Below are 72,089 nucleotides of genomic sequence, written 5' to 3'. Positions count from 1 at the left end.
TATTGTATCTGACTGGTTAATTTATCATAGAAACATGGCTGTATGTCATTATGTCTCCGAATTGCAAAAGCTGCTGCTTCCCACACCCATGCAGGTCAAAAGGTGTTGCCAGGCAGTTTTGATCTGTACAAAGGGACTGATCAACCTTTTATTTGTTCATGGGATGTGGGCGTCGCTGGTGAGGCCGGCATTTATTGCCCATCCCTAATTGCCCTTGAGAAGGTGGTGGTGAGCCGCCTTCTTGAACCGCTGCAGTCCATGTGGTGAAGGTTCTCCTACGGTGCTGGTAGGTAGGGAGTTCCAGGATTTTGACCCAGCGACGATGAAGGAACGGCGATATATTTCCAAGTCGGGATGGTGTGTGACTTGGAGGGGAACATGCAGGTGGTGTTGTTCCCATGCGCCTGCTGCCCTTGTCCTTCTAGGTGGTAGAGATCGTGGGTTTGGGAGGTGCGGTTGAAGAAGCCTTGGCGAGTTGCTGCAGTACATCCTATAGATGGCACACACTGCAGCCACGGTGTGCCAGTGGTGAAGGGAGTGAATGTTTAGGGTGGTGGATGTGGTGACAATCAAGTGGGCTGCTTTATCCTGGATGGTGTCGAGCTTCTTGAGTGTTGTTGGAGCTGCACTCATCCAGGCAAGTGGAGAGTATTCCATCACACTCCTGACTTGTGCCTTGTAGATGGTGGAGGCTTTGGGGAGTCAGGAGGTGAGTCACTCGCCGCAGACTACCCAGCCTCTGACCTACTTTTATAGCCACAATGTTTATATTTATTGCCTTGGGGAGTTGGAGGGGAATTTACTAGTGTTTTTCCTAAATTGGCCTCAGGCTTTTTTCCCCTTGCTCCCAGGAGATGATGTTAAGGGGGAAAGGAGTATGGGTCAATGGTTTATTTGGCCGCAAAATGTCTGGATGGGCTGGGCTTGATGTCCTTTTATTATGTTCAAACGTTTGTGTAATTTGAAGGCCCAGATATTGTAGTGAACCCTTTCTGATGTGATGGTTCACTATCCATCCTGATGCTCCCCTGCTGTTTTCTTAAATATCTTTATACCACCACCCTCCTCTGTTTCTTTCATCTGCAGCCTTAAGATAGGAACAGGAGTAGGCCATTCAGCCCCTCAGGCCTGCTCCGTCATTCAATTAGATCATGGCTGACCTGTACCTTGACTCCATTTACCTGCCTTTGTTCCATTTCCCTTTGATACCCTTACCTAACAAAATCTATCGAAAGCAAAATACTGTGGATGCTGGAAATCTGAAATCTGAAATAAAAACAGAAAATGCTGGAAATACTCAGCAAGGTCAGGATCTGTGGAGAGAGAAACAGAGATAACATTTCAGGTCGATGACCTTTCGTCAGAACTTAAGCGAGTACAGAGCCAGGGAAAGAACAAAAGGGAAGGTCTATGATAGGGTGGAAGGCAAGAGTGATTAAATGACAAAAGGGATGATGGTGCAAGGCAAAAGAGGGTGGTAATGGGACAAGTAAAAAACAAAAGATGGGTCTAGAGGGGCTGTAAATGGCAACAGCAGAACCTTGGGGGAGCAAGTTCCAGATTTCCACTACCCTTCGTGTGAAAAAGTGTTTCCTGATTTCACTCCTAAATGGCCCAGCTCTATTTTAAAGATTATGGGGGTCATATTGGATAACCCCCGAAACCGGGCTCGGGGGTCGCACCCCGCGATGCAGGCAGCATGTGACATTTGTGCTGCCTGGTCATTTACCTGATTGCTGCACACAGCCAGCTCTACCTGCGCTGTTGAGTGGCTGTTGACCAGCAGGGGGCCCTGATATGGCGGGTGGCCAGCATCACAGCCCCCATCATCCCTTAAAGGGGAGGTGCTCTGTGTCTCCAGGAAGTGGTTGAAGTCAATTGGGAAGTGAATCTGTGCTGCAGTATAGTGGAGCATGGTAATGATCTGACCTCTGGAATTTTTAACGAGCAACAACTGGGCTGCTCAATGTTTGCGGGACTCTGATATTTGCAAAATATAAGATACGACTCTGAACGGAGATCAGACATTGCACACGTAAAACACAGATGCAGGTCCCGTCCCTAAGTTTACAAACTGTTGAGTTATGTTAAAACATTGAATAAAGGTTGCACACTACTAAATCCCACATCCTCCAATCTGCATGCCAGACCTCACCAATTTGCCAATCTGAATTTGTACCAGGCCTGCGAAAGACCATGCACCAAGGTTCTCTGATGATGCACTAGAGGCCTTGGTGCAAGAGGTGGACAGAAGGGAAGGGTGGGGGGTGCAAAAGGCCCTCCAGACATATGCTCCCGAGGCAGTAGGGGACGAATGCCAGACGCATAGCACCACGAACATGGATGCAGTGCAGGAAGAAGTTCAATGCTTTGACACTAGTGGTCAAGGTGTGTGAGGTCAGCTGTCAAGTGGCATCTCCTACCAACTGCACCACTAGCCGCATCCACTGCTCCACACACTACACCCCCCTTCACCCACCTACCAACAAACTCTTTCGATCAGGACTCAACTCTTCCAATCAGATGCTTCCTCGCTCCCTCACACATTACCACACCCACAACTCACAGGTCACATGAGAATGCCTACGTGGCGTCCCCTCTAATGAAAATGCATATGTGGTAAGCTTTTAGTAAATGAAAACGCATATAAGCTTTTAATAGTTCAGTGAGATACCTCCATAGTAAAGTAGCAGTGTGGTGAACCAAGGGTTAATTAAGTAGCCTGTTTTGCTAGCTAGAATTAGAAACAATGAGCTTTTCTTTGACCACCTGTTTACATTATTAATTTCCTTTATGTATAAGCATGCCCTGTGTTAATCAAGTGAAGAGATAAGATAAAGCTGAATTCTGGTGTAGGGGTCTTGTGCAGCTGCATAATGAATGGATCACCCTTTGCAGGCAAGGCCGAAAAACATACCAAGCCAAAGATAAGGAAGCCTCCCTTTTCCTTGGCATACACAATACCTGTGAGTGGTCGGCCATTATGTCACTCAGCCTGGCTTGCCCAGACTCAGCTTATGATTGGTGTTAACCCTTTGATAATCATGTTCCTCCCTTCTCTGTAAAAGTATAACTGGAAGAATTTCTGTATGTAACTGGGGCTTGTTCTGAGGGTCGACCTGACTCTGTGAAGAGTTCAAATCGATACTATAGAATAAGTCCGCTGCAGCTAATAAAATTGTGTTGAACTTTAAAGGTGTATTCGACTCAGTGTTTGCTGAACCAGACTGAGGGTAAAGAATCCAGTTCGTCATTTGGGGGCTCGTCCGGGATCTTAATGGTCGATCACCGAGAGTTTGCGGAGTAAGAGGCGGCTTGTCTTGGACACGGAGGAAGGAGAGGGCGCCCCAGGGTGAGTAAAACCTTCTTTACCACTTCGGCTTTCCTAAATCTGTTAAGTCTGACGACGAATCGTCCAATCGCTAACACTTGTGTGGCGTCCTTAGAAGATTCAGCTTAGTCTGGCGAATACACAGATATAGGTCAGTGATTAAATATCACTGAGGGTCAGTGATTAAACATCACTGATAGTAAAAGTTCGAGTTCCTGGTGATTGAGTATAAACAGGAACTTCGAACGCGGTAGGTCAGTGATCAAAAACATCACTGAGAGTTGGGGTTCGAGTCCCTGGTGATTGGATATAAACAGGAACTCCGAAGAGGACAGTGATCAAATATCACTGAGTCAGGGGTCAGAATTCGAGTCCCTGGTGATTGGATATAAACAGGAACTCCGAATAAGTCAGTGATCAAACATCACTGAGTCAGGGTTCGAGTCTCTGGTAATTGGGTATAAACCGGAACTTCGAATCCTTGGGGAGTGGTTATAAACAGGAACTGATTGCTTGTGCTGATCGACTACAGAAGGAAGTGCCTGTCTCAAACGTGCAGCCTTAGACCGGTTGTTAAGAGGGGAAATCCCCCACGCGAAGGTCAGGACCCTGAAGTGGGCGTAGAGAGACACAAAGGCACTTAGGATTGTGAGGCACAAGAGATCAGGACCTCATTAGATTCTGCAGTAAGCAACTGAGTGGCGATAATACGGTTGTGTTAACTAGTTGACTAAGAATAAGGAAAAAGGGAAATAAAATGGGTAATTGTCAGGACATCACTGCAGAACCGGGAAGTGCCTTACAGACTTTGTGTGAAAAATATCCGGACAAGGCAAAACAATTTAGACAATTGTCAGGGGGACTGGAAAAAGACTGGGGTATGATCAATGGCCATTGGGAGGAACTAAAAACTTAGATGCCGCCAAAAAGGCTCAGGAATTAATTTGGAAAAATAACAGAGGTACCACAGCCAAAGAACTAATTGCTTTATGGAGACAGTACTGTCAAGAAAAAAAAAATCTTGCGTAGATCAGCTGATTCAACTAAGTGCAGACGCCTGAGCTGGTTAAAGTAGGTGTAGAGAACACATGACGTCTTGTCCAATCAGCTGAATTATCAAGTATAGAATTGTGATGGTAAAGATAGGCCTTGATTGTTGTGTAATTATAGTGTGGAGGATTGTATAAACTATTGTATAAACTATAAGCCATGGGCGCCAACGCTAGCAAAATCCCTCCAAAGGGAACACCTGCTGCTTACATGTACAGAAACTTTGGGAAAGAAACAACTGACGAGTTGATAGTTTGGTCCAAATTGACCAAAACTAAGAAATATCCCTTTCCCAAAGACGGTACATTTAATATGGATAGAATTAAGTGACTAGAAAAATGTGTTAAAAGACAGAGACCCGAAAAAGAAAGGTTCTGTTGTTCCAGTGTACTGTCCCTTTAAAAAGCCTGTCCTGATCAGTGTTTTTTTGTCGGTGTTGTGGGCCACGCCCCCTTCTTACTGCGTCCTCCGTGTTCTTTTGTGTGATGTATCTGTTTTGTCTTGTGTTTAATTCCGATATTGCTGAATTAAAATTGGAGTTACTGAGGTTAAGTGACCTATTAAATTCTGGTTCTTATAAAATGTGAGCATGTTAAATTCCAGACATGGGATCTTCTAAAAAATTGGCATTTTGAATTTTTATCTTATGATTGGCTGTGGTTTGAAAAGAGGTTTAAAAAATTAACGGGACAGATAAAAAAAAGCTATCTGGTATCACCGTGATAGGAAAAGTCGGAAAGCCTGAACAGCTCGGAGCGTTGATTATAATCACACCCACTAAAAGTATGTAAAAAAAAAGTGAATTGGACAGCAAATTATAAAACTTACAAACACTAACTATAAACTAAAATGTACGATGGGAGATGTTATTTCCCGGTATGAATTTTAAAAAAATTTATGTGAAAATTACGTTGACGTATGCTGAGAACGCTGCGTGAATCTGATATCTGACTCCGTCGGTTTGTTAAAAGAGTTTAACCCTTCCAAGGACATCGACATCTGTTTTCAATTCATCAAGACAAAGTGCAAATTTAAAGAATTACAAGTTACATTTGCAGGATGATCTCTAGTTATAAATTAAACTGATCTTCGAAGCATTTTGTGCTATTGAGATTGATTAAACACTGTGATTAAAATAAATCTCAAAAATAGTGTGCAAATATATAGTGTAAAAGCAATCCACAAATGTGAGAAAAAAAATCAGTCAAAACTGTGTGAAGAGAAATTTTGAAGGTGGAAACTTAATCTCAGAGGGAGTAGTATCAAATTACTCCGACCACAAGAGCAAGTTAATATTAACCCCTTCCATCCCAAGAAGCCAGACTGTCATGCCAAGTGAAGTTCAAACAGATAGAAATGACCCAGTCGGTTGAGAACTGTCTGAGGCTAACCATTACACAGGTGAACATGAGGGAACAATTGGTATAGGTTATATTATTAAAGTTGACCCAATTACTCGGAAATGCCAAAGGCTGCAATAATAAGTTTCCACACAGACAATACTACAGTGAGAAAAAAATTGATAAGAAAGGAATGTAAAACAAATCGTATGAAAAGAAAGCACAGGTTAGACAATTGGAAGTCCATTACTTGAGCTATGTACTGACACAGGGTACTAAACGCCTATCAGTTTTACCCCGCCACAGTATGATAAGGAAGTTCGACAAGTTCTGGGGCTATTCAATTTTATTTGAAACTAATAGTAGCTCCAATACAAAATTTGACCAAAGAAGGGAGACCTTCCCTGACAAATTATATAACTCGCATTGAGAATGCTAAGAAAATTCAACAATTATATCAACACCTCCTAACTCAAGTGTTAAAACAAAGCGAGACATGGAAGGCAGGTGGACATTGTAAAAGAGATAGACAAATATGGAGACGTAAAGATCTGTGATGAGTGATATAGCAACTGCCTTTGCCTCAGTTGTTAACACCATTGATTTGACAACATTAGATCAAAAGGTCAGAGATTTAGGGTCTCGGATTAAAGATATATTAAAAAAATAAATGAAAATACAGATAAGGAATTGTCTGAGGATCAAATGCTGACCATACATTTGCAAAGGATAGCTACAGTGCTAGAAACACATGCCTAAACCATTAATAAATTAATAAAAGAGGAATATAACGTATCTTAGCAGGCGGCTGCTAATGATATCTGCTTAATGTGGTTACATCTTGAAAACACAAAGATTAGGACTTGGAGTTAGAAATTCCAGTCTGCAGTCCTACGTACATCTGTATGTGGGAGAGACAGTGTTTATTTCAGACAGGCTGCGTGCTCCAGAGAGAGAGAGAGGGACTAGGCAATTTCTCTCTCCTGTTTTGTTTTCTGATTTTGTTTCGGGTAAAGGGATTATTCCTTTGGATAAATAAATAATAAATGATGATTTGACAAATTAACCACTTGGGCTCTCAAGAAGAGCCGCAATGGATTTGCTGTGTTTCTTTTAAAACAGGTGACCCTGGTTTTTTTTGGGACCACGTGAGTGTTGATGGTGCAGGATTACCAAGAGTAGTTACAAAGTTACGATGCAACCTTTGCTGGACAAATTTGGTGCAGGAAACGATCCAGTGATGTTAAAGATTTAAGACTTTAGCTGCAGACATCAGCAGAGACCAAATGTCACAGCGTGGTGATATCAACCTGATTCTCTTCTTTTGAAAACATTTTGATTTGTTTTGTTTTAACCCATTTATTGTCTTCTGAGACAGAGTGCTTGAGGGAAGATATGGGAGTTACATCCAAAAGTAATTACGAGCACTTCATCTCTACTATAAAACCACAAAGCCTGGACATAATTTGTTTCTGAAATTGGAATTGATAAGAAAAATTTATATGAGTTGCTATTCAAGCACTCGAGAAAGGAAAAATTTTACTTGTAATTTAAGGGGATAATCAAATTATATTTTAAATAAAAGAAGTCCAGTCTAAATGGTTCCTATTGAATGCTGTGTATCAAGGAAGAATTCTTTTCGAGAGGGAAGAAAATTTTACATTGACAAGTCCTGTCAGTCCAATAATACTGCTCTCAAGTTGGGATAATTGTGAAATGATAGAAGGGACTCGGGCACAATGTAGTGGGATATTTTGGGAAATGAAAAGCGGCTCAAGAAGAAATACGTAAAATAAATAAATTTTGGGATATTGGACCGGACTGTAAATATTGTATCGGACAGTAACGTTCCTCCAGGGCTCATGATAGGTAATATAATGGGTTATGTAAAATTGGATGAGAGGAAGTGATTGAGAATTAAAGTAAAGAAACAGAGAAATTACACCAAATGGGAATTTCTCTAAAGTCATTGAATTGGGCATGATTAAAAAAAATCAATTTGGCATAAATATACAATCTAGTGAAAGTCAGGAAAGTGTAGTTGAGAATAGTAAATTGATAGCTTTCTCATGGAGATATTTGTGTCCTTGCCTATAATGAACAATGAGAAAGCTACACTCAATAGCCTGGCCACTACCCTGACATCGGGACCATGCAGGGGGAAATAAGCACTCTAGACACCCCTGATCTTTTTGATAAGATAACCTGAAAACCTAAGAATGGCTACAGTGGACATAAAAGATACAAATGTATGTTGCCATCATCTGAAACGGAGACCAGGATGAAGAACATGATTACAAAGGCCTATGGCCTGGTGAGCTAGTGGAACCACTCTTTAAACAAACCAGTTGCTTTTACAGGACTGAATCCTACAGGACATATGATGTGTGCCATGGAAAACACGTTCGGAAATACCATGAGGAAGAAGGGACTGGCCAGCAGAAAGTTAATATCCAAGAACACTAAGCTCATTTCTATGATATGCTGCTAATATGCGGAGATACATGAAGAAGATACATTGAAGAATGAGTCTCAGACAGGCTCAGTTACTTGACAACAGCACAACATGAAATGGGTAATGTGGTCCAGGCGAGTGAGAAATCCTTTTAAACAAGGCACTGACACATGGTCCATAGAGAAACCGACTAATTAATGAAACAGTCAGGAAACACTGGGACCAATCAGAAGGACTGAAATTAAAGTAAAGAGGGACATAGTAATTTGGATTTCCAAAATTCAGGGTTAGGTTCCCATCAGAAACAATATTTAGAAAATATCCACATGATGGATACAAAATTACAAAATTATGAGGGGCCCAGATAAAGTAGTCAGGAAGTACCTGTTTCCCCTAGCAGAGGGTTCAAGAACTAGAGGACATAGATTTAAGCTAATTTGCCTGGAGCAAAGTTAAACGGATGTGTTACTAGACATGCTGTCACTGTATGTCCACATAGTGTTAGACACAACCCAGAAGCACAGTGTGGGTTTAACAATACCGGTACCAATCGGGATATTAACTGTACCATGGAGGCCCTAGAGGCGGATCTAAAACGCACTCAACTGGCATATGCCGGAGAGGGCGAATACTGTGTTACAACTTATTTGAAAACATTTAAATATGCCAATCTAACTTGTGATATTTTAAGTCCAGAGTTCTACTTCATTCCTGAAGTCCTGGTTTGGATTGGACCTGAGGAACTGGTAGAGATACACCGGCATAACCTCACCACCTTACAAGTTTTTTTTTTGTTTTTTTTTATTCGTTCACAGGATGTGGGCGTCGCTGGCAAGGCCGGCATTTATTGCCCATCCCTAAATGCCCTCGAGAAGGTGGTGGTGAGCTGCCTTCTTGAACCGCTGCAGTCCGTGTGGTGACGGTTCTCCCACAGTGCTGTTAGGAAGGGAGTTCCAGGATTTTGACCCAGCGACAATGAAGGAACGGCGATATATTTCCAAGTCGGGATGGTGTGTGACTTGGAGGGGAACGTGCAGGTGGTGTTGTTCCCATGCGCCTGCTGCCCTTGTCCTTCTAGGTGGTAGAGGTCGCGGGTTTGGGAGGTGCTGTCGAAGAAACCTTGGCGAGTTGCTGCAGTGCATCCTGTGGATGGTGCACACTGCAGCCACAGTGCGCCAGTGGTGAAGGGAGTGAATGTTTAGGGTGGTGGATGGGGTGCCAATCAAGCGGGCTGCTTTATCTTGGATGGTGTCGAGCTTCTTGAGTGTTGTTGGAGCTGCACTCATCCAGGCAAGTGGAGAGTATTCCATCACACTCCTGACTTGTGCCTTGTAGATGGTGGAAAGGCTTTGGGGAGTCAGGAGGTGAGTCACTCGCCGCAGAATACCCAGCCTCTGACCTGCTCTCGTAGCCACAGTATTTATATGGCTGGTCCAGTTAAGTTTCTGGTCAATGGTGACCCCCAGGATGTTGATGGTGGGGGATTCGGCGATGGTAATGCCGTTGAATGTCAAGGGGAGGTGGTTAGACTCTCTCTTGTTGGAGATGGTCATTGCCTGGCACTTATCTGGCGCGAATGTTACTTGCCACTTATGAGCCCAAGCCTGGATGTTGTCCAGGTCTTGCTGCATGCAGGCTCGGACTGCTTCATTATCTGAGGGGTTGCGAATGGAACTGAACACTGTGCAGTCATCAGCAAACATCCCCATTTCTGACCTTATGATGGAGGGAAGGTCATTGATGAAGCAGCTGAAGATGGTTGGGCCGAGGACACTGCCCTGAGGAACTCCTGCAGCAAGTTTCTGAGGATGTCAAAAAAAGGACTTAAAAGAATATCAGGACACATTTGGGTATCTGACACCCCTGTTGCCTAAATACTTGAAAGCATTGCGAATGGAGATACGCCTCTCCCAGAAGGTTTATTATAACCTACAACAGGACAATAAAAACATTAAGCATGACATTGACCAAATTAAAGTCACCAACTGGTGAGATGACCTCTGGAATTTGGGACTGAATATACAGATCCATCCTTGGATTAGATTAATTTCATATGTATTAGTCGTAGTGCAGTTTGTTGTAATGTGCTTCTTGATTTTCATTGCATGTAAATAATGTAAGCAGAGGATGAAGGGTTTGGCAAAGGTAGTAAAACAGAGCCTGGGTGAGAATGTCCCCATTGTCTCTGTGGTTTCAACTAAGAAAACATCTTAATGGTACCGGGAGGAGCACCCGCTGGGGTAAGGTGCATGTAAAAGGGAAGACAATCATAGTTTGATAGGATTATCAGATGCTCTGCCTCTCTTCCACCCGGACTGGTGGCCAACACGAAGGGAACCTGGTTAAGATGAGGTACAGCATCTAACGGGATATTGTAGGGAAAATTTGGATTAAGGGATATAAAGGGGAGGGCCCCAATTCACAGGTATAAAATGATCTGAAAGGTACCATTCAGTTAGGCTGGAAACAAAATATAAAGCACCATAGGATATTTGACTATGTTAGCCCTTTTCAAACTAACATGAATAGGTTTAGCTGACCAAGGACATTCGCAGCTTACTTGAGAAATGTTTAGAAGGAGTCTGTTCCTGAGAACAGATAAGAGTACAAAGGCGTATTGATGAAACATGTCTGAGTTCTATTGGGACTTCGCTAGTTCAGGGGCTAGTCATATTCATTGTTATAATTCTTATAGTTTATTGCTTACTTAAATGTTGCTGTGCTATGATGTCCAATATGGGTCAGGATGCCCCAAAGATGTTAGTTGTAAGACAGACTAAAGTATGTGACAAAAAGGAGACAGACGATGTAGCAAAGTATGATGTGGATGAAGAATTTAATAGATTGAATAAAATGAACGTGACCGAGTATGAGGCTCTGCCCAGGCAGAACCGCTGGATGAGCAGAGATTGGTTATCATGAAATGATAAAAGGGGGGGATGAGAATGCCTACGTGGCGCCCCCTCTAATGAAAATGCATATGTGGTAAGCTTTTAGTAAATGAAAACGCATATAAGCTTTTAATAGTTCAGTGAGATACCTCCATAGTAAAATAGCAGTGTGGTGAAACAAGGGTTAATTAAGTAGCCTGTTTTGCTAGCTAGAATTAGAAACAATGAGCTTTTCTTTGACCACCTGTTTACGTTATTAATTTCCTTTATGTATAAGCATGCCTTGTGTTAATCAAGTGAAGAGATAAGATAAAGCTGAATTCTGGTGTAGGGGTCTTGTGCAGCTGCATAATGAATGGATCACCCTTTGCAGGCAAGGCCGAAAAACATACCAAGCCAAAGATAAGGAAGCCTCCCTTTTCCTTGGCATACACAATACCTGTGAGTGGTCGGCCATTATGTCACTCAGCCTGGCTTGCCCAGACTCAGCTTATGATTGGTGTTAACCCTTTGATAATCATGTTCCTCCCTTCTCTGTAAAAGTATAACTGGAAGAATTTCTGTATGTAACTGGGGCTTGTTCTGAGGGTCGACCTGACTCTGTGAAGAGTTCAAATCGATACTATAGAATAAGTCCGCTGCAGCTAATAAAATTGTGTTGAACTTTAAAGGTGTATTCGACTCAGTGTTTGCTGAACCAGACTGAGGGTAAAGAATCCAGTTCGTCACACACACACTGGCAGCTATTCATCCATGACAGCCACATCACCCAAACAACTTGCAGGACACACACTGACACACGTCCCGCTTTCTTGCAGGAGAAGGTGGCGCATAACAGGAGGCAGCGAGTGTCAGTGGCTCCAGGGAATATGAACCTGCTGTCCTCTCTCAGGATGACAGCATTCCTGTCCCACCCCTGCCACTCTGCCAGTGCCCTTGTTGTTGCCTGTCAGCTAGCCAGCCCACTCCCTGTAGTGTTGAAACTTTATTATAGAAACATAGGATGATAGGAACAGGAGTAGGCCATTTAGCTCCTCGAGCCTGTTCCAACAATTCAATGAGATCATGGTTGATCTGTGACTTAACTCCATATATCTGCCTTAGCCCCACATCCCTTAATACCTTTAGTTAACAAAAATCTATCAATCTCAGATTTAAAATTAACAATTGAGCTAGCATCAACCGCCCTTTGTGTGTAGAAGCATTTCCTAACTTCACTCCTGCAAGTCCTTGCTCTAATTTTTAGGCTATGTCCCCTAGTCCTAGTATTCAAGTATAGCTGTCCTCCAAAAACAGGTACAAATGCATCAGCGGCCAGAAGCAATAATCCAGCAACTAACCTGTAACTCCTGCATGATCCCTTTAAATAGCGCTGGTGGGGGTCTTTCATGCTGTTTAAGACCTGCTCAGCTGTGCGAGGTTAAGACAGTGTGTTGGCTGGAGCATTAAGTTCCAAAATCGCATCTGTCCCTTTAAATCAGCATTGCACACTGATCTACCGCATATTCTCCCTACTTTACAAGGTGCCGGCATTCGTTACCTGCGCGTGCGCGAACGCCTTTACCAATATGGCGTCCGGCGCATGTCGCGCTAGAAGTGTGATGCGCATTCCGGACGCCATTTTGGGTCGGCAGGAGTCCGCGTAGTGCATACACAATGGGCGATACGCGGCCCAATTTACAGCCCTATTCCCTCTTGTTCTTGATACCCCCACCTGAGGAAATAGTTTCTCCGAATCTACCCTATTGAATCCCTTTGTTATTTTAAGGTGCTCGGTTAGGTCACCCCTCAACCCTCTAAACTTAGGGGAATATAAACCAAGTTTATGTAACCTGTCCTCGTAATTTAACTGTTTAAGCCCTGCTATCATTCTGGTGAATCTGCGCTGTACCCATTCAAAGGTCAATATATTTTTCTTGAGGTTCGGTGCCAAAACTGAATCCAATACTCCAGATGAAGTCTGACCAAGGCTCTGTGCAACTGAAGCATCACTTCCTCATTATTGAATTCCAATCCCCTTGAGATAAAGGCCAACATTCCATTAGCACTTTCAATTACCTTTTGTACCTGTGCACTAGCTTTTAGTGATTTATGTACACGGGCACCTAAATCCCTTTACTCCTCCACAGCTCCTAGACTCTCACCAATTAAGAAAATTTGTCTTTCTCTCAGATCCAAAGTGGATGACCTCACACTTCCCCATATTGAACTCCATCTGCCATAGTTTTGCCGACTCACTTAGTCTGTCTATATCCCTTGATGCCCCATTTACATTACAAAGCTGTGTTCAGAACCATTCCAGTCTTTTAGAGGCGGTAACGTAAATGTGGGGGCAAATATGCTTCAGGAGGTGACGATGCAGAAGGCGACTGCTGTCCTTTGGGTCCATCGTGTTATTTTCGCTGTAGACATGCCTGCCTATACAGGATAGCAATTTTTAGGTTGAGTAACGGTGAGGAGTAACGCCCAGCCAGGATCAGGCACAGAGTGCACACAGTGCATGTTCACATTGAGGAACATCATCCTTTTCGTTCCTGGATGCTGTTCGTAAATGGCTAATCATTTTCTTTTCTCTTTGTCCATTCTGTGCTGTTCTGTGAGGGATGGAACACTTTCTAATTACGCCACTCAGTCTCCCAAGTCGGGTGTAGTAAAACTTCCTTTACTCTGCACCAAATGAAGGGGAACCCTGTCTGATTTTTCCCGTCTTTAGACCAGGGAGGCTGATTGCAGCAGTCCTATCACTGCCCCCAGTGAGATCACTTAACCTGCAGCCTTCCTCACTTCCACAGCTACTTTTTGTTTAAATGCTGTACTATATACAAATATAATTATCATGATAATATGAGCTCAGTGTTGAAAGGTTAAGAATTACTGACTAAAGTGTGTTAAGTTTTCCTTTATTGATCAAACAATGTACAACACCTACTGTTTCTAGTTCCTGATGGAAAAAAGGCAAATAGAAACACAGACCAGTGAAGAGGTGAGTAATCCTTTGGCGTCACCTTCTCAAACGAGGGGTAAAGTTGCCTGATGGCATAAGTGCTGCCTCCAGAGGGACGTTTCACTAGGTTAAAGGCACTAGTTGTTGTCGTCACACTTGAACTTTCAGTAGGGGGCAATCCTCACTCACATTAGTTAGTTTGGCAGTCAGGGGGAGAGGGAAAAATTTCCCTCAGCGGGTGGGGAGAGTTGGGGGAGGGGAAAGGACCGCCCCGTCACACTCCTCCCTGCTGGGATCCGTGTGGTTGTTCATTACTGGACTGCTGCATACTCCTGATCGAAGAGAAGTGAGTGCGATCGAGGATCCACAGGAATATAGGAGCATAGGAACAGGAGGGGGCCATTCAGCCCCTCTAGCCTGTTCCGCCATTCAATTAAATCGGCTGATCGAGAATAGGCGATGGCCAGAGGTTACACGGATTCAATACAAAAAACATTTTCAGACGACAAACTGACAGACCTTCCCTCCCCCCACAAAATCTACAGCCCGTGCATTCGAAATGTTCTCGCTAATAATTGATTAACGAAGATAATTTTTTGGACGCTACTTTAGGAAAATTATCTTGACAAAATTAACTATAATGTCACACTGTGAGCCTGGCTTAACCCCTTTCTGGTGCGGGCTGATATTGTAATCCAGTGCTCAGACTTGCACCTTCTGGCAGAAGGTTTATAATTTGTTCTTTGCACATTTTCTCGGTTGTCATGGTGAGGGACTCTGGCGCTGTTGAATGGGATTTTTTTGGCACTGAGCCAGCTGCAGAGTAAAGTTCCCTGTACTCCGCCCCAGTAATGGGGGAAGATTCCAGCTGTCGACTATTTAAAGCGAAAGCGTATTCTTTATACGTGCACTCGTGATTTCACTTTAAATGGTGAACAGTGAAAATCGTTCCCAAGTGAGCTATGACTCTCCTTGCACCCCCCCCTCCACCCCCACCACAGAACAGTATTGCTTACTGCACCATAATCAATTTTCCATTTTCTTCACCAGACATTCCTAGGAGTTAAATTGCTCTCTGAGTTAAATTGTTAATTTGTGGTCAAATTCACCGGTCGTGCGCTCCCAGACGGGAGCTGCACTCAAAGTGCATGTGGTCAGGGATAGCACCGATTCTCTGACTCGCTCTGCCTTTGAGTGCGGCATCTGCGCATTTATCCTTTAGTGGCAAACAAAGCGTAGTTTTTGTAACGTGAAGTCGCATCCACTAGGAAATTGGCCGTAACTGCTCGAAACTCATTTCCCTTAGGATAAAGGAAACTTTTGTCTCTTCAGTCTGGGTTGGACTTGAACCCTGTTTCCCAGAGTTAAAAGGGTGTGAAAATGTAAAAAAATATAGTTTCCCATATTATGGGCAACCACACATGGCTCAGGGATTCCGACCAGTCAGTAGCTGAGCCATACAGACCAGGAAGGCCATAGGTTTTATCTCTGGTGTATACGGAGTTCGCTGCCCTCAGCAAGACCAGGGGCAGCAGCGATATATAATTGGCCTCAGTACCTCTGAGATAGGAAGTGGAAAAAACCCGACCAGGGTTCCTGCTCCTGATCATCACCCAGCAACCCCTGCGTCAGGTGGATGTGTGAGGACATTGGACAAGGGCAAGATAAGGATAGATGGTGATGCTCCCACTGTTGAATAGCCTTACGGCACTCACTGTCAAGGCTCACACAAGAATAATGTCCATTTGGGCAAGGTAATGAGTCTTTGGAACTGCATCCCAAAAGGGAAACAATGCCTTCAGCAGAGGGGGTGGGGGGGGGGAAATCACATTTGGATTGTGCTGCCTTGAGGAAATAATATTATTTAGCATCTAATTTTCAGCAGACAGCAGACATTTTGGTTGCCATTTTGTTTCATGTCAAGGAGGAGGTCTGATATTTTTTTAAAGCCAGTAGCCTGGATTTTCCCATTGGCATCATTTTAAAGCCTACATTAACCTATGTTAACCAGGGCAAATTTGGCCGATCGGAAGATCTAGACTAATGTTACTTATTCTTGGTCTCCCATCACACTTAGGGTTGCCAACTCTGGTTGGACATATTCCTGGAGATATCATCACATGACCTCCTGCCGCCAACCGCCCCACCCCCGCACTTTCTCCATTGGTCGCCCGACATGTCCATACTCGTGACACACCGCCCTCCCACACCAATCGGAAAGCGAATAGACTCTTCATTATCTGATTGGATGATTCGGGACTGTTAGTCAAACAGCCTTTTACCCATGTCCAGTGTTTTTATAACTAGTAAACAATAGTGCTCAAAGAAAATATTTTTAAAAAACTGAATTTTTTTATTGCTCCTATGATTTTTCTCCTGAGTTGCTCGCAGTAGTGTCCTGGAGATTAGTCTTTAATTCCTGGAGATGCCAAGGCAATCCTGGAGGGTTGGCAACCCTACTGCTGATAGCAGCCAGTTTCCTGGCCTGGATCTGGGTTTTGTTTTATAACTGGATCAAATCTAATTTGAAGCAATGTTAGGTTTCTTGAAGTTTCTTTGCAGACTGCACAGTGAACGAAGGGGCGGGGGGAATTACATAGAATGTACAGCACAGAAACAGGCCATTCAGCCCAACAGGTTTATTCTCCACGTGAGCCTCCTCCCACCCTTCTTCATCTAATCCCATCGACATATCCCTCTGTTCCCTTTTCCTTCATGTGTTTATCTAGCTTCCCCTTAAATGCATCTATGCCAGTCTCCTCAACTACTCCTTGTGGTAGTGAGTTCCATATTCTTGCTACACTCTGGGTGAAGAGGTTTCTCCCGAATTCCCTATTGGATTTATTAGGGATTATCTTATATCTATGGCCCCTCGTTCTGATCTCCCCCGCATGTGGAAACATCTTCTCTACATCTACCCTATCAAACCCTTTCATAATCTTAAAGACATCTATCAGATCACCCCTCAGTCTTCTCTTTTCTAGAGAAAAGATCCCCAGCTTATTCAATCTTTCCTGATAGGTATAACCTCTCATTTCTGGTATCATCCTAGTAAATCTTTTTTGCACCTTCTCCAGTGTCTCTATATCCTTTTTATAGTTTGGAGACCAGAACTATTTGCAGTACTCCAAGTGTGGTCTAACCAAGGTTCTGTACAAATTTAGCATAACTTCTCTGCTTTTCAATTTTATCCCTCTAGAAATGAACCCCAGTGCTTGGTTTGCTTTTTTCAATGGTCCTATGAACCTGCGTCGCTACTTTTAATGATTTGTGTATCAGTACCACTTAATCGCTCTTTAGACTCTTATTTTCCAAGGAGTATGTGGCCTCTTTATTATTCCTACCAAAATGTACTACTTCACACTTATCTATATTGAAATTCATTTGCCAATTACACGCCCATTCTGCAAGTTTATTAATGTCTTCCTGTATTTTGTCGCAGTCCTCCTCACTATTAATTATACTCACCATTTGGTGTCGTCCGCAAATTTTGAAATTGTAGTTCCGATTCCCGAGTCCAAATCGTTTAAGTACATGATGAACAACAGTGGTCCCAGCACTGATCCTTGTGTAACACCAGTTCCCACTTTTTGCCAGTTTGAGTAACTACCTTTAACCCCTACTCTCTGTTCTCTGTTTTGTAGCCAGCTTGCTATCCATTCTACTACTTGTCCCCTGACTCCATATGCTCTGGCCTTAGTCATGAGTCTACTATGCGGTACCTTATCGAAGGCCTTTTGAAAATCCAAATATATTACATCTACAACATTGCCCTTGTCAACGCTCTCTGTTACTTCTTCAAAGAATTCAATAAGGTTGGTCAAGCATGACCTTCCCTTTTGAAATCCATGCTGACTATTCTTTATTATATTTTTGGTTTCTAGATGTTTCTCTGCTATATCTTTGTAATAAAATGAGTACTGGGTCATTGGATGCCGCCCTCACTCCAGAAGAAGACCATTATGTCTTGTTGACCTACCTACCACTGTTACCAGCTGCAGCAGGTTTTAACCCTTCCTGAGGTTACAGCCTGGCTTTCTGCACCAGCACAAACATACAATGTGTCTTTGAGCTGTTGCAAGCAAAAAGAAAAATCATTCTCCTTGCTTTTGGAACGAATAAACTAAACATATCCCAAGAAATTACTCCATTTATAACAAGTAGCAACCACCAACCGGTTTAGATGTTAATGTCTGTTGTTCTGAAAGCTCATTTTGTGGGTAAAATTTGATTTAAAATAAAAAAGTTAATGGTTCAAATTTTTAGTCTCTCATGAAACTGCTGAGAAGAGTCTTTTTTTGGCCTGAATTTGGGTTTTGTTTCTTATCTGGATAAAATCCAATTTGGAATCATGTGTTTTGTAAATAGTATTAGACGTGCAAGGGTTTTTTTTCTCTCCTGTGGTTTTCACACATCATAATTTTTTTTTTACAGTTTTCAGCAACGAATCCTCACTCGATGTTTACTCTCAGTTTAACTTTGGTCTTTGAAAATTCAGTATCTTGGTTACCCGAGTGCTTTATGCGTTCAGTCTCAATGGAGGATGGTCAGGCCCAACTGAGAATAGCTACCATTAAAAAGACACTTGAACACATCATGGGGCATCAACGAATCAAACCCTTTGGTGGGTTAGCAGCAACAGAGAGTGCTCTGCTGACGATTCAACTGGAACAGCCATTCTTTGAAAGCTGCAAAGGACCAGGAAGACTAAGGAATGGCTCAAACACCAGCAGAAACTGCGATCAGACAGTAACATGTCTGTGCCTGTACGGTACCAGGGAACTGAGGTAGATGGATGATGAAGGACTTGAGCTGCCAATCCTCAGTTTCTCGGTACAACATGGTTGTTTGGTCATCTGTCATTGCTTAACAGCCTTCTGCGATGCCCCTGCTTTCTCCCTTCAGAAAAATGGCACGGTCCCATTCCAGTCAATAGCAGCTCCTTCCCACTTGGTACGAATGGTCATTTCCACTGAAGGGAACCTTTTCTCAGAATCTCCTTCCACCTCGTGCATCCCTTTTTCCCAGTGATGGGAATGAGTATCTGCAAGAGGTGAAGGAAAATTAATGTTCAACTGGGTTTGAGAATTCTGTAGATAGTGGGAGGGAAGGGAGACTGAGGGATTTAAAGTCTAAAAGGTCAACAGACTCTGCACATTGGGATCTGTATTGGCTTGAACTCTGGAAGGTGAAGGGAAAGAGTTTGAAGCAAAGAGCTGGAGGTGGGGGGTGGGGGCGGGTAGAGAAAGAAAAGAACTGAAACAACACAGAAATAGCACAGCAGAATCACTGAAGCTTAGAAAGCAATGAAATCTTCTGGAGAAGAAAAGTAAGATAAAACAGTTATATGGAACTGCCTTGGTGGTTCTCTGCTGGGAAGTCAATGGAACCCCCCAGAGAATTGGCGTATAAATCCATTCCTGCAGTTTCTCAGGGTTTTAGCCATTTTTCCGCCAAAGTTACAATGGCAGATTGGGAGAGCATGTGGAAATTCTCCCCCCACCCCCTGCCATATCATTAAGATATTTTCTTCCCTTCCCATTGCTTGGATTCCCTGTGCCATGCACCAGTCCTCACTAAGGTTGGGGGGGGGGGGCGGATAAACATCCAGGTGACCGGCTGTTATGCTTTTGGCAGTGGCCGTCTGAGATTTCACAAGCTAGGCAGTGTGTGAGAATGCGCAGGAAACCAGCAAGCTGCACTGACAACCAATAAGAAAGAACTTGCATTTATATAGCGCCTTTAATGCTCTCAGGACGTCCCACAGCATTTACAGCCAATGAAGTACTTTTGCTCAGTAGTCACTGTTCTTAACATAGGAAACGCAGCAGCCAATTTGCACACAGCAAAATCCCACAAACAGCAGAGGTTAATGACTAGATAATCTGTTCCGGTGATGTTGGTTGAGGGATAATTATCAGCCAGGACTTGCCTGCTCTTCTTTGAAATAGTGGCATGGAATCCTTTACATCCACCTGAGTGGGCCGATGTGGGCCTCAGTTTAACATCTCATCCGAAAGATAGCACCTCTGACAGTGCAGCACTCCCTCAGTACTAGATTAAGTGCTCGAGTCTCTGGAGTGGGACTTGAACCCACAAACCTTCTGAGTGCTACCCACTGACCCACGGCTAACAATAGTTTTTGTATGAAATTAGAAAATTCGTACCTATCGTTAGCGTGACGGTCTTTGTCTGTGAAGGCTGGCCGCTGTAAAAATACAGATCGAAGAGGTGCTCCATTTTCCAGTCAGACAGGAGCAGCTGATTGGTGTTGAACAGCACGCTGAAAGTGTTATTGATGTTGCACAGCCAAATGGGTAGTTTTGGGGTTTTCAACATGCTTCCAACCTGGCACGAGAAAGTCATCAAGTTCAGCAACCGAGCCCACGTTAATGTTAGTCTATCGTGTTGAAGATTAGCGGTGACGTTTTTTGTTGGGTTAGATGTTTCGACGCTCCCTCACCTCTGGACCAGCAGACACTCAGAGGGTTAAAGAGTAGCCAAACCCTCGCTCCCTGCCGGCGCTATAGGAAACTTAGGGCTGAGCGGGCATAGTTGGCATGTTCCACTAACTCCACGGCATGTGGCATTGCGGTGCGGGCAAGGCAAGCATCAAACGTAATCATAGAATCTTACAGCACAGAAGGAGGCCATTCGTGTCTGTACTTTCAATTTGAATTGGGACTAGCTTAGTGGTATAAACTGGGCGACATGGACATGTTGGGCCGAAGGGCTTGTTTCCATGTTGTAACTTCTATGATTCTATGATTCTATGAAAGAGCTATCCAATTCGTTCCACTTCTTTTCTCTTCCCCCAAAGCCCTGCAAATTTTTCCTTTTCAAGTTTATATCCAATTTCCTTTCGAAAGTTATTACTGAATCTGCTTCCACCACTCTTTCAGGCAGTGCATTCCAGATCATAACAACTTGCTGCGTAAAAAAAAATTATCCTCATCTTCCCTCTGGTTCTTTTGCCAATTATCTTAAATCTGTGTCCTCTGGTTACCGACCCTTCTGTCGGTGGAAAAAGTTTTTCCTTATTTACTCTATCAAAACCCCTCAGAATTTTGAACGCCTCTACTAAATTTCCCTTTAACCTTCTCTGCTCTAAGGAGAACAACCCCAGCTTCTCTAGTCTCTCCATCAGGAAAAAATAAAGCAGGTCCCTTCATTCAGTGGGTGGTGGGGGCAACGAGTTCAGGCGTTTTAAACAGCGCTGCAACACAAACAAAGTAACGCTGATGCCTCCAGAACTGGTATAGTAACGTTCCATGCTTTAGAATCAGGATATTTTATTGGTCTTTTCCTCCCTCTGTATTGGTGCGATGGTTACAGAGATTGGGTTCTCACTGTGGAGGCCTGCAAGAAAGGGTCCTGACCGTTTGGTACTCTTATAGCTTTGCAAGATTGCAAGTTACTATGGTTACCGCAGGGTCAGGAGCAGTTACAGTCTGCACTACCAAGAAAAGGAGAAGTCTTCTTTTACTAAGCTGTATCTTACCAGAACTGCCAAGGCACATTTTGTGTAACTGCGCATGCACCACACTGCAGTATTAAAATCACGATTGAGACATTTGGAAAAACTGTGTATGTGGCATCTTACAGCTTTGCAGCATAAATATGCCATTAATTACATTCAGGCAGTCTCCAGCTGCACTCCAACTGATCCACAAAGGAATGTAGTGCATCATTAAACACAGCTCTTTAAAACCTCTTTACCTAATTAACTTCAGCTAATTCTTTAAGAAATTGGTCCCTAATATGTGGCGTCATAAACACTAATATCCTGTGAGTGGCCTGACCCGATAATTTACGTGCAATAGTGTCATGAGTGAGTTCGGGTCAGTGCCACGATCAGGTTATAAATTTTATACCCCAAAGTACGACTTCATGAAGAATGTCCAATAAGGAATTCAGGAGAAACTTCATTCCCCAGAGAGTGGTTAGAATGTGGAATTTGGAGTAGTTGAGGCGAATAGCATAGAAGCACTTAAGGGGCATCTAGGTAAGTACATGAGGGAGAAAGGAATAGGAGGATATGCTGATAGGGTTAGATGAAGTAGGGTGGGAGGAGACTTGTGTGGAGCATAATCACTGGCATAGACCAGTTGGGCCGAATGGCCTGTTTCTGTGCTGTACATTCTGTGTAATTCTATGAATCTTAAAAAAGAAGACGTCTCCTTTTCTTGGCAGTGCAGACTGTAACTGCTCATGACCCTGCAGTAACCATAGCAACATGCAATCTTGCAAAGCTACAAAAGTACCCTAACGGCCAGGACCCTTTGTTGTAGGCCTCCTCAGTGAGAACCCAATCCCTGTGACCATCACACCAATACAGGGGGAGGGAGAGATCAATAAAACATCTGGATTTTAAAGGGTGTGACATTACTATACCAGTATGTACAGCTGCACCGCTGGGGCAGACGTTCCTGTCCCCCGCACCTGAGGCTATTGGATCTCCAGGTTGCAGCTTATGCAGGAAAATCTGTTGAGGAGGAGAACGCCCTTCCAATGGAACCCTCCCTATTGTCTATCCATTCGTTTAAATGGACGGAAAATCAGGTAGGTTCCCTTACAGGCAGGCACTCCTCCGCACCCGAGTTTCCTGTATTTGCTGCGCCTAGATGATCCAAAACCCCCAGACACAGGAATGGGAAAATCAGCACCTCGCATCAATGCATGCACCAAAAACCAAACCAGCATAAAATTCTTAAAAGGGAGGAAATTTAAAAAAATAATATCCTTTAATTTGTGGATGTTTAACAAGTCGCTATTGTATTGTGGAATGTTTAAAATCAAAACAAGTTCCCATTGAACATGCTTCAAGTGTCGCTGGGGTCAATGCAAGTCTTTTGAAAGGATGTGATGATTGATATGGCAAGGAGTCCTGTGATTGTGAGATCCAAAAAGACACACGTACAAAAATGGTTTGGAAGGTGAATACCTAAATAAATCATGTACAGCCTGTAAGAAAAAAAATGCAGTTGAGAGACCTTGAAGAATCTCAGTGAAAAGTAAGGACTTTGGTTGCCAAGTTATCCGCTTTCTTTTGCTGAATTATTGAAATATTTGCCTCTGCTTGTGTGGGTTTCTTAGCAACAAAGAGGCGACACAACTTGACAACTGCACCAACAATGTAGTGCAGCACGTTTTCATGTCTCTGGAGAGCTGGATCATTGTGCAGAGTGTACCTTTTAGACCTTTTGTGCAGAGTGTACCTCTCTCAGTCTCCCCTTCCTCCCACAATCTGCAGGCTTTTAAAACCCAAGCTTGGTATCAACTAACGGTTACTTCTCAATTTACCTCATGCTTTTCTCACCTACTTTTCTCAACCTTAGTAGCATCCTGCAGTACGGGTCTTGGGCCTTCATTTAGGTTACCCATTGAGAAAAGGAGATTTACTTGGAAGTTCTCTAGTAAATAAAACAAAACATAATGTCACAGGGCAGTTTTCTGACTTCACACTCCCAGAAGGGTATGTTGCTCACAGATAGCACATATCAAAAATTTGGGCAAGGTTCCCTACTGAGAATGTGAAGTGGGAAAAATGCCTCATTTGTACGGAGGCTTCAGATTATACTTTTACTGATCTGCTCCTTCCCTTGTGGATCAATTTGTGGGTAAGGGAGTTCAACAGCCTGTGAATCAAAGAGAAAGTTTTATCAACGAGATCTCCTGAAAGAAAAAACTTGCATTTCTATCCCAAAGTGCTACATAAACAGCAAATTACTCCTGAAGTGAAGTGCAGTCACTGTTATGTAAACAACCACATCAACCAATCGGCACACAACAATGTCCCATGAATAACAAATGAGATGGATGACCAGTTAATCTGTAGCAAATGAGATGGAAGACCAGTTAATCGGTTTTGATGGTGTTTGTTGGGGCCAAGACACCTGAAGAACTGCCTCTCTTCTTCAAATAGTACCACAGGACCTTCCACATTTACCTGAACCTTGGTTTGGTGCCCCATCAAAACGCCAGCACCTCTGACAATGGTCTCAATCATACTGAGACGGAGAGTTGCTGAGCTGAGGATTCGTGCTTTCCCCATTGGAACTGTATGGAAGTTGGAGGGACAGTCAGCCCCAGGTTGCTCCTACAGGCAACTGGTTTCACACCGCGTCTGGTTAAGCCATGGCAGCAAGTTGCCTCCCACTCATAGAGGAAAGACTGGAGAGAACACCAGGATCCCACTGATGCTGCCAAATTATTACCAGTTTGGACCAAGTTTTGGGCAGATACGTGCTAGGAACAGGAACAGGAGTAGGCCATTCAGTCCCTTGAGCCTGTTCCGCCTTTCAGTTAGATCATGGCTGATCTGTATCTTAACTCCATCTACCTACTTTGGTTCTGTAATCCTTAATAACCTTGTCTAACAAAAATCTATCAATCTCAGTTTTGAAATTTTCAATTGACCCCCAGCCTGCACAGCTTTTTGGGGGAGAGAGTTCCAGATTTCCACTACCCCTTGTGTGAAGAAGTGTTTCCTGACATCACCCCTGAATGGCCTGGCTCTAATTTTAAGGTGTTCTGAACTCTCCAACCAGAGGAAATAGTTTCTCTCTATCTACCCTATCAACTCCTTTAATCATCTTAAACATCTCGATTAGATCACCCCTTAATCTTCTATATTCAAGGCAAGATTGTTGGCTTTCATGCACCAGGAAAGCCCAATATGGTGAGTCTGCATTGCGATAAATTCTCACCTAAGACTTTCCTTCCCGTTTAAGATAAACTACACATATGGAATACAGATACTCCCAGCTTTACAGCATCAGAAAAATAAGAAATTACCTGTGGGAGCTTATCATGGTCCAGCTCGCGTCTGTTCCAGTAGAGATAACCCACATCACTTCGAGCAAGGACTCCATGCTGTGGTTCTTTAAGCAGGGCACCCTGGTCATCATACTGAAGGTCTCCATTGAAAACATTCGGACTGGCTCTCCCAGTAAGCATTAGGTTTATAAGGGCCTAAAAGGACGACACAAACCCGAAAGACAGTCTCCTGCGTATCAACACAGGAACCACAATGAACCAGGATAATTTCCTAAAGTCTTGATTTTAAAAAAAGTGATTGGAGGAGGACTAGATGATATTGTGACCTTTGATTTCTAGGACTCTGGGTTCAAATCCTGCTGAGACTGATGGGATGAAAGGTTCCTAGGTTAGCTATAGGGACCTATGTGAAGTGAGTTTTTGGAGTATCAACCCATTTTCTAATGTGCAGAGATGTACAGGACAAAACAATCCCTAATTGGAAATTCCGCTCAGAGAAGGAAATTGAAAAATGTGATACTGGTGCAATGGGACATGCTTTCCTGAGGTTGGGGCTCGGGTAGAATATAGTGAGAAAAGAAAGAAGGAATTGGGTGACCGCCAAGCAGAGTAAAAGGACTGGGCAGGTAGAGCAGGAGTCCCCTGGGGCCATCTCCCTCTCAAACAGATATTCTGCTTTAGATGCTGTTGGGGGAGATGGCTTATCAGGGGAAAGCAGCAAGAGCCAGGTTCGGGGCACCACGGGTGGCTCTGCTGCTCAGGAGGGGAGGAAGAAGAGTGGCAGGGCTATAGTGATAGGGGATTCAATTGTAAGGGGAACAGATAGGCGTTTCTGCGGCCGCAAACGTGACTCCAGGATGGTATGTTGCCTCCCTGGTGCTAGGGTCAAGGATGTCACGGAGCGGCTGCAGGGCATTCTGGAGTAGTCGTGGTCCATATTGGTACCAACGACATAGGTAAAAAAAGGGATGAGGTCCTGCAAGGTGAATTTAAGGAGTTAGGAGAGAAATTAAAAAGCAGGACTTCAAAGGTAGTGATCTCAGGATTACTACCGGTGCCACATGCTAGTGAGTATAGGAACAGGAGAATAGACAGGATGAATGCGTGGCTGCAGGGATGGTGTAGGAGGGAGGGATTTAGATTCCTGGGACATTGGGACTGGTTCTGGGGAAGGTGGGACCTGTACAAGCGGGACGGGTTACACCCGAGCAGGACCGGGACCAATGTCCTCGCGGGGGTGTTTGCTAGTGCAGTTGGGGAAGGTTTAAACTGGAGTGGCAGGGGGATGGGAACCTGAGCAGGGAGTCAGAAGGGAATAAAGTTGAGAGCAGCAAGAGAGGGGATGACCCAGGGGAAATCTACAATACAAATAGTACAAACAGTTGTTCAAGAACAAGAGAAAGGGAAAAGCGTAGAGCAGCAGAAAGAAAGTGCACTTTAGGCACGACAGATAAAATAAAAACTAGAAGGTGTAAGGCGATTAACCCAGCATCAAAGCTGTGGCAGGGGGTTGGGAACCTGAGCAGGGAGACAGAGGAGAGCGTGTCAGGAAGGGTCAGAAGGTATGGAGTAAAAGGTAAAGTGTTAAAAAAGGAAAAAGCAGGAATTAAGTTTCACAAAACATATTTGAAAGTTCTTTATCTGAATGCACGTAGCTTTCGTAACAAAATGGACGAGTTAACGGCACAAATAACAACGTATGGGTATGATCTTGTGGCCATTACAGAAACATGGCTGCAGGGTGACAACAACTGGGAATTAAATATGCCAGGGTATTTAACAATCAGGAAGGACAGGCAGGAATGAAGGGGAGGTGGGGTGGCTATGTTAATAAGGGAAGGAATCACGGTAATACAGAGAAATGATATTGGGACAAAGGATCAGGATAATGAAACAGTTTGGGTAGAGATAAGGAATAATAAGGGGAAAAAAAACACTAGTGGGCATAGTATATAGGCCTCCTAATAGTTGCAACTCTGCTGGAAGAAGTATTAATCAGGAAATAGTCGGGGCATGTAATAAGGGAACAGCTATAATTATGGGGGATTTTAACTATCATATTAACTGGACAAATCAAATTGGGCAGGGCAGCCTTGAGGAAGAGTTTATTGAGTGTCTTAGGGATGGATTTCTTGAGCAGAATGTAACTGATCCTACAAGGGGGCAAGCAACCTTGGACCTGGTCCTGTGTAATGAGCCAGGATTAATTAATAATGTCCTAGTTAAGGATCCCCTTGGAATGAGTGACCGTAACATGGTTACATTCCATATCCAATTAGAGGGTGAGAAGGTTGGTTCTCAAACAAGCATACTGAGCTTGAATAAAGGAGACTATGATGGTATGAGAGCGGAATTGATTAAAGTGGACTGGGAAAATAGATTAAAGGGTAAGATGGTACATGAGCAGTGGTGCTCATTTAAGGAGTTATTTTACAACTTTCAAAAAATATATATTCCACTGAGGAAAAAAGGGTGTAAAAGAAATGACAGCCATCCGTGGCTAAGTAAAGAAATTAAAGATAGTATCCGACTAAAAACAAGGACATATAAGGTAGCCAAACTTAGTGGGAGGATAGAAGATTGGGAAGCCTTCAAAAGAAAGCAAAAAGTAACTAAAGGATTGATTAAGAAAGGGAAGATAGATTATGAAAATAAATTAGCAAAAAATATAAAAACAGATAGCAAGAGTTTCTATAGTTATATAAAAAGAAAAAGGGTGGCTAAGGCAAACGTAGGTCCGTTTGAGGATGAGACCGGGAAATTAATGGTGGGAAACATGGAGATGGCAAAAATGCTGATCAAATATTTTGTTTCAGTCTTTACGGTAGAGGACACTAAGAATATCCCAACACTGGACAAACAGGGGGCTCTAGGGGGGGAGGAGCTAAATATGATTAAAATCACTAAGGAATTGGTACTCAGTAAATTAATGGGACTCAAGGCGGATAAATCCCCTCGACCTGATGGCTTGCATCCTAGGGTCTTGAGGGAAGTGGCAGTAGGGATTGTGGATGCTTTGGTAATAATTTTCCAAAATTCTCTGGACTCGGCAAAGGTCCCGGCAGATTGGAAAATTGCTAATGTAACACCCTTATTTAAAAAGGGTAGTAGGCAGAAGGCTGGAAATTATAGACCAGTTAGCCTAACATCTGTGGTGGGTAACATTTTGGAGTCTATTATTAAGGAGGCAGTAGCGGAACATTTGGATAAACATAATTTAATAGGACAAAGTCAGCATGGCTTTACGAAGGGGAAGTCATGTCTGACAAATTTGCTTGAGTTCTTTGAGGACATAACGTACAGGGTGGATAAAGGGGAACCAGTGGACGTAGTGTATTTAGACTTCCAGAAGGCATTCGACAAGGTGCCACATAAAAGATTATTGCTCAAGATAAAGAATCACTGGATTGGGGGTAATATTCTGGCATGGGTGGAGGATTGGTTATCTAACAGGAAGCAGAGAGTTGGGATAAATGGTTCATTCTTGGACTGGCAACCAGTAGCCAGTGGTGTTCCGCAGGGGTCGGTGCTGGGTCCCCAACTCATTACAATCTATATTAATGATTTGGAGGAGGGGACCGAGTGTAACATATCAAAGTTTGCAGATGATACAAAGTTGGGACGGAAAGTAGAGAGTGAGGAGGACATAAAAAACCTACAAGGGGATATAGACAGGCTGGGTGAGTGGGCGGAGATTTGGCAGATGCAATACAATATTGGAAAATGTGAGGTTATGCACTTTGGCAGGAAAAATCAGAGAGCAAGTTATTACCTTAATGGTGAGAAACTGGAAAGTACTGCAATACAAAGGGATCTGGGGGCCCTAGTGCAAGAAAATCAAAAAGTTAGTATGCAGGTGCAGCAGGTGATCAAGAAGGCCAACGGAATGTTGGCTTTTATTGCTAGGGGGATAGAATATAAAAACAGGGAGGTATTGCTGCAGTTATATAAGGTATTGGTGAGACCGCACCTGGAATACTGCATACAGTTTTGGTGTCCATACTTAAGAAAAGACATACTTGCTCTCGAGGCAGTACAAAGAAGGTTCACTCGGTTAATCCCGGGGATGAGGGGGTGGACATATGAGGAGAGGTTGAGTAGATTGGGACTCTACTCATTGGAGTTCAGAAGAATGAGAGGCGATCTTATTGAAACATATAAGATTGTGAAGGGGCTTGATCGGGTGGATGCGGTAAGGATGTTCCCAAGGATGGGTGAAACTAGAACTAGGGGGCATAATCTTAGAATAAGGGGCTGCTCTTTCAAAACTGAGATGAGGAGAAACTTCTTCACTCAGAGGGTAGTAGGTCTGTGGAATTTGCTGCCCCAGGAAGCTGTGGAAGCTACATCGTTAAATAAATTTAAAACAGAAATAGACAGTTTCCTAGAAGTAAAGTGAATTAGGGGTTGCGGGGAGCGGGCAGGAAATTGGACATGAATTTAGATTTGAGGTTAGGATCAGATCAGCCATGATCTTATTGAATGGCGGAACAGGCTCGAGGGGCCGATTGGCCTACTCCTGCTCCTATTTCTTATGTTCTTATGAAAGAATTTGCTCTTATATAAAGCTTCTCAGGCCTTCAAGGTGTCCCAAAGCGCTATATGGTAGCATAGTGGTTATGTTACTCGACCAGTACTCCAGAGGACTGGACTAATAATCCGGAGTCATGAATTCAAATCCCGCTACGGCAGCTGGGGAATTTAAATTCAATTAATTAAATAAAATCTGGAATTAAAAAAACTAGTATCAGTAATGGAAGCCATGAAACGACTGGATTGTTGTAAAAACCCATCAGATTCACTAATGCCCCTTAGGGAAGGAAACCTGCCATCCTTACCCAGATCTGGCCTACATGTGACTCCAGACCCACAGCAACGTGATTGATTCTTAATCGCCCTCTGAAATGGCCGAGGAAGCCACTCAGTTGTCCAATCTCGCTACAGAAAGTCACAATAAGAATAAAACTGGACAGACCACCCGGCATCAGACCACTAGGTACCGGACAGGACAAAGGCAAACTAAGCCCATTTGACCCTGCAAAGTCCTCCTCACTACCATCTGGGGACTTGGGCCAAAATTAGGAGAGCTGTCCCACAGACTAGTCAAGCAACAGCCTGACATAGCCATACTCACAGAATCATACCTTTCAGCCAACGTCCCAGACTCTTCCATCACCATCCCTGAGTATGTCCTGTCCCACCGGCAGAACAGACCCACCAGAGGTGGCCGTACAGTGGCCTTGGGAGTCCTCAACATTGACTCCAGACCCCATGAAATCTCATGGCATCAGGGCAAACATGGGCAAGGAAACCTCCTGCTGATTACCACCTACCACCCTCCCTCAGCTGATGAATCAGTCCTTCTCCATGTTGAGCACCTCTTGGAGGAAGCACTGAGGATAGCAAGGGCACACAATGTACTCTGGGTGGGGGACTTCAATGTCCATCACCAAGAGTGGCTCGGTAGCAACGCTGCTGGCCGAGTCCTGAAGGACATAGCTGCCAGACTGGGCATGTGGCAGGTGGTGAGCGAACCAACACGAGGGAAAAACCTATTTGACCTCGTCCTCACCAATCTACCTGTCGCAAATGCATCTGTCCATGACAGTATTGGTAGGAGTGACCACCGCACAGTCCTTGTGGAGACGAAGTCCTGTCTTCACACTGAGGACACCATCCAACATATTGTGTGGCACTATCACCGTGCTAAATGGGATCGATTCAGAACAGATCTAGCAGCTCAAAACTGGGCATCCATGAGGCGCTGTGGGCCATCAGCAGCAGCGGAATTGTATTCCAGCACAATCTGTAACCTCATGGCCCGGCATATTCCTCACTCTACCATTACCAACAAGCCAGGGGATCAACCCTGGTTCAATGAGGAGTGTAGAAGACCATGCCAGGAGCAGCACTAGGTGTACCTAAAAATGAGATGCCAACCTGGCGTGCTAAACAGCGGAAACAACATGCTATAGACAGAGCTAAGCGATTCCACAACCAACGGATCAGATCAAAGCTCTGCAGTCCTGCCACATCCAGTCGTGAATGGTGGTGGACAATTAAACAACTAATGGGAGCAGGAGGCTCTGTAAACATCCCCATCCTCAATGATGGCGGAGTCCAGCACGTGAGTGCAAAAGACAAGGCTGAAGCATTTGCAACCATCTTCAGCCAGAAGATGATCCATCTTGGCCTCCTCCCAATATCCCCACCATCACAGAAGCCAGTCTTCAGCCAATTTGATTCACTCCACATGATATCAAGAAACGGCTGAGTGCACTGGACACAACAAAGGCTATGGGCCCCGACAACATCCCGGCTGTAGTGCTGTAGACTTGTGCTCCAGAACTAGCCGTGCCTCCAGCCAAACTGTTCCAGTACAGCTACAACACTGGCATCTACTCGACAATGTGGAAAATTGCCCGGGTATGTCCTGTCCACAAAAAGCAGGACAAATCCAATCCAGCCAATTACCGCCCCATCAGCCTACTCTCAATCATCAGCAAAGTGATGGAAGGTGTCGTCGACAGTGCTATCAAGCGGCACTTACTCACCAATAATCTGCTCACCGATGCTCAGTTTGGGTTCCGCCAGGACCACTTGGCTCCAGACCTCATTACAGCTTTGGTCCAAACATGGACAGAGGAGGTGAATTCCAGAGGTGAGGTGAGAGTGACTGCCCTTGACATCAAGGCAGCATTTGGCCGAGTGTGGCACCAAGGAGGCCTAGTAAAATTGAAGTCAATGGGAATCAGGGGAAAAACTCTCCAGTGGCTGGAGTCATACCTAGCACAAAGGAAGATGGTAGTGGTTGTTGGAGGCCAATCATCTAAGCCCCAGGACATTGCTGCAGGAGGTCCTCAGGTCAGTGTCCTAGCCCAACCCTCACGAGCTGCTTCATCAATGACCTTCCCTCCATCATAAGGTCAGAATTGGGGATGTTCGCTGATGATTGCACAGTGTTCAGTTCCTTTTGCAACCCCTCAGATAATGAAGCAGTCCGAGCCCGCATGCAGCAAGACCTGGACAACATCCAGACTTGGGCTGATAAGTGGCAAGTAACATTCGCGCCAGACAAGTGCCAGGCAATGACCATCTCCAACAAGGGAGAATCTAACCACCTCCCCTTGACATTCAATGGCATTACCATCGCCGAATCCCCCACCATCAACATCCTGGAGGTTACCACTGACCAGAAACTTAACTGGACCAGCCACATAAATACTGTGGCTACAAGAGCAGGTCAGAGGCTGGGTATTCTGCGGTGAGTGACTCACCTCCTGACTCCCCAAAGCCCTTCCACCATCTACAAGGCACAGGTCAGGGGTGTGATGGAATACTCTCCACTTGCCTGGATGAGTGCAGCTCCAACAATACTCAAGAAGCTCGACACCATCCAGGACAAAGCAGCCGCTTGATTGGCACCACATCCACCACCCTAAACATTCACTCCCTTCACCACCGGCACACTGTGGCTGCAGTGTGTACCATCCACAGGATGCACTGCAGCAACTCGCCAAGGCTTCTTCGACAGAACCTCCCAAGCCTGCGACCTCTACCACCCAGAAGGAAAAGGGCAGCAGGCACATGGGAACAACACCACCTTCATGTTCTCCTCCACGTCACACGCCATCCTGACTTGGAAGTATATCGCCGTTCCTTCATCGTCACTGGGTCAAAATCCTGGAACTCCCTACCTAACAGCACTGTGCGAGAATCTTCACCACACGGAGTGCAGCGGTTCAAGAAGGCGGCTCACCACTACCTTCTCAAGGGCAATTAGGGATGGGCAATAAATGCTGGCCTCGCCCAGCGACGCCCACATCCCATGAACAAAAAAAATACAAATTGCTTTTGAAGTATAGTTACTGTTGTTTTGTAAGCAAACACTGCAGCTAATTTGTGCACAGCGAGATCTCACAAACAGCAATGAGATAAATGACCAGTTAATCTGCTTTTAGAGGTGTTGATCGAGGAATAAAATTTGGCCAGGGCAACTTCCCTACTCTATGAGAGTACTCTTCCTACTCTCATAGCAACAGTGCTTTGAGATCTTACGTCCACCTGAACAAGTAGACGGAGCCTTCGATTAATGGCACCTCCAACAATACAGCACTTTCTCAATAATGCACTGGTGTCAACCTAGATTACGTGCTCAAGTCCCTGGAGTGGGGCTTGTACCCACAACCTTCTGACTCAGAAATAAGAGGTCTATCACTGGGCCAAACTGACAGAATACAGCAAGTTTCACTTTGTGCCTAGCTTGGGGGTACTTGATGCCGAAATGTAAAAACATTCCATTTCCTAGCATTAAAATCCATCACCTAGTTGAACACAAATTGAAACAAAAACACAGTGGCTGGCAGATGCAGTGAGTCAATTCACATTGAAATGTGAACATTGCAAAAACATGGCGACCTTGCTTGAATGTGCAATTGTTTTTCCCCTCCCTCACGTGTGTAGGCGGTGCTCTTTAATCTTACAATGTCTCAATGTGTTCCCTGAACGGCTGCAGGTTCCTTGGCCTTTGCTCGGACTCAGCATACTGTGCAAAGTTCTGGTCTCCACATCACAAAAAGGGTATAGAGGCAACGAGAGGGTGCGAAAATGATTTACAAGGATGATACCAGAAATGAGAGGTTAGAACCAAAAGGAAAGGCTGAACAGGCTGGGACTATTTTCTCTAGAAAAGAGAAGGCCAAGGGGTGACTTGTTAGAGGTCTTGAAAATTATGAAGGGGTTTGACAGGTTAGGCTTGGAGAAGATGTTTTCACCTGTGGGGGAGTCCAAAACTAGGGGACATAAATATAAGGTAGTCACTAATAAATCCAATAAGGAATTCAGGAGAAACTTCTTTATCCAGAGAGTGGTTAGAATGTGGAACTTGCTACCACATGGAGTAGTTGAAGCGAATAATATAGATGCATTTAAGGGGAAGCTAGACAAGTACATGAGGGAGAAAGGAACAGAGGATAGGCTGATAGGGTGAGATGAAGTAGAATGGGAGGAGGCTCGTGTGGAGCATAAACATCGGCATAGACCAGTTGGGCCTAATGGCCCGTTTTTGTGCTGTAAATTCTATGTAATTTTAACTGATACATTTGCTAGAATCCATGTTATTTTCTGATGCACAGCACCAAAACCGGAAAGGTGAAGAAATGAAAACAGCAAATCTTTGCTTTAAAAGAACACAGTTTTCATGGCAAATTGTTAAAAAATGTGTAAACACATGATGTACTGATGTAGAAAGACATCATTCTTTCAGTATCAGATCAGCCATGATCTCATTAAATGGCGGAGCAGGCTCGAAGGGCCAAATGGCCGATTCCTGCTCCTATCTCTTATGGTCTTATGGTCAGTAGTGTATGTTGTCACTGTGGTGAAGATAACACACTGTTCTTCCAGCTGTCCTTACTCCTCAAAGAAAGACTGGTAATCAGCTTCTTTTTTCCTGTTTAATGTTTTTTCTGTGTATCATGCAGTGTTTCTCTCACTTTCTTTGATGTCAGCTGTGGCTCATTGGTAGCACTCTTGCCTCTGAGTCAAAGAAGGTAATGGGTTCAAGCCCCACTCCAGAGACTTGGGTACAAAATCTAGGCTGGTGCTCCAGTGCAGTACTGAGGCAGTGCTGCAGTGTCAGGAGGTGCTGTCTTTCAGATGAGACGTTAAACCAAGGCCCCGTCTGCCCTTTCAGGTGGACGTAAAAGACCCCATGGCACTATCTTGAAGAAGAGCAGTGGAGTTCTCCCTGGTGCCCTGGTTAATATTTATCCCTCAACCAGCATCACTAGAAAACTCATTATCTGGTCAGTATCTGAGTGTTGTTTGTGGGACCTTGCTGTGCGCAATTTGGCTGCCACGTTTCCTACATTACAACAGTGCCTATACTTCATTGGCTGTAAAGCGTTTTGGGATCTTTCTTTCTTTCTTTCCTTCCTTCCTTCCTTCTTTCCCTCCCTCCATTCCCTTGATTGCCCCATAAGTAAAACAGCATCACTGGAGAAGATCAGTAGAAATTCAGCACCTGTGCCTCAACTGTACCCCAATTTCATCAGCGAGACATTTACATTTCACAGAGAGGCCTTGCTAAAAGATTATTCCAAGGTATTTTCCTTTTTGAATCTGAGAGATAGCTTATCCTGTTGATGGAGACTGGCCAAACCCATTTCAATTAGAACCAGTAATGGAGGAGACCATTACTCTTTCTGCCGAGGCTAAATATGAACTTGGAATCCAGAAGTAGACATTCTTCAGTCTCTGGCAGGCTATCCAGCTCAGTACCCTAAAGCAGGAATGTCCAACCTTCTTGGAGCTGGGGGAGGAACACTCACGTCAAACCCAATGAGTGGGCCAGGGGATTTTGCAGATACTCAAGCCCAGATACGCAGGAAATCCAAGCAGCCCCATGCACAAAAATTTAAACCCAAATATACAAAAATTCCAAGACCTCATACACAGATAAGCGACACCACATACGAAAATCAGCACCTCCATACGCACAAAAATCCAGACACCCGAACCCAAATGAGTGAGACCCCCATACACAAAAATTCTAACCCCCAAAACACAAGAGGTTCAAGCCCTCCTCTCTTCCCATCATCCTCACATCATTTCTTTGCCCATCCTGCTCCTCTTCCTTCCTCTGCCTCCAAACGTGAAAACTGGGAATGTTCAACCTCAACTCTCGTTAAACTTCCCAGGACAGAAGTCTAATTGGTGCAAAAAGGCTACTCCCTGATTGGTCTAAAGTTGCCAATCAGGGAGCAGCCTTTTCTAGTCCTCCAATGCCTGAGCAGTTTGAAGGACTGCAACAGAGACACTTTTCCAGTTTGAGCTTCATCTCATATGAAGTGTCCAAAACTGATTAAAACAAAGGTTAGATTCAACTCCCAGTGAAATTAATTGTAGTTCAAAGTGGTGTTGTATGTTTAATTTGAGAAGATGCGTGGGGTGGATGTAAAGGCACTCGCGGGTGATCTGTTGGACAGTGCCATCCTAAATGCAAAGGATACTTTACCCCAATTTATGTCTTCAAAGTGTTGGTTCCTTCTTGGGTATGGTTCCACAGGTGCTAGGCACCCTCAGGTATCTCCCCAAGTTGGCATTCTTGATACATGGACCTAGAAAGTGACTGTCGACAAGCTATTCAGCTGTTGGGGACCTCGCAGCTGAGCGTTACTTGTCTTCACCCAATGTCAAAGCCCATGCAGTTTTCAGCAAGGGTCATTAGAAAGCGATTAGGAGCAGGAACCCCTGGGTGATTTGTTCCCTCCCCAGCCCTGGGGTGCTCATGGTCAACTGTAGCACCTCTGCTGCCATCCCAGCAGAGATCAGCTCATTCAGTACAACCTGGAGATCATAACTGGTCTATATGGTCCAGTTTCTAACTGAGCAGTTGAGGGAGCCCACCAGATTTTTATTATTAAAGAACATGTAGTTTAAGATATTAATACTTACTTGTCTGCAAATGAAATTACCAAGGCTTAACTGCAAGAGATGAGAGGTTGTATTGTCCATATCTTCATGGAGCCTGTAACAAAGGACAAAATATCAGAAACACGCACAAAGCCCCTCCCCCACAAGCCAAAGAGATTCACAAGCAAATTGCGTTTATGAGAAGTTGACACAAATGGGTCAGAAGAAGAGGATGTGTTGGAACTGGGAGGCGGTTAATATTCCGATGCGCTGTGCCTTTGTTCCTCACATTGCAATTCCATTGAGGGAATCACCACCTAGTAGAGACTTGATGCTTCTCTTACAGGGATAGAGGAAGGGCTAGAAAAAGACTCAGAGTATAGAAGGGCAGATAGGACAACTCAAATGCAAATTTTCCCTCCTTTGCTGCTCCCAATCAATGTCTTCCAATGAAAGCATCACCTAAAAGCGACTGGTGCCTTGTGAGCATGAACCCCATGTCCTAAAACTTTGTGGCATAGTACTTCTATGCACCATCCCATCACTGAACCTCCATTTTACTCGTTAAATGTGTACTTCACATTAAACTAGTATTGTACAGCAAGTTTTTTCTTCTTTCCATGAACAATTCTTAGCTTGCGTGATCCTCTGAACAACCTTTGAAAATATAAACACTTTAATCTTTGGTGCAGAAACACTGTTGTACTTTTGAAAGATTTAAGTCCCACAGGACTATCAATTCTTCAACTCTCTTACCTTTCCAGAGTCCTGGAGAAGAGTAGACTATACAGGAATAGAATGACTCCATGGCTTCCTTCACCTTTAAACTGATTAAAGAGGAAATGAAAGTTTAGTTAACGTTTATTAGTTAACACCATGATTTCATATAAACAGAATGTAATAATGCTTGTTACATGTGCGATGAAATTGTGTTGTGCAATAACAAATGTGTTAATGTGTTCATATGAAATTCCATTGCCCGCTATTTTAACTAAGGCTTTAATTATTTGAAATGGATAAATGCTTGTGTTAAAGTAGCAAACAGAGAAATCTATGGGAGCCCGTTACCTGCTTTTGTTACTAATATTGCATACCTGGATGCCAATGAATGGTGCACTCCACATTACTGATATGCTCACTGAAGGATTAATGACTGTGCCACCATCGCTGTGCAGGGTAACAAAGAGTTAATTATCAGGAAATAACATGAATGGCGCACATCGGTTTCTTTCACTATTGTTTTGTTGAGAAATACGACGTCCCAGTTGTCTTGTCCAAGAACTACTCTCAGGAATGCTCTGACAGAAGGATGCGATGCAAGTTCAGCTGTTCCTTCACCGTTGCTGGATCAAAATCCTGGAACTCCTGACCTAACAGCACTGTGGGAGCACCTTCACCACACGGACTGCAGTGGTTCCTTTTTCCTGTCCGGCATCACCTCGATTTTAAAATTCTCATCCTTGTTTTCAAATCCCTCCATGGCCTCGCCCCTCCCTATCTCTGTAACCTCCTCCAGTCCTACAACCCTTCAATTCTGGCCTCTTGCACATTCCCGATTTTCATTGCTCCACCATTGGCAGCTGTGCCTTCAGCCATCTGGAATTCCCTCCCTAAACTTCTCCACCTCCCTCTCCTCCTTTAAGACGCTCCTTAAAATCTACCTCTTTGACCAAGCTTTTAGTCACCTGTCCTAATATCTCCTTATGTGGTTCGGTGTCAAATTTTGTTTCATAACACTCCTGTGAAACGTCTTGGATTGCTTTACTACGTTAAAGGCACTACGTAAATGCAAGTTGTTGTTGTATAACTTAATGTTTCTGAGGCACATTATAAGCTTAATCTAGAGTCACAAGGGGAGATTTTCCTATTCTCACACCTGAACATATTAGATTGCCTGAGTGAGGGAGCATAGGGAGAAATGGGCAGGGAGGACTTCACCCTGTAAGAGAGCTAGCTGATTGTCCATTCATTAACTTTATTGGATGGAAAATCAGGAGGGATCTCTTACGGATGTTAGTTTGTATGCTTTTACTTGTGGCCAAATTTGCTGATGATACAAAGATAGGTGGAAAAGCAAGTTGCAATGAGGACACAAAGTGTCTGCAAAGGGATATTGACAGGTTAAGCGAATGGGCAAAAATTTGGCACATGGAATATAATGTGGGAAAATGTAAAGTCATCCACTTTGGGAGGAAAAATAAAAAAGCAAAACATTATTTGAACGGAGAAATACTACAAAATGCTGCGGTACAGAGGGATCTGGGTGTCATCGTACATGAAACACAAAAAGTCAACATACAGGTGCAGCAGGTAATCCGGAAGGCAAACGGAATATTGGCCTTTATTTCTAGGGGGATGGAGTATAAAAGCAGGGAAGTCATGCTACAACTGTACAGGGTGCTGGTGAGACCACACCTGGAGTACTGCATACAGTTCTGGTGCCCTTATTTAAGGAAGGACATACTTACATTGGAGGCAGTCCAGAGAAGGTTCACTAGGCTGATCCCGGGTATGGAAGGGTTGTCTTATGAGGAAAGATTGAACAGGTTGGGTCTATACTCATTGGAGTTTAGAAGAATGGGAGGAGATCGTATTGAAACATACAAGATTCTGAGGGGACTCGATAGGGTAGATACTGAGAGGATATTACCCCTCATGGGGCAATCTAAAACTAGGGGGCATAGTCTCAGAATAAGGGGTCGCCCGTTTAAGACGGAAATGAGGAGGAATTTCTTCACCCAGAGGGTCATAAATCTTTGGAATTCTTCACCCCAAAAAGCCGTGGAGGCTGAGTCATTGAATACATTCAAGGCTGAGTTAGACAAATATTTGATCAGCAAGGGAGTCAAAGGATCTGGGGAAAAGGCGGGAAAGTGGAGTTGAGGTAAAAATCGGATCAGCCATGATCTCATTGAATGGCGGAGCAGGTTCGAGGGGCCGAATGGCCTACTCCTGCTCCTATCTCTTATGGTCTTATTACTTTTAATAATGTCCGATTATGTTTCTGAGCCGCCCCCAAAGTAACGAAAAGAGAAAATACCTGCACACCAGAATGAATGATTCCCAACCTGCACGTGTTTGGATTGAACACAGCTGGTCCAGGGAGTCGGTTAAAATGACAAAACTGGATTTGAGGTTTACTCTTATTTTTGATGGGACGTATCGAATCCCCTCCGCCCCCGAAAGCAGTACAACGGAAAAATGGACAAAATGAGCACCAAAACCAGGATGGGCCGAGCCACATGCCACCTATGATGGACAGGGCTGATGGGCAACTTGCACCTCCAATGCCATTCTGCAAGTGGGTGCTGGGATATGTGTAACAACACTTCTTTCCCCTCTAGGATTTTTCCCCCTCCTTCTTGCTAGGAAATTGTTAGGATATTAAAGGATATGGAACCACAAACGGCAATTGATACTAGCTCAATTGCTAAATTTAAATCTGAGATAGATAGCTTTTTTGGCAACCAAAGGTGTTAAGGGATATGGGCCAAAGGCAGGTATATGGAGTTAGATCACAGATCAGCCATGATCTTATCAAATGGCGGAGCAGGCACGAGGGGCTGAATGGCCTACTCCTGTTCCTTTGTTCCTATGAACCAAGGCGGGTAAATGGAGTTGAGCTACAGATCAGCCGTGATCTAATGGAATGGCGGAACAGGCTCGAGGGGCTGAATGGCCTACTCCTGTTCCTGTGTTCTTGGTTCCTGTTCCATGCTCAGCCCCCCTGCACCCCTTCCCCAGCCTCCAACCCAATCGTGGCAACCCTTCTAAGGCCTTGATCTTCCACTAAGCAGAGCTACCACGTCACAATACAGTTTAATTTTCTAACACCAGTTAAAAGTGTCCTTTTCTGTACTTACACAGTGTATCTGTTCAGCGACGAACTTCTGCAGCTTACCCTTGTCAGTGAATTTAAAGAGCTGGAGCTAAGGAAAAATAAGCAAAGTGTGATGCAGCATGCAGAGGACACTCCAAAGGAGATTTCCAGACTGATTACGTATTTCCTGTCAGAGGTTCAGGAGTAAGTTTCAAAGACACCTTGGAGTAGACTTCCTGCAGAGGGTTCTCCTGCTCTCCCCAGCAACTCCGGCGAGAGGTCGCCGGAGAAATGGCTTAAGTTGTGCCATGGGATCTGTTACCAACTCAAGCCTACTGTGGATACTTTCTCGGGTTCGGTGGCGTCAGTCGATCCTTTAAGCAGCCTGAGCGTCTTACCTTTACGGGAGTTATCTCACACTGCCCTGTATCTATCTGTACAATAGCATAACCCAGTGATGTAAGCGTCCCCTTGTGATGTGATCAGATACTTTTGTTTTTCGCACGTCTACTTCTTCAATCTCCCTGAAGGTGGCCTGAGCAAAGACTTGGTGAGATGAGGCATGATATGAATCGTTAAACTTCTTTATTTCCTTTCAGGTGAACATACTGAACAACAGTTACAATCGGATTCATTTATTTCCATCATAGAATCATAGAAGTTTACAACATGGAAACAGGCCCTTCGGCCCAACATGTCCATGTCGCCCAGTTTATACCACTAAGCTAGTCCCAGTTGCCTGCACTTGGCCCATATCCCTCTATACCCATCTTAATGTCATAATGCCATAATATAAAAATAACAAACACACTACACTACCCCACTTTAGTGGGTCATCTTGCTTGACTTAAAGCTAATTTTTCAACTCCTCTGTCCTGTATTCCATCCTTCTCATAATCCTTTGCTGCCTGACTACCTGTAGCTTTCTCAGCTCTCTCTGTTTAAAAGGTCTGACTCCATTGTCAGCTTTTAGTCAAACTGACTACCCCCAGAGCAAATTCACCAGCCTAACTTGGCAATGGCTCCTGCTGAGTTGAAATGTAAACAGTTGACACAGCAGCAATGAATGTGAATGGTCACTGGAATGTCTTTGAATGAGTCACTGAATTGACTCCAGAATACTGGTTCCGATGCCCAGTCTGAAACCTAATCTATACCTACCAGCTCTACGGTCCTGTGAATTTAACAGCTTGAGAGCTAAATTTAGCTCAATCGTAGCATTTTTCATATACGTTACACTGAAGACTAGACTTTGGTGAGTAGGAGATCTGTCACAATTCAAATCATAAGAAAGCTATTACATTTTTAATATTTAAGAGATGTGACTGGTCACTTTAAATTTGCTTACTGCTAGCTTGCTTTTCTGAGATTGATGGGAATGCACATTACTGTTTGATATGCAAACTGCCACCTCAAAGGCATTATTCCTGTGTACACACATTTTGAATGCAGAGCAAGTAGAAACCGCTTAAGACATAGAATTACGTAGAATTTACAGCACAGAAACAGGCCAATCGCCCAACTGGTCTGTGCCGGCGTTTATGCTTCACACGGGCCTCCTCTCCATCTAACCCTATTAGCATATCCTTCTATTCCTTTCTCCCTCATGGCCTTATCTTATATACATCATGCTTTGTCCTGAAATCTATCAAATTAAAGTTAAGTGCTAGGCAACATATGCAAATACCCCAGGGTCAGGCGGGGGAGAGTTTAAGAAACTATCACATCAATTTGGTAAAGTTGATTTATCTCTGGGAGAGAGCTATCGTACTCCTGTAGCCTAATTTTATAACTTTAAAAGGTCTGAGAGGTAAATTGCAGTCAGCATGCTCCTAGTTTGCTAGTTTTATTCTGTTTCACTGTACTACAACCCAAGTGGAGACGGTGTGTCAAGATTCAGTAATTGGTGGATGAAACTCACAGACTTGTCTAGGTTTAGAATTAGCAAAGTGTTGTGTCTTATGGAATTTTTATAAACGAACAGACAGCATGATTTAAATTTTCTGTAAAAATGATGCAAGCTGCTGTATTGTCAATTGCTACTGCTTATCTTTTACTTTTAATAAAGTGTTCCAAATTTTATAGCCTAATTTTATAATGCTCTCTGAAGTTTAGTAGATCATGAAAGGGCTACAGCCACACCCAAGGCAACGCCACACTAATAACAGTAACATGGGTTTGATCCCTAGGCAACACTACACTAAATACAGTAACATGGGTTCGACTGTCGATGTCATTTGGCAGAACGCCTCATCGCCAGGGCTTTCAAACAAGCACCAAGACATAGCTTGGCTGGTGGTGAGAAGGGCCCTTCCCGTCAGATCCTTCATGCACTCATGGAGTCTCAGCGCCACCATGCGCTGTCCCCGAGGAGGCTGCGGTGGAGATGAGACCGTCACCCACCTCCTTCTGGAATGTGCCTTTGCAAAGAAGGTCTGGAGAGAGATGCAGTGGTATCTCCAGGTTCGTCCCGAGCAGTTCCGTAACACAGGACTCTGCTCTACGGGCTGTTCCTGGGGACGCACACCGAGATTGACATCAACTGCTGCTGGAAGACCATCAACTCGGTGAAAGACGCCCTTTGGTCTGCCCGAAACTTGCTGGTCTTCCAGTGCAAGGAGCTGTCCTCGATCGAGTGCTGCAGACTGGCACATTCCAAGGTCCAGGACTACGTGCTCAGGGACGCACTGAGGCTGGGTGCAGCCGCCGCAAAGGCTCTGTGGGGAAAAGCAACCGTTTAGAGCCTTCCCGCCATTGTATACCGAGGGGCTGCAATCAGGGAAAAACCCCTCGGGCAGAATGTAAAATTCAAATTGATGTAATGTACCTGTAATGAATCTGTAATCAATAATCTGTATTCAGTGTAATGCAATGAGGCACCCTAGACTGTCATGAACTGTAATTATGTACAATGTGTTCATTGAACTGTACTTGATGTAACCTGCAAATTGTATAATCTGTATTGTGTACTTGTGCAATGTGATATGACAACTGTATTGTATGTATTGCTGCAAATTTTATGAATAAAGTATATTTTTTGAAAAAAAACATGGTTTCGACTCCCAGGTAATACTACACTAAATACAGTAACACCTGCAATGGCTTCTCTTCCCGCTCCTACGTCGTTACCTCTAGAGTCCCCCAAGGATCTATCCTTGGTCACCTCCTATTTCTCATCTTCATGCTGCTCCTCGGCGACATTATCCGAAGACAAAATGTCAGGTTCCATATGTACGCTGATGACACCCAGCTCTACCTCACCACCACCTCCTCGACCCCTCCACGGTCTCTGATTTGTCACACTGCTTGTCCGACATCCAGTACTGCATGAGCAAATAATTCCTCCAACTAGATATTGGGAAGACCGAAGCCATTGTCTTTCCTCCCTTCCACAAACTCCATTCCCTAGCCACCGACTCTATCCCTCTCCCTGGCCACTGTCTGAGGCTGATCTCAGGGTCAGATTGCAACCTTGGCTTCCTATCTGACCCTGAGATGAGCTTCTGACCACATAGCCGCTCCATCACCAAGACCGCCTACTTCCACCTCCGTAACATCGCCCGTCTCTGCCTCTGCCTCAGCTCACCTGCTGCTGAAACCCTCATCCATGTTACCTCTAGACTTGATTATTCCAATGCTCTCCTGACCGGCCTTCCATATTCCGCCCTCCATAAACTTGAGCTCATCTAAAACTCTGTTTGCTAACACTCCTGTGAAGTGCCTTGGGACGTATCCTAACTCACACTAAGTCCCGTTCACCCATCACTCCTGTGACCTATGTTGGCTCCCGGTACAGGAACGCCTCGATTTTAAAATTCTCATCCTCCATGTCCTTACCCCACCCTATCTCTGTAACCTCCTCCAGCCCTACAACCCTCCGAGATCTCTGTGCTCCTCCAATTCTTGCGCATCCCCGATTTTAATCGCTCCACCATTGGCGGCCGTGCCTTCAGCTGCCTAGGCCCTAAGCTCTGGAATTCCCTCCCTAAACCTCTCCACCTCTCACTCCACCTTTAAGACACTCCCTAAAACCTACTTCTTTGACCAAGCATTTGGTCACCTGTTCTAATATCTCCTTATGTGGCTCGACGTCAAATTTTGTTTGATAACGCTCCTGTGAAGTGCCTTGGGACGTTTTACTCCATTAAAGATGTTATATAATTGCAAGTAGTTGTTGTTGTAACATGTGCTCAACTCCCAGGCAACGCTACACTAAATACAGTATCATGATGCGGAGCTATGAGAAACAATTCCCTGCCCTTCTTCAAATAGTGTCCATCTGAACAAGCAAACTGGACCTTAGTGTCTCATCCAAAGATTAGCAAACTTTGCGGAGTCAATCGGTAAACTATCACAGATGATTCAATTGAAATAAAATGTTAGCTTAACGATTGTGATGTATGTGTGGGAATGGGTCTTACTCTCTCTGTGTAACTGTCCATTTTGTAGTCAAATGTAGGAGCGAAATAACAGTCAGCGGTCACCAAACAAACAAAGCTCTTGACTCCTTCCCCTGCTGTCCACAGAATGTCAGACAGCGCTGCTGCCAATGCCTTTTCTTGTTCTTTTTGGCTCACTTCAAGCAGGCTGTAAGAGAATGCAGAAAATGTGAGGCACCAGTTGTAGAGTCGCTGTGCCTGTGACTAACTTTAGACCCAAATGGCAGGTGGCAACTGGGGGTTGACTACTAAAAGGAAGCTCTAACGCCTCAGATACAGGCAGGACCAATCATTATTTTGCATGAAGTTACTAACTTTGTGTCAAGACTTTACTTTCTTTCTCCCTGCATCCTCACTCTGTTGAAATCAAGATCCATCACACTGTCTCCTGCTCTAATTCTAACTAGGGTTGCCAACTCTGGTTGGACGTAGTCCTGGAGGTTCATCACATGACCTCCTACTTCCAACTGCCCCGCCCCATAAAACGGCCTTTAATCCCCCCATCTCCATATTTTTATAACTAATAAACAAAAAAGTGATCAAAGAAAATGAAAAATACAAACCATATTTTTTAATGCCGCTATGGTTTTCCTCCTGAGTTGCTCGCAACAGTGTCCAGGAGATTAATCTTTAATTCCTGGAGAATCCAGGATAGTCAATTGCATTCAATCCTGGAGGATTGGCAACCCTAATTCTAACATATATAAATGAGGGGCTTAATGCCTGTTCTAGGAATGCTCTCGCCCCAGGGAGAGCTGCTGCAAGCCCGCGATTGTCCATCCTCCCATTACCCTCCCCCTCCTCCCCGGGACTTACCCAAGGGCTTCTGCCCCAGGTGTGACGGAAGCATCTGAAAACTCGTTGAAACCAATCAATAAAATCTCACAATTATTTTCAAGAATAAGTCTGAATAAGTCAAGGTGAGAGTATTTGTTTACCATTTAAAGTTTTGGCTTTCCACTTCACTATTTTTGGTGAACAGTAAGTACTTGAGGACATGCGCTTGTACGACCATCTGAATAGTCCTTGTACCACCCTTCAAAAAGAATGAATATGAATAATTTTTAAAACATATACACAAATAGTATCAACACCATTTTCTATATTACAATCCTATTAAAAGATTTTTTATTATAATCCTATTAGTTTGCTCGGACACCCCTAGAATAGAGTATTTTAAAGGATAAATGGATGCGTATATCCAATAGGGAGATGGGATTCCATCTGCTTGTACATTCTCCGTGTGACTCTTAAAATGCATTAAATAAGCACCTTCGCCTTTTCAATCTTTGGCAGCACCTCTCAAACCCGCGACCTCCGCCACCTAGAAGGACAAGGGAACACCATCACCTCCAAGTCACACACCAGCCTGACTTGGACATATATCGCCGTTCCTTCATCATCGCTGGGTCAAAATCCTGGAACTCCCTACATAATAGCACTGGACTGTTGCAGTTCAAGAAGTCAGCTCACCACCGCCTTCTCAAGGGCAACTAGGGATTGGCAATAAATGCCTGCTTTACCAGCGACGCCCATATCCCAAGAATGAATATATTTTTTTAAAAAATCTTATTTCATCAGTTTGCCTTAATTTCAAAATTTAGTTTATTGAATCATTATTCACATTCTCTGGTAAGCTGCGTAGTTTGATCTCCAGCAGGTCCCCTACAATACTTGAGAGGGTGGGCCCTAAATCTAGGCTTTTAGCCAACCTGCATTTAAGCTTTCAGAACTTAAGTATAGAAGGCTGAGGGGTGATCTGATCGAAGTGATAAAAGGATTCGAGAGTGTAGACACAGAGAAACTATTTCCTTGGTTGGGGGAATCAAGAACGAGGGGGCATAATCTTAAAAGTAGAGCTAGGCCATTTAGGAGGGAAATCAGGAAGCAGTTCTTCACACAATGAGTTCAGAAATCTGGAATTCTCTCCCACAAAAGGGTGTGGATGCTGGGGGCCAATTGCAGCTTTCAAAAATGGGATAGATAGATTTTTGTTAGCTTAGGGTATCAAGGGATATGGGGCTAAGGCAGATAAATGGAGTTGAGGTACAGATCAGGCATGATCTAACAGAATGGTGGTGCAGGCTCAAAGGGCTGAATGGCCTACTCCTGTTCCTGTGACTTAAGTAAGTTGGGAATTACCCTTATGAGGACAGAGGGGTAGATTTTCAACTTGCTGCCTGGGTGTAAAAGTGGCATCGCGAATCAGACGCCCGTCCGCCCGATTGATGTCAATGGAAATTAAAATTTGGGTGGTTTCTATAATGGGTGGCTGATCCGCAATGCTAGATTAATGCCTTGCAGCGAGTTGAACAGTCCATATCAGGAAACTTCTGTGGATTTCTCAGTAGTATAATTTGGTGAATTTAAGCATGGTGATGGGTTTCTGCGCGTTTCAGATACCTGGACAACCAAAAAAAAAAGATGCTCTCCTAGCACTGATTTTGTACAGTCTTTCCTGGCACTGACCCTTTCTGCCTCCAGTGCATACGATAAGTCTGAATAAGGGTCTCGGAATTTGAAGTGGGATTTCTTCCATTCATAGTTGAAAACTTGAAATGTCGTTCCAAACAGAATCTTCCGTAATGCCTATATTAAAAAATATCAGAAGTCATTACATAGCGACTGTAAAGATACAAAAGGCGTCCATTTTAAACCTGTATAACTACATGCATCCGCCCAACCAGGTTCTAAGGAAAGTTTACTAAACCTTGTTTCCAATCCCAAAATTGTAGCTTGATTAAAAAAAGATTCTTTTTAACCACACTTATATTGTCCTGCCTTCGGAGACAGTTCTTTAATATAAACGAACAGGCATATATTCCTTTGGCAGCACAGAAACCTCGGGAGGTGGTTTCACTTCCTCCGCCCAGAGTTCTCAATCACTTGAACAAACCAGTAATCCAATTTCCACTTTGCTGGTCCAGATAGACCTTCTTATGACACAGGAAAGCAGGGTTGTGCATGCATATTACATAGAATTACACAGAATCTACAGCACAGAAACAGGTCTTCCGGCCCAACCAGTCCATGCCGGCTTTTATGCTACCTCCCACCCCTTTTCATGTAACCCTATCAGCATATCCTTCTATTCCTTTCTCCCTCATAAGCTTATCTAACTTCCCCTTAAATGCATCTATGCTATTTGCCTCAACTACTCCATGTGGTAAAGGGTTCTACATTCTCACCATTCTCTGGGTAAAGAAGTTTCTCCTGAATTCCCTATTGGATTTATTGGTAACTATATTTATGACCCCCTAGTTTTGATCTCCCCACAAGTGGAAACGTCTTCTCTATGTTTACCCTTTCAAACCCCTTCAGAATTTTAAAGACCCCTATTAGATCACCCCTCAGCCTTCTCTCTTCTAGCGAAAAGAGCCTCAGCCTGTTGAGCCTTTCCTGATAAGTATGTCCTCTCACTTCTGGTATCATCTTTGTGAATCTTTTTTGCACCTTCTCCAGTGCCACTATATCCTTTCCAAAATATGGCAACCAGAACTGTGCACAATACTCTAAGTGTGATCTAACCAAGGTTCGATACAAGTTTAACATAACTTCTCTGCATTTCAATTCTATCCCTCTAGAAATGGACCCCAGTGCTTCGACTGCTTTTTTTTAATGGCCTTGTTAACCTGCGTCACTGGTTTTTTTGCCCTTACCCTTGAAGCAGTTACACAACACAGATGGATTAATGATCAATCTGCAAGGGAGCATCAGTGACCAATTTTGTATCCTGTTGTCCCCGATTCTGAGGTCACTAAAGGTTATGCTCATCACAAAGCATAATAGTCAATCCAATGAGCGTGACACAGAGAAGCACTTAATTGGATAGCAAAGTCTTGCCGAACTTGTAGGTAAGTGCATGGGAATGGGAACCTGAAGTCATTGTAACATTTCTAATTGACTGTAGTGCACAACGGTGTAACACAATAGCTGCAATAGGTTCAAGATGAATGTACTGTACAAGGGTGATAGACATAATGACATTAACAGCACTGAGATATTATCTTGTGAGGTTTCCATTCTGTGCAGGCTCCCCAACACAAAAGGGCTCTTGAAATGATAATAAATATTCCTGTCTGCATTGAATGTGAGGGAGTGGAACAGACAGAGAGCTGAATAAAGCCTGAAACACCACTAATTTATTTCATGAGCTCCAGGTTCAACATAAAACTTAGGGGAACATCCATCAATATCATATTTGACAGGTGAATGATGTAATGATTGATCTGCACAAGCAGGATTCATTCTGGAAATGCAGACTTCTAATAATGAATTTTATTCATTTTGTGATACTCAAGGTGAGAAATGCCAATTTGGACAACAGAACATTTTTCCAGTGGGAGTCGGTGCTGATTTATGCCTAGCAAATTTTACTGAAGGTCTTTGAGGAAATGACATACCTTGTCAACAATGAAAATTCAATGGATGTCATATACTTGGATCTCAGCAAGGCTTTAGATATTGTGCCATACAAATGATTAGTCCGCAAGGTCAGAAGTTGTGGTGTAGGGGGCGACCGAAAATTGGCTAAACCAGAGAAAGCAAAAGGTGGTTGTGAATGAAAGTGTGCCAACATGGCAAAGGGCCATTAATGGATTCCAGGGATCAGTGCTGGGGCCACTGCTGTGGATACATGACTTGGAGCTGCAGTCAAAAAACAAAGCTATCAATGTTTGCACTCAACAACAAGGCCTGGAAATTTCCGTAGCTTTGGCCTAAGATTGGTGGAAACCCCGTAATAGTTTGATTACCCGCTCTCTCGAGGGTTTATGCTGATCTCCCGCTGAATGTACAGTGGGAGATTGGGGAGCCCCATGCAGAGATTCTTCGTCAAATTTTGTGGGGGAGGGGGGCTGTTTCCAACAATAGGGAAGAGACAAACCAAATATGAAAATGTACAGATTGGGAAGATGGGCTGGAGTTGCAATAAAAACGGCATTTATTGTGAACAAATTCAGTTATGAGACCAGTGAAGAGGAATAAACAGTGGGAATATATGCTGAACGGCTCTAGGCAACAAGACACTGCATAGGAGAGGGATCGGGGGGCATTGGTTGATATCTCACTGAAACCATCAGCACTGTGTGTGGCAATTCGTTATTTTTCAATCCCACAGTCCCACCTTCTCATCATACCGCTCAATACTTTCCTTTTCCAGAAACACACTTAATTTTCTCTCAAACCTATTTTATTGTCCACTTCCATGACCTCCTCTGGTAATTTATTCGACAAACCTATTACCCGAAAAACTTAGTCAATCACCATCGTAATCTTGAAACCTTCAAGTTAGTTAATTTCTCATCTTGGCCAGCTGAAGGATAGGTTGAAGACCTTGGGCTCGATTTTACCGTCGGGTTTCCTGTGGGTTTCCAGCGGGGGGGCCCCGAAAATCCCGATATCCAGTCACGTGACCGGATCGCGCCACGATCCCGCCCACTTCCGGGTTCCCCGATGACGTGCGGGGGTGCGTGCGTGGCCCCCGCTGGTGGGAATCCCGCAGGCAATTAAAGCCAGCGGGATGCCACTTGAGGTTATTTATTTCGCTTGTTCAGGTCATTAACTGACCTGATTAAGGGACTGTGTGTGATTTTGGGGAAACATGGGACTGTTTCACACACTGGGGGAAACAGTCCTAGTTGAACTGGACGTGTTGCAGCCGTCAGCCTGTGGCAGCTGCAAAGGTCCATATGACAGGTGGGGTGGGGGGGGGGGGGGGGGGGGAGACCCTCACCCATTGCAGGAGGCCGCTCTGTCACTTGGGACAAAGTGTGGCCTCCACCACCCCCCTCCGGACGGTCAAAGTCACCAACCTGCACACTCACCCCGGGGTCCGGAGACATGTGCCAACCTTGCGGACCCCCTCAGATGTACATATTGCGGATGGGGGCCGCCGTAGCTGCAGTCATGACCCCCTCGGAGGGTGAACAGCATCACCAGCCTCGCCATCCACGCCATCCACCTCTGACACGTGGAGCTCCACAACGCAGTGCTGTGACACATCCACCTGTACAGCAGGAGGGAGGGCTACCACAGAGAGAGACGCGTCGCAGAGGGCACTACCCTCGCCACAGGGTCCACAGACCGAGGCGCAGCTCCCCGGACCTCTCCGAGCAGCAGTGCACACGGAGGCGCAGATTCACTCGACATGTAGTCGTGGAGATCTGCAGGCTCTTTCATGCCGAGCTGCTCCTGGCTGGCCCCAGCACCATCTGCTTACCTGTCGCTGCCAAAGTCACCACTGCCCTCCACAACTTCTCCTCCGCATCCTTCTAGGGTGCAGCCGGGTACACCGCCGATGTCTCTCAGTCGTCTGCGCGGAAGAGCCCTGCAAATGCACCTGCACCTACTCTGCAGTAACACAATGGGTGGCCATGATGTGGAGATGCCGGTGATGGACTGGGGTTGACAATTGTAAACAATTTTACAACACCAAGTTATAGTCCAACAATTTTATTTTTAATCCCACAAGCTTTCGGGGGCTTCCCCCTTCCTCAGCACCACCTGAGGAAGGGGGAAGCCCCCGAAAGCTTGTGGGATTAAAAATAAAATTGTTGGACTATAACTTGGTGTTGTAAAATTGTTTAGAATGGGTGGCATCAGTGGTGGGTCCTCATGGTTATACCCAGGAGCGGGCATTATTGGACACAACAGACAGGATTCGCGGAGACATGGCAGTGGTGGTGCCAATATAATGTGTGATGTTTGTTGCTCTGAAATTCAATATAGGTAACACCCATGGCAAACCCTCAGACACCCTTGTGCATCCCCTTCATGCTCACGACACATTTGCCGTACGCTGCCTACTGCACATATGCGATGCATGCCCTGTGGCTGCAGCACAGGTGGTGGCAGGTTGAGTGAGGCTGGCTGTGAGAGAGATGCACGAGAGGGTGAGTATGGGATAGAGCCATGAGATTGTATGAGGATTTGGTTGCGTGTTAGTGGCGGGTGAGTACAGGCGAGGTGAGTAGGTGCAGGTAAGATGAGGATGGGGTTTGAGTGGGTATGAGGGGTGATGTGACAGAGTAGTGTTGGCGGTGCCGAAGGAGATGTGGGGTGGAGGCAGTGTTGTGGCAGACGGAGTGTAGGGGAAAGACTACGTGTTCTCACTGTGGCTGACCTACTGAGGTCATTGGAGCGCCTCCTGCACTGTATGCAGGTGGGCGATATGTTGGTGGTGCAGGTGACCCCCTCTGCCACCTCGAGCCAGGCCTTCTTGGTGGCAGAGGCAGGCCACTTCCTCCCGCCCGCCGGGTGGAAGATCTCTGTCCTCCCCCTCCTCCTCACCCCATCTGATGATACCTGGGGTGAGGCATCGTTAAACTGGGAGCAGCCTTCCCCCTGGGCTGCTCCATGCTGTAATTTGTTCCATTGGTTGCAGCATCTGTCAGTGGAGGACTGCCCCTTTAACTAGAGAGCCTCCAGCTGACAGATCGTACTGCGCATGCGCAGCCCGCCCGACGCGCAGACCAGCAGCGCGGACCCCGGAGGAGCAGGTAAGTGATTCCAATTAGTGCATTGCCTGCTACGATCGCGCGGGCAACCCACTAATTTCACCGGGCGCGGAGGCCACGCACCTGAAACCCAACCCGCCGGAAACCCGCAGGCCTGCTAAAATCAGGCCCCTTATCTCAGGCCTGTTGTGTCAGTGCCACTCTATAGGTGTCCACGAGGATGTGTGCAAGGACGGCATGGGACACTGCCAGTCTGGTTTTCTCTCCCTCCCTATGGGGAAGTGCTTGGGAGCTTTGCCCCAATAGCTGAGATAGGTCACTCATCTTATCATAATCTCTACCCACCCTTCCGCTTCAGTGGGACTAGGCCAATTTGCCTCCAGCCACTCCCAACAATCAGGGAGAAAACTTGAAGCATGTTGTCGTTCCAGCACCATCTCCACCACCACTCAGCCAAGATTGCCTCATCTTCTGATACATTTCATCACATCCAGTCCTGTTCCCCAACCGTCACTTCCGCTTTCCAGGAACACCATTAAATTACCATTGCTGTGTTTCCCAGTGGTGGAAAGGTGCTGGTAGCAGTAAGGCAGCACTTGTCATACCAATAAAAGGTGGGACTCATGGGGTTAAAGAGGCAGAATCATGGGGGGGTAGATTTTCAACTTGCCACCTGGGCATAATACTTGCAATCAATGGAAATGAAGATTAGGCAGTTTCTATAACAGACGGCCAATCCACAATGACGGTTTGTACGCCCCAGTAGCAAGTTGACTCCGTAAAGAGTCAAGAATGTTACAGAATAGAGGAGGCCATTTCGCCCATTGTGCTTTTGCCAGCTCTCTGAAAGACCTAACCACTTAGTCCCACTCTCCTGACCTCTCCCCATGGACTTTTAACTTTTTTCTTTTGCAAATATTTATACATATCCCTTTTAAAAACACTTACGGATTCTGCTTCCACCGCTGCTTCTGTTTGGGCACTGTCACATCCTAACAATCCTCAGTGTAAAAATAAAAATCTTCCAATTTCTCCCTTCATTCTTTTGGTGATGATCTTAAATTTACGCTATTCAGTTACAAACTCACTGACCACCAACATCACTAAAAAGCAGATTATCTGGCCATTATCACATTGCTGCTTGTGGGATCTTGCTGTGCGCGGATTGGCTGCCGCATTTCCTACATTACAACAGCGACTACACTTCAAAAGTACTCCATTGGCTGTAAATCGCTTTGGGCCATGAAAGGTGCTATATAAATGCAAGTCTTTCTTTTCGATAGAAAGTTTTCCTCGATTTAACTTTGAACACTTCGATCAGATCTCCTCTTTACCTTCTCTACTTTAGTGGAAAGAGTTCCAGTATCTCTAGTCTCTTCTTACAACTGAAGCCGTTCATCTCTGGTATCATCTTAAAGACATCTCTTCTGCACCTTCTGCATGGCTTTGAATCCTTCCTAAAGTAAGGCGTTCAAAACAATGCATTTTGCTGTTGTGGGCGGGGGGGGTCCTCTTTAGTAATATAGGAACATTAAGAACAGGAGTGGGCCAATCAGCCCCTCGGGCCTGCTCTGCCATCCAATTAAACCAGGGCTGATCTGCACCTCAACTCCAATTTCTCGTCTTTGCTCCATATCCCTTGATACCCTTTGTGGAAAACCATAAAGACCACATTAATGTAGAAATACGTGAACAGTTACTTGACCATAAAAAAAAGCATGATGGGTATTTGACCAATGTTAACTCCTTGACTCCCATACATAGGGTAGTTACAATTTCACACACAAACACAGAAAGACACAATTGTCCTTGGTACATTGATAATTAAGTTGGCTGTCCAGGTGCTTGGTACTGTCTGGCCTCCCCCCCTCCCTCCGTGCAGATAATGGTATTGCTGGCTTATAATATAATGAGAATACAGTTTCTTGAGAGGCCATGTGGCCTTGATTCTGACTTCAGCCCTACTGATTAGCCAGCTTCGGAATTTTAGGGAGGCAGTGTTCTCAGGCCTACGAGGCCTACGTGCCAAAACAGGAATGAGCTATGGATGTCCAGAGGAGGCAGGCTCACTACTTGATTGACTAACCACTTGAACTAATAAAGAATGTACATGTACGCCCATATTCTATGATAGACAGACATTACTAACTAAACTGTATAAATGTGAACTGTTTAGTTTGTTCAGGGAAGAGGTTGTTCTGACCATTGTTTAGAACAGGTCTTCCTTGAGCTCAAGTTTCTTTTAATTAAAATTCTTACTTGTCTGAAAATAAGTGTTTGGAGTTAATGCATTGTATATAATAGGTAATTAAGCCTTTGACACCTTACCCAACAAAAATCTATCGCTCTCAGTCTAGAAAGCTCCAATTGATCCAGCATGCATAGCCTTTTGCGGGAGAGAGTTATAAATTTCTATTGCCCTTTGTGTGAAAAAGTGATTCCTGATTTCACTCCTGAATGACCTAGCTCTAATTTTATTATGTCCCGTTGTTCTTGATTTCCCCCACCAGAGGAAATAGTTTCTCTGTATCTACCATATCAAATCCTTTTAACATTTTAAACACCTTGATCAGATCACCTATCTATCTACTATATTTAAGAGAATACAAGCCAAGTTTATGCAACCTGTCCTCATATTTTAATCATCTGAGCCCCGGTATCATTCTGGTGAATCTGCGCTGCACCCGCTCCAAGGCCAATATATCCTTCCTGAGATGCGGTGTCCAAAACTGAATGCAGTATTCCAGATGGGGTCTGACCAAGGCTCTGTACAATTGAAGCATCACTTTCTCCCCTTTGTATTCCACCAGTCACTCTTTGAGTGAATGTTGGAGCTGCATGGGCAGCAGGAAAATATGCAAGTCAAAATGTTCCCTTTCATGAAGGTCTACCCCAACATTGTGCTTCTGGTGCCCAGTTTGCCACTGCTGTTCCCAAGACCACTGCAGTATAATAAATACCGCCAGTATTTTAAGAAAAAAATAGTCTCAAAACTCCTCAGCAACTTGGCAAGAATTGTGAATGATTCCTGAAACATCTGCAAACACCCAGCAACTACAGGACATAAAACATTTGTGTTCAGACTCAACTCTTTTTTTCCCCCAAGCTCATAAACCTGTCCTAGAAATTGTGCTGCTCTATCTAAACATTAATCTTCCTCGTTTACACAAGTTTCAGATGACACTATGCTGCTGGTAGGAACACAGATGTTGACAGCATTGTACCAAACATAACCACATCTATAGGTTTTGAGTTTCGGGTGAATACCATGGAGAGCTTTGTGATTCGATAATTAGGCAATTCACTTTTTTTTAAGCCTGGAGGCTGACTCCAATCAAAATGTATCAGCTTCACCCATCTACCTGCATTCAATATCAACAACGTACATTTTTATAGCACATTTAACATAGTAAAACGTTCCAAGGCGCTTTACAGGAACGTTATCAAACAAAATTTGACACCGAGCTGCATAAGGAAATATTAGGACAGGTGACCAAAAGCCTGGTCAAAGAGGTGGATTTTAAGGAGTGTCTTTAAGGAGGAGAGAGAGAGGTAGAGAGATGGAGAGGTTTAGGGAGGGAATTCCAGAGCTTAGGGCCTAGGCAGCTGAAGGAACGGCCGCCAATGGTGGAGCGATGAAACAATGTTTTAAAGCAACAATGCCAATTTATCTGCACCCATATTTCAGTGTAATGCAAAAGTTTTAGTTGATCAGTTACAGTTGATCAGAATCAGTCTGCAAATGTCTGTGTAAAAGTTGGAGTACAGAAGAGAATGGTCACATAGTTTCTTGTTTAAGCCAAGTATGATGACCCATTGTTGTGGGGAAGCATGGCGTCTTCTTTATTTTGTATTATTGCTGAAGATACATCGCACTGTTTGACTTAAGTAAGTGCAATCATAATTGTTGTTCTGCATGTTTACCTTACGAAATAAAGCAGCTTTGTGCTTGCTCAGTCCATCTTCGGACTCATTGAGGCAGTCTACATGTGAAAGATATGAATATCCGATTCAGGTCAAAGGGGGCCCTATTCTACTTGTATAGAACCTTGGTTAGACCACACTTGGAGTAATGTGCACAGTTCTGGTCTCCAAATTATAGAAAGGATGTAGAGGCATTGGAGAGGGTGCAAAAAAGATGCACAAGGATGATACCTGAACTGAGCTGATTTCCTTATCAGGAAAGGCTGAACAGGCTGGGGCTCTTTTCTCCAGAAAAGAGAAGTCTGAGGGGTGACCTGATAGAGGTCTTTAAGATAATGATAGGGTTTGATGGGGTAGACGTAGAGAAAATGTTTCCACTTGTGGGGAAATCCAAAACTAGAGGTCACAACTATAAAATAGTCACTAATAAATCCAATAGGGAATTCAGGAGAAACTTCTTTACCCAGAGACTGGTAAGAATGTGGAATGCACTACCACAAGGAGTAGGTGAGGCAAATAACATCAATGCATTTAAGGGGAAGCTAGATAAGCACATGAGGGAGAAAGGAACAGAAGGGTATGCTGATAGGGGTAGATGAAGAGGGAGGAGGCTCGTGTGGAGCATAAACACCGGCATAGATCAGTTGGGCCGAATGGCCTGTTTCTGTGCTGTAGTTTCGATGTAACTATTATTACATCCAAGGGTTACACTATCATACAAGTAGATGCAGAGCAGTGTGGGTCAACTCCTACGACAGTAAGATAGAAATCGATTATGAGGAACAGTCATTTTATGTTCAGCTTCAACTCACGAGCTTTGCCCGAATCAGTTTCAAACCATCGCTAGGTTTCCTTTGTGAATTGGAATAGTTGTCATGTTGCGTGTTGCTAATTCTAGAGAGATTTTCAGCATTCCAAGCAGTGCGTGGGCCTGGAGTGAACAAGTGTAACTGTAGCGAACGGCTGCAAGACACCTCATTCCAGGTCACTTAGGCGAGATTTTAACCACCACCACCCCGTGCCCGACAGTAACAGGGAAAGCAAGGGGTTAAAAATGCGGCAGTGTGCGACTCATTGGGTCCAGGCTTACCTCGTGCCACGCGCCATTTTAGGAGGTGTGTCTTGGCCAGCCGGTGAGGGCCTCATTGAGATTCAAAAGTCTTCTGATGACATCATTCAGACCCTGACGCTATTTTAACTTGATGCCATGGGGTCGGTGCCTATTGTTGGCGTTGCCAGGGAAACCTAGCACCAAGGAGCAGTAGGTTCAGAAGAGAGCCAAGAAGCTAAGTGTAAAAAATGTTTCCAGTTTCCTTTTGGGCCAGGAAAAGCAAGAAAGTTCCTCCAGGCCCCACAAGGATACCTGGGGCCTCCCCTGTCCTGGGCTTTTCCCCTCCCTCACCGGTCGTCTCCAGAACTCCCCACCCCCAGACTTATCTTTGCTAGGGACCGTTACTGCAGATCCCTAGCGGTGGCCTCCTGCTGTGCTCGTCCATTCTCGCCATGTCATTGACATTGGGTTCAGGCGGGAATCAGGCCTGACTTATTTAATTGAGGCCTGGGCGTTGAATGGCCTTGTGTATTCATGCAAGTTAAAAAAAAGGGGGTCTGAAATGACTGGCAATTAAGTAGCTGATGAGCTAACTTTGATGCTGTTTCCTCATAGTCTATAAATAATAAGCAATTTGTTAGCTTGTTTCAGTAATTAATAAATGATACCTCACCTTCACACCTATTGTGTTGGGGATACCTAACACCTCACACCTATTGTGTTGGGGATACCCAACACCTCACACCTGCTGTGCTGTGGAATCTCTGCTTGTCTAGCATGCCTTCCCTCCCTGGCTGTGAACAGCATGAGATAAATCACACGGACACAGGCAGTCAAGGAGAGGTTTTGAAAAGAGAATGTTGTGAGAGAATCAGGCTGCAAACGTCTGTGTACAGAAGAGAATGGTCACATAGTTTCTTGTTTAAGCCAAGTATGATGACCCATTGTTGTGGGGAAGCATGGCGTCTTCTTTATTTTGTATTATTGCTGAAGATACGTCACACTGTTTGACTTAAGTAAGTGCAATCATAATTGTTGTTCTGCATGTTTACCTTACGAAATAAAGCAGCTAATTGATTCATATCAGGATTTGTCGCATCATGTGCTTGCTCAGTCCATCTTCGGACTCATTGAGGCAGTCTACATGTGAAAGATATGAATATCCGATTCAGGTCAAAGGGGGCCCTATTCTACTTGTATAGAACCTTGGTTAGACCACACTTGGAGTAATGTGCATACTTCTGGTCTCCAAATTATAGAAAGGATGTAGAGGCATTGGAGAGGGTGCAAAAAAGATGCACAAGGATGATACCTGAACTGAGCTGATATCCTTATCAGGAAAGGCTGAACAGGCTGGGGCTCTTTTCTCTAGAAAAGAGAAGTCTGAGGGGTGACCTGATAGAGGTCTTTAAAATAATGATAGGGTTTGATGGGATGGACGTAGAGAAAATGTTTCCACTTGTGGGGGAATCTAAAACTAGAGGTCATAAATATAAAATAGTCACTAATAAATCCAATAGGGAATTCAGGAAAAACTTCTTTACCCAAAGACTGGTAAGAATGTGGAATGCACTACCACAAGGAGTAGGTGAGGCAAATAACATCAATGCATTTAAGGGGAAGCTAGATAAGCACATGAGGGAGAAAGGAACAGAAGGGTATGCTGATAGGGTTAGGTGAAGAGGGAGGAGGCTCGTGTGGAGCATAAACACCGGCATAGATCAGTTGGACCGAATGGCCTGTTTCTGTGCTGTAGTTTCGATGTAACTATTATTACATCCAAGGGTTACACTATCATACAAGTAGATGCAGAGCAGTGTGGGTCAACTCCTACGACAGTAAGATGCTCAGACCGCTTACAGGGGCAAATGACGCCACTCAACCCAGAAAGGTATCTGCGGCAAACCTCAATTTGTAACAATCATCTATAAAAATGCATTTCTGCTGAAACAGCGGAATTTTAAAATGTTTCCCCTCTTGTATCAAAGGCGCTGAATTTTGCTGGGAGACAGCACTGCATCCACTGGCTGCTCTCCAGTACCTCAGTCAAGTGATTGCTCTTCACATATGATTCAGGACAGTGAGCTATTTGACTGTGGGGTGGGGGGAGATCATCATAGCCGAGCCTGGTCCCGTCTGCGTCCAATGTCAGCAACGGGGTTCCCAGATTATTTTTCCCCTGCCTGTTCTATGCGGCTCAGTTCCATACAGGGCTGTGCACCTGCTCACTGATCCGTCAGGGAAGAGCATCCAACTGTCTTAACGTTTTCATTGTTTGTAAACAGTCATTAAAATGACATTTATACTACTTACACAGGCTTTTCTCAGAAGGACCCGAGTCTTTACCTGAATCGGAATAAGTATTTCGGTTTTGACATACTGTAACCTATGCAAGTACTCTTAAAGAGAAACATGAATGCAATGAACTTCTCATTTCTCTTTTGTCCGGTACCACATATTGTAGGCTGTGCATCACTAAGTGACACTTGATCGGAACAGAGATTACGTTCCGTCACTTCTTTGTTAAAACGCTATACAGTTTCAGCCCCAACAGAGGAAAAACGCAGGGAAGGGATAGGCTTACCACTGCCGTCTCCAGTGTGATGGGCATCCCGCCTAGGCTTGAAGACACAACGAGTGCTTTTGGGATGGAGTAGGGAACACTGAATGGGGAGAAGTGACCACGAGACTTGACACTGGTAGACGTAGGTGCCCCTGCTCCATCTTCACCGTCATCCTCCACTTTCCGGCTGTCCTGGTACTTCTGTGTAAAAGCAGAATAAAGCAGATCTTATGTAGGTATCTTGTCAAAGTCTTATTTGATAATAGTTGGTTTTACAGAACACAATCTAATGTAGGATCCAACAGGGATTAGCACAAGAAGAAAAACTGTTGTATTCTTACTAAAAGAGTTATACTTACACCCTGGCTCTTTTTAACTTCCTCCTGTAATATCTCAATGTAATTCTGTGTTGAACCATCTGCTCTTTTTTTGGCTTGCAACACATCATCACACAATTCCATGGTCTATGGAAAAGGGTGAAAGAGAATTGCAGCCGGGGATTGAAGGGCTTTAGCCTGACAGGTGAAACCTAGAAGGGTGCTTTATTGTTCTTCTCTTCCCTCCCACCCTGCACCATGTGAGAGCTGAAACAACAACAACAACAACAACAACAACTCTCCAGCCAAAAGCTGCGGGTAATTAAAGAATCATTCATCACCTCTGCTTGTGGAAAACATTAGGTCTGAATTCCTGAGGAGGGTTCATAGCAAACAAAAAGAAAAATGCCAGATGCCACGAGCCGTTTGTGATCCAAAATGCTTTTACTTCACGCAGCTTTTTGAAAATCTGTAAGAAATTTTTATCACAGATACTAAATACAGTTGCACAAATGATAGGGGAGTCACTTGTGAAATTTAAAGGGACAGTCTTGCCATCTCTAATTTAAAAAAAAATGAAACTGTTAAAATTAATTATCATCGTTTTTTTTCTCTCCCACTCCAGAGACTTGAGCACAAAATCTAGGCTGACACTCCAGTGCAGTACCGAAGGAGTTCTGCACTGTCGAAGGTGCCGTCTTTCAGATGCAACGTTAAACCGAGGCTCCGTCTGCCCTCTCGGGTGGAGTAAAAGATCCCACGGCACGATTTTGAAGAAGAGCAGGGGAGTTCTCTCCTGTGTCCTCGCCAATATTTATCCCTCAACCAACATCACCAAAACAGATAATCTGGTCATGATCTCATTGCTATTTGTGGGATCTTGCTGTGCGCAAATTGGCTGCGGCGTTTCCTACATTACAACGGTGACTACACTTCAGAAGTACTTTATTGGCTGAAAAGCGCTTTGGAACATCCTGAGGTTGTGAAAGGCATTGCATAAATCCAAGTCTTTCTTTCTTTACCTTTGCCTTAGATTATACACCAGACCTGTGACATACACATATTCCCAGGCCTTTACCGACGCTGTACTTGAGCCAGGAACTCAGAGTTGTGAGGGAGCTGTCCGTAGTGATCCACCGCCATCCTATGGGAACTGCTTGGATTCTACTTGGACCCCTCCCCTCATCAGAACGTCGTAACTGGAATCAGGAACCCGCCTTGTGTAGAAATCACGGGTGTTAATCTGTGTGCTAGCACAATGTCAGATCTCTCACATTCCACACCACTGAACTGCCCTTTACAGTAACATTTAAAATCCTTCTCATTGGTTCTATCATTTGCTGCAGATTTTATTCACAAATACATTGGGTTCTGCTTTAAAACACAGCAGTTACACAAAGCTATATAATTAATTTTTTTTAAATGATCATTTCCTTTTTCTCCCTTTTCTCACCTATTTTCCTAGAGGGGCTTACTCTTTACTTGAGTACGATTCTACAGGTGCTGGGTGTCCTAGAGGTCATACTTCAAGTCTGAGCTAATAAAGTGAATGTTAGCAAACTATTTGACTGCAGTGGGCATCACAGTCAAGTTTGATTCTGTCCTAATACAAGATCCATGTACATGCACTTCCAGCAATGGCTGCCGTGTAGCGATAAGGAGCAAGAACTCCAGCTGATTTTTGTTTCCTTAACCTAGGGCTACTGCGGGGGAAATGTAGCACACCTCAGCCGGGTTCAGCGAATTCAGTATAGACTGGGATCACACCTGGGGCCCTCTGACTCAGATATTCACCATACGAACTACCTGAGCCTTAAGGGGATCCTCTAACTGTCACTTCTGTTGATTCTTTAAAAAAATACTTTTGTATTTTAGGTGGACAATGGTAAATATGCCGTAGGTTCGAGAGACCTTTCATCAAACGACTGTCATTGTGGAGAGGCACTGAGCTTAGGCCAGGCGTTCTCCACAATGGGAGGTGGAAGGGTCAGTAACCCTGGGCTGGTGCCCTGCACTCCTAAAGTGCCGTCATAATGCATTTTTGCATTGCTATTTGCTAACTGACGGAAAACATGCTGCGTTTGGAAATACTAATCTTTGTTGTTTCAGGGCAGTGAAAACCTATTTCTTTTTTAGGAAAGAAAGACTTGCATTTATATAGCACCTTTCACGACCTCAGAAAGTTGTGCACTTCCATTTTCAGTGCACTACCGCCTAGTTCCCGCCCGAAATCTCCCCCCGCCCCCGCTCCCGTCAGTGTGCTGTTTGAAAAGGTGAAGGGAACTTAGGCCAACATTCCTCGCAGCCAACACCACCAAACAAGGGATCGGCCGTGAATTTCCTGGAATGGCGCAACAGGCAAGTCACGCCACAAATCATGTTGGTTTGCGCACCGATCTTCTCCACGTGAACTTAGGCCATATGTCGTGGGAAGCTAATTTGCATACACTGCAATGAACATAGTGGCGATCCACGGACCTCAGACCAATGGCGAGACCCTAGAACCGCTGCTACTCTGTAATAATAATAATAAGAAGAAGAATGGTGAATGGGGGAATGCGCAGTGGCATATCCATTACAGCTACTTCTGAACACGCTGAGAGGGGTAGGGGTCCTGGAAATCTCAGCTTCACACAACTCACAGGACTCTGAATCAGGAAAACTGAAGATTTCAGTAAGAGACAAGCAACAAAAATAACCCGGAAAATAATCAATTCCAAACTGCAGCGATAAAGCTGCTAAGCTTGAATAGTCCTCCCAGGTTGAGAGCCATAAATTAGGCCACTAGCAGATGACCTCAGGCCCACCTGCACCTAGATTTCTCGGCGTAACTTGATGCCACGAGAAAACCAGTGTTCATGACAGTCCAGGAAATTTGCGCTCGCAGCTGTTTTGAATGGGGGCGGGGCTATGCTAATGAGCTTTGGAGGGTTTTGGCAGAGATCTGGGCAAAGCAGTGCGAAAGCGCCAAGGAATTACAGAGTAGCATCAAAACTGGCATAACTCACTTACGCCATATTTTCCTCAAGACATCTGCGCTGCAGAAATGCTTTAAGATGTAGATATGCCATTGTTATGGTGCAAGTTCCCAGGAAATTCCTGGCCATTGTTTGATCATTCCTCCCACTGCTGTTGTGGGATCTTGCTGTACACAAATTGGCTGCCCTGTTAGCCTACATAACAACAGTCACTGCACTTCAAAGTGGTTCAGGCTGAACAAGCATTGCGAAATGAATCTGTGTTCGGGAACTGTGTGGTTTTAACTAATTAAATTCCAGCATTAACCTGCACACGTTTGCGATTCCCTATGCCTAAGCTCTCTAGACTTAAGCAAACAGGATGTGTTTTTATGGGAAGAGAGTGTGTACTATATATCTGGCAAACAAAAATTCTACCTATGTGGATTTCTCAGTTTGTTTTGCAGATTTTTAAACATGGCGAGCGGTTTCTATACATGTTAGACACTGGTGCTTGTCTTATTATATCTATGTATCATTTTACTTGTAAATAAATACAGATTAGTAGTTTAGCCTGCATGGTGGACACCCTACATATTCTTCAGTAAGCAATTTACCATGAATTATTGGACCTGGATAAAAGCGTAGTCTGCTAACAAGCCACTATGCCCAATCTCCATTTCTGTTAATCATAGTTTACTCCAAACTATTCTAATTACCTCTCAAATTAGTGTAAATAAGCTCCAGCCCAGTTACCTACTAACTTTTTGTAGAGGGCTACAATTCCCAGTGAGCGAGCCTTTGGTTTAGTGGTAGCCTCTGAGTCAGAGGGTGAAGGGTTCGAGCCCTGCTCCGTACAGCACCGGCGAGTGGAGACTAGAATATGGTCTCTCAATACTGGGTTGACATCCAGTGGGGCGCTCGCATCCGGATGGAGTGTCTGCTGGCTCAGCAGTGGTATTCCTGCCTCCGAGTCAGAAGGGTTTGGTTCGGGCCCCACTCCAGACAACCCCAGCAAACAGAAACCGGAGCGCCAGCTCTGAATACTGGGTTGATGCCCAGCAGGGACACTTGTGTCTGATGGATGCGAGTGTTCCCCCCACCCCCACATTGTAAAGGGGTAAGTGAGGCTCTTTAGCCTTGATTTCAACCCATCTGAAGATAAAAACAGTGAGGCAGGCAACAGGAAACCCCCTCAGAAATTCTAAATTAGTAAGTGGCTCAGAAATCTCAAAATCTGAGACTTGAGTTAGGACCTGCCTTAGGGCAGAACACAATGGATGGATGGACTCTTCACAGAGCTGCAACATGTTGCACTGCATATCAATGATGTGGAGATGCCGGTGATGGACTGGGGTTGACAATTGTAAACAATTTTACAACACCAAGTTATAGTCCAGCAATTTTATTTTAAATTCACAAGCTTTCGGAGACTTCCTCCTTCCTGAGGAGGAAGTCTCCGAAAGCTTGTGAATTTAAAATAAAATTGCTGGACTATAACTTGGTGTTGTAAAATTGTTTGCATATCAATGGAACATGAGTCTGCACTTGTGATTGCTCAGGTAGAGAGCTCATTGTTTCAAACACACCATTCTGGGCGGTTACCAAGTGAAGACTTCTGCACAGCAAGAGAAGGGACAAAATAAAAACTATAAGGCCAATAGTTCTATGTTAATATGCACTTGCTTAATTGCGTCCAACTAATGTTCCTTTACCTCCTTTTGTTTTAGTGCAAGAAACAGGGTGGAAACAGCAGCAGTCAATATCCCAGAGCTGGGCAGGCCTTGAACGGGAACCCAGAGGCACATGAAGCAGCAAGCCCACCAAAGACCACAAGCAAAGCCAAAGCGAGGCACAAATGCACCTCGGAGCATCACTACTCCAGCCCTTGCCCAGGGGAATGAGAACTAGATATTCTACCCCACTCCTGCAGGGTGACCTGGGGTTTCTTATTGATCTGAACAACAAGGATTGAGAAATTAGATTTTGCCCTGCTGTGGTTTAGGAGGATAATTGTACATTAGATGCAGAGCAAAAGGCAAGCGTCAGAATGTGTATATAAAAAAATATATTTTCCATCAGAACGAAAATATTCACAGCGATAAAATGACCGATGGCTTTAAGGTGGATGTGATACGATGCTCAGAAAGTTCAGTCTGCTTAAATCACTTACCTTCACAGCAGTGTCCTTGAACTGTAATCTGCAAATCAAAAACAGAGCAAATATTACAATTTGGAATCAAAAGCTGGAGCTTTCTTTCAGTGATTTCCCCCATACGAAGTGCTCCCCGTCTCTCGGTATCGGGTTGGCTGCAGGAAGCAGAGAGCAGAACCAAAGACAGGCCTCAGAAGAAGAAAATGTTTTTTAAAAGTATGCAAAATCATCGAGTGAGTCAACAGATGCCTGTCTCACACATTCCACCTGGCAGATGGATCAGAACTCCCCGCTCTTCTGCAAATAGTGCCATGGGATCTTTTACATCCACCCACGGCCTTGGTTTAATGTCTCATCTGACAATCATCGCTCATATCAATGCCACACTTCCTCAGTGTTGCACTTAAATATCAGCCTTCTAAATCAGCACAATAATGCTACCAAATGAGCCAAGCTTCTGTTACCTTGTGATCGTGTGAATATTGCAGAAACTGTCCATCATCATAATGACAGTATATCAGTTGTGTTAATGCAAATTACCACAATAACAACTTGCATTTATGTAGCGGCTTTAATGTAGTGACATGTCCCAAGGTGCTTCACAAGAGTGTAATCAGACAAAAACTGACACCGAGCTAAAGAAGGAGACATTAGGACGGGTGACCAAAAGCTTGGTCAAAGATATAGGTTTTTAGGAGGTTCTTAAAGGAGGAGAGAGAGGTGGAGAGGCGAAGAGGTTTAGGGAGAGAATTCCAGAGCTTAGGGCCTAGGCAGCTGAAGGCACGGCCGCCAAAGGTGGGGTGAAGGAAGTGGGGGATAGCGTGCTCTCCCTGACTTAAACAAAGGCAATCATTTCAAATTGGAGGAGTTTCGCAATCCCAATGTAACAGCGGGGGAGGAGTTTTCTCCAGGCTCCCCCGAGTCAGGCGTCTATGAGGAATATCTCGCTGGATGCTGCATTTGGTGTTTCAAAACAACACAAAGGGAAAGTTCAGAGGAACAATGACCATAATATTGATAAAGACAAAATGAGTTGTAATGGAGGCTGGAGTTGAGAGAAGGGTCACTTCTTGTATCCTATCCAGGAGTTCAAGATCAGTGCTGGAAAAACCTCCCAGATATAGGAGCAGTAATCAAGCCTCGGACAGACAGGCTTCAAAGAGCATTAAGAGTTATTAAATGTGGATATTTATCATATTTCATTATTGCCTATGACATATCTTCAATTCACTGAGATGGATGGTATTTTCCTCAGACAGCACTAATAACCTAATTTCAACAATGAAACTTGCTGCAGCATCTTTTCACACAGTAAACATTGCAAGGCAATTCACAGAGGAGAAACGCACACCACACAGCAGTGGAAGAGTTAGAGGGGATGACCGGAAAGGTGGTCGAAAAGATAGATCTTGAGGAGGCTTTTAATGGTGGGAGAGAAGTAGAGAAGCAGAGAGTTTTAGGAAGGGAGTTCCAGAGAGTAGGGCTGAGACAGCTGAAGGCTCTGCCACTGATCGTGGAATGGGCGGAGGGGGAGGGGAGATGAGGGCACGCACAGGAAGCGCGAGTCGGGGGACAGAGGTAAGCTGGGGCAAGGCAATTGAGGGACTTGTAAATAAGGATGAATATGTTGAATTCATTGTGTTGGTGGAAAGGAAACCAATGGAAACTGGCAAGGACAGAAAAATGGTATTTAGCACAGGACAGGATATGAGCAATGAAGTTTTGGACAAATTGAAATTTATAAAGGGTAGAACTTTGGAAGCCAGAGACGAGGGATTTGATGAAGACCAAGGCTGGAACTAACAAAAGTGTGGGTAAGAGATCCACTGGTGGGGAGGGGAGGTTGTGGTGAGGTAAGGAGAGAGGCAGGTAATGTTATGGTGGTGCAGGTAAATGGTCTTGGCAATGGATTGGATATGGGGTTGGGGTTCAGAGGTGCACCAAAGTTGTGCGCTGTTGGTTCAGCTTGAGTGAACAACCAATGGAGGAGGAAGGAATCGTGGGCCAGGGTAAGGAGGTTTTGGCAAGAGCCGAATAAAATGGGTTTGGTCTTCAAAATGTTCAATTGGAGGAAGTTTTTGCTCATCCAACACAGGATGTTCTGACAACACAGAGGTGGTTATGGAGTTCAAGGTGTTGGCAGAGAGGTAGAGTTGGGTGTTATTCTCATACATTAACCCCCTATCTAAGGGCAATTGTTACTGAGCGGCAACATACAAATGAAGAGAAGACAAGGGCCTTGGGGTACTTCAGAGGTGACAGAGCTTTCCCAGAAACTGGAGATAAACAGTTGTGAAAGAGAAAAGAAAAAGTTGCTTTACCCTTGTTGGCTGAAGATATCTCTCCATTTGCCCAGGTCACTGATCTTGCTGGTGATCTCATCTAAATCTCGTTCACTGAAGTGGTCATGATTGCCCAGTTCCTTGTCCATCTGTGAATTACACATACTGAGTCAGTACTGCTCTCAATAAAAAAGATCCAGGTTCTTGCAGCTCCCAAGAATTGTTCTGATGCCAGTCTGCCTGACCGTTCATTTAACATGACATTATCAGTGATCGGCTGAAGTGTAAACCTCAAACTGACATCAAGATGGGCCTTGGAGTTCAGTCACTCTATCATATTACTCTAAATAATTCACTACACGTCAGAAAATTACTCCTCTCTCCTGCCATCACTAAATGAATAGTAAAGGGAAAGGCACAGATTTTTCATTCACAAAGATGTATCTGGTCTCATGCAGATAAATAATTTATTGCGTTCAAGCAATGAGTCATTTAAAAGAATGTTACAGTTACCTTCTCATTGTGTTTCCCAGGTAAAATATCCAATTGGAGAGTTTTTAGAAAATTGTACCCGAGCATGAACCATTGCTATCGGGAATGGAAGGATGGAAGAAAAAAGGAGAGTATTGGGGGAGGCGGGGGAGGATGGCGGGCTGGGAAATGAGCAGAAAAGCATTCGCCCAAATGATGTCTGATAAGAAAAAGAAACTGTAACAAAATAAGATGTTGGGTCAGGTAAAAGAATAAATAAGGAGAAAAATTTCCACTGATGCATATTTCTGGCAAAATCGGAAACACGTTTATTTAGAAGGTATTCACCAATTCGCTAGATATTGACGACATCGTGCTTCTATGTTGATGAAGTCACCAACAGATAGCGACAGGAGGAAATCTCCTCTCCTTGTTTTGTTTTATTGACACAGCAGCTGGCCGAAAGAAAGAAGCAAAACTGTTTGGTTTGCAGCAATGGAAAAACAAACCATCTTCTCTTGGCGCATTACTCCAAAACTTATTTCTAACCCCTGTTCTTAACAATTATTCCTTTGGCTTTTTAAAACAATAAACTCTATTCCCAGGAGCTGCATCGACCTATACCATTCCCATGCACCTCATGGCAAGCAGAGACCTGGGAATATGTTCTTGATGAGTTCGAAGTGAGGGGATTTGGGACGACAGGGATACACAATGTAGAACAGGGAGTAAACAAATCAAATCAATGAATCTGGAGCTGGAATTCATAGAATCATAGAATCATAGAAGTTACAACATGGAAACAGGCCCTTCGGCCCAACATGTCCATGTCGCCCAGTTTATACCACTAAGCTAGTCCCAATTGCCTGCACTTGGCCCATATCCCTCGATACCCATCTTCCCCATGTAACTGTCCAAATGCTTTTTAAAAGACAAAATTGTACCCGCCTCTACTACTGCCTCTGGCAGCTCGTTCCAGACACTCACCACCCTTTGAGTGAAAAAATTGCCCCTCTGGATCCTTTTGTATCTCTCCCCTCTCACCTTAAATCTGTGCCCCCTCGTTATAGACTCCCCTACCTTTGGGAAAAGATTTTGACTATCGACCTTATCTATGCCCCTCATTATTTTATAGACTTCTATAAGATCACCCCTTAACCTCCTACTCTCCAGGGAATAAAGTCCCAGTCTGTCTAACCTCTCCCTGTAAGTCAAACCATCAAGTCCCGGTAGCATCCTAGTAAATCTTTTCTGCACTCTTTCTAGTTTAATAATATCCTTTCTATAATAGGGTGACCAGAACTGTACACAGTACTCCAAGTGTGGCCTCACCAATGCCCTGTACAACTTCAACAAGACATCCCAACTCCTGCATTCAATGTTCTGACCAATGAAACCAAGCATGCTGAATGCCTTCTTCACCACCCTATCCACCTGTGACTCCACTTTCAAGGAGCTATGAATCTGTACTCCTAGATCTCTTTGTTCTATAACTCTCCCCAACGCCCTACCATTAACGGAGTAGGTCCTGGCCCGATTCGATCTACCAAAATGCATCACCTCACATTTATCTAAATTAAACTCCATCTGCCATTCATCGGCCCACTGGCCCAATTTATCAAGATCCCGTTGCAATCCTAGATAACCTTCTTCACTGTCCACAATGCCACCAATCTTGGTGTCATCTGCAAACTTACTAACCATGCCTCCTAAATTCTCATCCAAATCATTAATATAAATAACAAATAACAGCGGACCCAGCACCGATCCCTGAGGCACACCGCTGGACACAGGCATCCAGTTTGAAAAACAACCCTCGACAACCACCCTCTGTCTTCTGTCGTCAAGCCAATTTTGTATCCAATTGGCTACCTCACCTTGGATCCCATGAGATTTAACCTTATGTAACAACCTACCATGCGGTACCTTGTCAAATGCTTTGCTGAAGTCCATGTAGACCACGTCTACTGCACAGCCCTCATCTATCTTCTTGGTTACCCCTTCAAAAAACTCAATCAAATTCGTGAGACATGATTTTCCTCTCACAAAACCATGCTGACTGTTCCTAATTAGTCCCTGCCTCTCCAAATGCCTGTAGATTCTGTCCCTCAGAATACCCTCTAACAACTTACCCACTACAGATGTCAGGCTCACTGGTCTGTAGTTCCCAGGCTTTTCCCTGCCGCCCTTCTTAAACAAAGGCACAACATTTGCTACCCTCCAATCTTCAGGCACCTCACCTGTAGCGGTGGATGATTCAAATATCTCTGCTAGGGGACCCGCAATTTCCTCCCTAACCTCCCATAACGTCCTGGGATACATTTCATCAGGTCCCGGAGATTTATCTACCTTGATGCGCGTTAAGACTTCCAGCACCTCCCTCTCTGTAATATGTACACTCCTCAAGACATCACTATTTATTTCCCCAAGTTCCCTAACATCCATGCCTTTCTCAACCGTAAATACCGATGTGAAATATTCATTCAGGATCTCACCCATCTCTTGTGGTTCCGCACATAGATGACCTTGTTGATCCTTAAGAGGCCCTACTCTCTCCCTTGTTACCCTTTTGCCCTTTATGTATTTGTAGAAGCTCTTTGGATTCACCTTTGCCTGATCTGCCAAAGCAATCTCATATCCCCTTTTTGCCCTCCTGATTTCTCTCTTAACTCTACTCCGGCAATCTCTATACTCTTCAAGGGATCCACTTGATCCCAGCTGCCTATGCATGTCATATGCCTCCTTCTTATTTTTGACTAGTGCCTCAATCTCCCGAGTCATCCAAGGTTCCCTACTTCTACCAGCCTTGCCCTTCACTTTATAAGGAATGTGCTTACACTGAACCCTGGTTAACACACTTTTGAAAGCCTCCCACTTACCAGACGTCCCTTTGCCTGCCAACAGACTCTCCCAATCAACTTCTGAAAGTTCCTGTCTAATACCATCAAAATTGGCCTTTCCCCAATTTAGAATTTTAACTTTTGGGCCAGACCTATCCTTCTCCATAGCTATCTTAAAACTAATGGAATTATGATCACTGGTCCCAAAGTGATCCCTCACTAACACTTCTGTCACCTGCCCTTCCTTATTTCCCAAGAGGAGGTCAAGTTTTGCCCCCTCTCTAGTCGGGCCATCCACATACTGAATGAGAAATTCCTCCTGAATACACTCAACAAATTTCTCTCCATCCAAGCCCCTAATGCTATGGCTGTCCCAGTCAATGTTGGGAAAGTTAAAGTCCCCTACTATTACCACCCTATTTTTCTTGCAGCTGTCTGTAATCTCCTTACATATTTGCTCCTCAATTTCCCGTTGACTATTTGGGGGTCTGTAGTACAATCCTATCAAAGTGATCTCTCCCTTCTTATTTTTCAGTTCTACCCATATGGACTCAGTGGGCGAACCCTCGGATATATCCCCTCTCACTACTGCCGTGATGTTCTCCCTAATCAAGAACGCAACTCCCCCTCCTCTCTTACCTCCTGCTCTATCTTTCCTATAGCATCTGTACCCTGGAACATTGAGCTGCCAGTCCTGCCCCTCCCTGAGCCATGTTTCAGTAATAGCTATAACATCCCAGTCCCATGTACCCATCCATGCCCTGAGTTCATCTGCCTTGCCCATCAGACTTCTTGCATTGAAATAAATGCAGTTTAATCTAGTCTTCCCTTGGTCTTTGCCCTGCTTTCTCAGACCATCTGTCCGGTCATGTTCTGTACACTCTCCCTTACTGCCTTTTGTTTCTGTCACCACTTTATTTCCCACTGACTTCCTGCATCGGTTCCCATCCCCCTGCCACATTAGTTTAAACCCTCCCCAACTGCACTAGCAAACACTCCCCCTAGGACATTGGTTCCAGTCCTGCCCAGATGCAGACCGTCCAATTTGTACTGGTCCCACCTCCCCCAGAACCGGTTCCAATGGCCCAGGAATTTGAATCCCTCCCTCTTGCACCATCTCTCAAGCCACGTATTCATCTTAGCTATCCTGTCATTCCTACTCTGACTAACCCGTGGCACTGGTAGCAATCCTGAGATTACTACCTTTGAGGTCCTACTCTTTAGTTTAACTCCTAACTCCCTAAATTCAGCTTGTAGGACCTCATCCTGTTTTTTACCTATATCGTTGGTGCCTATATGCACCACGACAACTGGCTGTTCACCCTCCCCCTCCAGAATGTCCTGCAGCCGCTCCGAGACATCCTTGACCCTTGCACCAGGGAGGCAACATACCATCCTGGAGTCTCGGTTGCGTCCGCAGAAACGCCTGTCTATTCCCCTTACAATCGAGTCCCCTATCACTATAGCTCTGCCACTCTTTTTCCTGCCCTCCTGTGCAGCAGAGCCAGCCACGGTGCCATGAACCTGGCCACTGCCACCTTCCCCTGGTGAGCCATCTCCGCCAACAGTATCCAAAACGGTATACCTGTTTTGGAGGGAGATGACCGC

The 72,089-nt window shown here is 44.4% G+C and overlaps 1 protein-coding gene across 1 annotated transcript; it reads right to left on the bottom strand.

The window, feature by feature from the left end:
• Positions 1-18,689: 18,689 nt before the first annotated feature.
• On the bottom strand, positions 18,690-67,319 carry mindy4b (MINDY family member 4B). Its single transcript, XM_067994605.1, has 12 exons — positions 67,210-67,319; positions 64,907-64,934; positions 59,481-59,660; positions 46,934-47,053; positions 45,403-45,500; positions 44,447-44,612; positions 40,069-40,134; positions 36,962-37,032; positions 36,248-36,320; positions 24,809-24,985; positions 20,179-20,359; positions 18,690-19,055 (listed from the first exon to the last, which is right to left on the bottom strand). The coding sequence occupies exons 1-12, from the start codon at positions 67,317-67,319 to the stop codon at positions 18,913-18,915; spliced, it is 1,413 nt and encodes a 470-aa protein (XP_067850706.1). The 3' UTR covers positions 18,690-18,912.
• Between the last annotated feature and the right edge of the window lie 4,770 nt (positions 67,320-72,089).

This window comes from Heptranchias perlo, chromosome 13, assembly GCF_035084215.1.
Source record: "Heptranchias perlo isolate sHepPer1 chromosome 13, sHepPer1.hap1, whole genome shotgun sequence".
Lineage (NCBI taxonomy): Eukaryota > Metazoa > Chordata > Chondrichthyes > Hexanchiformes > Hexanchidae > Heptranchias > Heptranchias perlo.
This window is presented reverse-complemented; position numbering and strand designations above follow the sequence as displayed.

What these genes read in the sequence shown, in the direction of transcription:
- mindy4b (XM_067994605.1), bottom strand. Translation starts at nt 67,319, where the DNA reads ATGGACAAGGAACTGGGCAATCATGACCACTTCAGTGAACGAGATTTA. An exon ending in TCAAGGACACTGCTGTGAAG is followed by an intron (nt 59,661 to 64,906) that starts GTAAGTGATTTA and finishes GCTTTTACACAG; the next exon opens with AAGTACCAGGACAGCCGGAA. An exon ending in GAAAGCCAAAACTTTAAATG is followed by an intron (nt 44,613 to 45,402) that starts GTAAACAAATAC and finishes ATTCTCTTACAG; the next exon opens with CCTGCTTGAAGTGAGCCAAA.